We start from the raw sequence: 57,714 nt of genomic DNA on the forward strand, positions 1-57,714 counted from the left end.
CCAAATTCAGGTGGCTGAATGGTCGATAAATCAAAACTATTGACATAGAAAACCCGTTCTGTTTCTAGAAAAACCTGTTTCATGTCTCAAAAATTAATCAGCCGAAAAAAACTCGTTTTTTAAAAGATGCCAAAACAAAACAAAAAAAATCCAAAAAATGCAAAAAAAAAAAAAGAATTTTGTGGGTTTTTGGCATTTTTCATGTCTTCTTCCTGCATTTCATTTTTTTCATTTTATTCTTAGGATTTTTTTTTTAATTTGCTGAGATTTTCAGTGTTCCCATCTTATATACCTTGGGAAAATCTCACTGTTTAAAACTCACAAACAATATTTCTGACAATGGCCCAAACTGTTCACATATCCGGTATTTTGTCGATAGAAGCAAAAAGGATAAATAGCCAAAGTTAAAACAAAAACGAAACATTCACGAGAAAGAGAGAGTAACTTGCCAATTTTTAAGTTTGTGCTACCTTGGGTCAGGTAGGAGATCAGCATCAACAGACAGGTTAGGTGAGTTCTTGTATGCATTTGCATGTTTTCTGCAACCTTGTCCAGTGCATCTCAAATAAGAAATCAATAGGTGGAACTAAAATATCCCGGCTGGAAAGGTATATTAATGGCACCAACAGCCAAAACTGCATGAAACTAGAGATCTCACTGCATCCCTTGTGCAGTTTGGGGATTCACTCAGAGTCCATCTCCTGTTAACACTTTTTGCTTCTAATTCTTTAGTTCTAATGAATCTTCTAATTCTTTAGTTAAATGAGTTGCTCACAATCTTCAGTTCCCATGCAAATTCATAAGAAAAAAGTTACACATTGACGTGTAGAAGAAGGTTGGCATCAGTACTGTAAGGTCTGTTCGTGAATTGAATTGGTGGAGGTCTGGATTTCATTAATCGGTTGATTCTCCTACTGATCTGAATCATTGTGAATCAAATATTAACAGATTGTTCTCGAAAAACATAAGAAAATTATTTTAAAATTTATTAAATGAAAATATTCACAACTGGTTGGCATAGTAATACAAGCCATCCTTAGAGATTTGAACTTTGATTCTCACAAACCTCGTTCTTTGCGTGCACAAGCTCTCGCACAAACACAAGAATACCATAAAATAGAAGGAACGAGGGGACCCTGATTCGAGGAGAGACTCTAGAGCCTTAGATTTCGTATATGATATGAATTGGTTGTTGTTGTCTGTCTTCATCATCTCCCTCAAAGTGAAAACTGTACCACCTGGTGATTAAGTTAGCATTGATTGGCTCTTTTTCTTCACTTCACCCATTTGGCTTTTTTTCTGCAACATTTGATATGAATAAATGCCTTTGAGACCCACAGATTCGTTCACTTCCTGTGCATAAACTAACTCTAAAAAGTCATGAAATGGGAAACATCTTCCTCTCTTCCCTGCGTGCCCCTCTCTCTCTCTCTTTAATAATTTACCAGATGCTCCCAATTCTAATTTCTAACCCTCTGTCAATGGTGATAGAATCCGTTATGCATTGCCTTTTTTACTGTTGAGAAGGACTAACCTCCCCCCCAAAAAAAGGGTCCCCGTCTTCCCCTGCTTCGTTGGTAACTTGGTATCCTCCTCATTTTCTTCTGTTTTCATTTTTTGTTCTCTCTCTCTCTTTCTCTCTCTCAAGCCGCCAACCTATTCGCCAAGGGAGAAAAATAGGAAAAAGAGGAAAGCGGAGGAAGGGAAGAGGAGGGGAAGGATTATTTTCTTGGGGTGCGGAGACAGCCCCTCGAGGATCTCTTTTATTTATGTATGGGATTAGATAACATTGAATGCATCTCATCATCCGATGGGATCGATGAGGAAGAGCGCCCCTTCTCGAAGCCGCTTGTCTCCTCCGCTGTCCCTCCCGCCACGAGCGTCCATGAGCTTCTCGAGTGCCCAGTCTGCACCAATTCTATGTATCCACCCATTCATCAGGTGCAGATTTTCTTCTTTTTCTTTGGTGGTTGTTGATCATTTTTCGATTCCCCTCTGTGGGTATCCGTGATTTGGTGGATTTTGCCAGCCATTTTATTGAATCTGGCATTTGGGTTCTGCCACCAATTTCCTGCTTTTTCGTGATGGCTAATCTGTGTCTCTTTTGTATTGATTTGGTGAAATGTTACGCCAATCCGCTTTTCAGTACGATTTCATTTTGGGCAATAATTTTGTGTGTTAATGTTAATTTGCCAATAGTTACATCTGTGTATGTGTTGTTGATTGCATTGAGCATAGGCTTGGCGCGCTTCTCACTTCAGAATCTCCGTTTGGGTTCATTCCTTTTTTCATACTTACTTGATTCTGTTGGTCGTAGATCTGACGCCTGCATTCTTGTTATTCTTGTATTAAGAAATGGAAGGTTCTTTTAACCCTTATTATTTCTAGTTTTTCACTGCTACGATTTTGACGTCTTGTTTTTCTTGCTAGTTGATTGGATTGACGGTTTCTCTTAGTGATAGTGTATCTGTTTTCTTTTCTACCTAAATTTTGTTTGTTTTTTTTCTAAAATTTTCGGCACAGCTTTCCTTCTGAAAGTTACTCGAAATTTCTTCCCTCTCGCTCCTTGCATTATATTTCTAAAATGAGATGAGCATTGTTTATGAATTATGGGTTTTTCCCCTTTAGCTTTTACAACAAAATGTTGGATTTGTTTCTTTGATTTGCTACTACTCTTAAAAACTAAATCTTGACGGTAAGAAGAATTTATCAATAGATTAAAAGGCCACTGCTGGAGTGCGAGCAATAAAGGCTGCCAGAAACAAATTAAACATTACAGCATTAAGCACTGCTGAATCGCCAACACCAACATCCTTGCCAACGACAGGTCAATCCTGACAATCGTTTGACTCTTAACACAATTTTTTATTTCTCTCCATGACCTCATCAGTTCATCCAACTAAACAACCAAGGGAGAACAAGTCACAACCTGGACAAAATGCCCTTCATTAGTGTTAAGTGAACCATTGTCGGGCAGGTATCTGCTGGTACTTCTTTTATATTGTAATAATTTGCCGTGTCTTAGTAACAAGGCGTGGTGATGAGGGGACTGGTTTTCTAACTTTTGACTAAATTAGATTGGAAAGGTGGGACTAATATACTGGGTTGCGAATGAAGTAGTCTTCAGACTTAGTGGAGAATTGAAATTTGGAAACTGAAGGAGCTGATTCAGGTTGAAGGGATCTTCTCTCTTTATAGAAGAAAGTAACATGTTTATGTTGGTTGGGGGGGTGGGGTGGAAGAGTAAATACAGCAACGGAAAAAAATAACAAGTTTAGAGAGCAGATCATTTTGCTGGGAACTCCATTGACATAATTTTGGGTGCTTCATTTATTTTGAACTTATAAATATATCCCTATGGTTTGTGAAAAATATGCAATATATTTGTCGTTTCTCTTGTTCAAATTTGTTTGGAGCAGTTAAACTTGGTGACACTTACCACACCAAAACATTGTGTGGGTGCGTGAATGTCTGTGATGTGGAACCAAAATAGGTGGACAAGGTAGTCCAACACTCTTTTGTAGCTTTGAACGTACTTTATTCATGTGTTTGAAGTGGATCAAAATAGGTGACCTATGTGAGGACAAGGTATTCAGGCACTCTATGTAGCTTTAGTCTTTCTCCATTTGTTAGAAACTTAGAGCCAACGTAAGCTTTTTGAATCTTAAATATTTGTAAATATTTTTCACTGCCGCATGCTTCAGCAGGTAGTTTTTACAAGGCCAATCATATAGATTTCGTTTACATTTTTTTTTTTTTTGAAAAAAAAAAAATTTGAGAGTCCCCACTGTACAGCAGTCCACATGCTTCTGATCCACATTTTCTACTTACCCTGTCAACAGAGGGTAGAAATCATATGCTACTTGGCAAGCTCTGATTTTGAGTTTATGCATGGTTTAATTTTTTATATTTATTCTTGATTAAAGATAGTAGCATGTGATAAGCAATATAGGCTTATAATTGTTATGAATCTTTGTCTTTAGCTGCAAAGCCATTAGATTTGCTAAGGAGTCAGCAAGCAGCTTTTAGACATATCTTGTCTGCTACAAACAGTAAACCAATTTTCTCCTTGTAGTTCTGCTGGTTTGTTCTTTCCTTTATATGACAATGGCATGTGGATAGACTAAGGTGCAAACCTGTAAAGCATACTGGTCATCAAATTAATGCAATTTTTCTGTTGCTGCAGTGCCACAACGGACACACCCTCTGCTCTACATGTAAAGCAAGAGTTCACAATAGATGCCCCACTTGCAGGCAAGAACTCGGGGATATCAGGTGCTTAGCTCTGGAGAAGGTAGCAGAGTCACTGGAACTTCCTTGTAAATACTACACACATGGGTGCCCAGAGATATTTCCATACTACAGCAAACTCAAACATGAAGCTCAATGCAATTTCAGGCCATACAATTGCCCATATGCAGGGTCTGAGTGTTCGGTTGTTGGAGACATTCCCTTCCTCGTTGCTCATTTGAGGGATGACCATAAAGTTGATATGCACACGGGATGCACATTTAACCACCGATATGTCAAGTCTAATCCTCGTGAAGTTGAAAACGCCACCTGGATGCTGACAGTAAGTTTGTTTAAAGTATTAAATTTTGCGATATTAAGTGAATGTCCCGACAGACATTCTAGAAGTGCATGCGTAAAACTCACTTTTTATTCACTGTTTTGCAACTTTATGCATGGTAATGTGAATTACCAGAATTTATTCTTCATTGTTATTGCTTCTTGTCAAGGATCTTTCTGTAGTCTGTGCATAAAGAGAAGCGTAGGAGATTCGGGCAAAGGTATTTTTTGGTACAGTAGTTAACGTTTGGTCCATAATCTCCTGACTTCTCTATCTCTCTCTCTCTAGGTCTTCCATTGCTTTGGACAGTATTTCTGCTTGCACTTCGAAGCTTTTCAACTTGGGATGGCACCAGTTTACATGGCATTCCTTCGTTTCATGGGTGATGACAGTGAGGCCAGGAACTTTAGCTATAGTCTTGAGGTTGGTGCCAATGGGAGAAAACTAATTTGGGAAGGCATTCCCAGGAGCATCAGAGATAGCCACCGTAAGGTCCGTGATAGCCATGACGGGCTGATAATTCATCGGAATATGGCACTTTTTTTCTCAGGCGGAGATCGGAAAGAACTAAAACTACGTGTTACAGGCAGGATATGGAAAGAGCAACAGAACCAAGACACTGGTGTTTGCATACCAAATCTCTGTAGCTAGATGCTTATGCAATTAGCGCACGACCATGCATGTCATACAGCCTCTACTGCAAGGATATCAAATGTTGATTTTGGAACCGATATTTTAAGGATATCAAATGTTCCAGCTGATGAAGTCTGGAGTTGCGTATGTACTTTTCTGTTCTCCCCCTTATGCTTCTGTCTTGTTCAATTAAGTGCCGTCATTTTTTGTTTTTTGGTTTCACGGTTCAACTTTATGTAAGCTGCATGTTCAGATACCTATGCAACCACTCATGCTTGTGCCTTTTGATGCATGCTTATGCTTCATATAAGAGAAAAAGAGAGAGAGAGAGAGAGGCAACTTGGCCCAATGGCCTACCGTCCACAGGAATTGAACTAATGACATGGTCTTTACCTGCCCACCAATCTAACCAGCTGCGCATTACTAAAATTTAATCTAGTTAGCCTTAGGGGGTGCACTGTCAATCAAGTCCAATTGCTTGAACTGAGATAGAGTTGCAGGCTTGACTAATTGCATAGTTGGCTAAGGCTTAAGGTGAGCCAATTCAATCAGGCAGCTTGACTTGCATGGTGATGCAAGAAGAATTAAGATCAAAGAATCTTAATTCAATTGCATTTAAGTCTAAGCTAAAACTAACTAAAACTTAATCAAACAATCAAAGGAACAAGAAGAACATAAGAAAAATAAGAAAACACTTCATTTCTTTCAGATTGATTCCCCCTTCAAAAATGACCCAAGGTCCCTTTATATAAAGAAAGGGATGGATTACGGATATGGATCTGTTTATACGTACCAAAAATCTAACTAGATCCAATTACATGATTTGATTATGCTTCCATCTTGCATCAGACTCCCCTAGTTGGAGAAGAGTCGCCCTGGACGAGTTTAAATCTTTCATCTTGCTAAAATTGGATCTGTTGAACAGAAGGACCAACCGCTCCCCTAGTTGGTGGTATGCTCACTTCTCTTAAAGATGATCAAGGTGGCGGCTCAGGTGGTGGCGTTAAAGAAGAAACACAGGCTTGGATATGATATAAGGGCATTCTTGATTCAAATCTAGTCTCAAGTGATGGAAAGGACTGGTTTGGATTCAAATCTGGACTCTTATACCTGTGAATCGGGTGATATAGACCCGAACCGGTTCCAAAACCTGGTTTGGCTTGAACCGGTCCCAAAAGGAACCGGACCACACCCACGAGTGCCTCTAGCGGCAGCTCAAGGCGCTGCTCATGGTGACCCCTTTTCGCCTCAAACAGGGGTGGAAGGGGCAAACTAGAGGGCTGAAGAGCGGCGCACACCGCCGCCGCCCCATCTTGTCTGAATGGGAGAAGAGGTGGACGGCGGCTACCTGTCGCCTTCGGTCCGCTAGCGGGCGGCGCCCATTCGAGAGGCGGGGGAACCGGGACCTTCACAAAAGCAGGAGGCGAAAACGTGAAGGTGTCGCCGTTGCTGGCTGCGGTTCCCACACCACACCCACCGGGAGACGAAACCACCGGCATCTGCCACATCGCCGACCGAATACCCATGCCGATGGTATGGCTTTCTGCTGGAGGCGACGCCTGTTCGATCGAGCGATGGTGGGTGAACGGCGGTGGCGGGCGACTCCCCCTAGGTCCACAAACGTCAACGGAAAGCAGAGAGATAGGCGGCGGCCGAACGGACGGAGGCGCCGCCAGATTTTGCCCCACTAGTTGAGGAGGATTGCTGGCGACGTCCTTTGCACCTCCACCGGCTGGAGATGTCTGCCGTAGCTCACCCTGCGCACCGGCAGGACCTGATGCCGACGATGCTCCCCTCGCCGTACATGGTGCCCTCATTTGCTCGCCGGTGGGCAGACCAACTTGATGATGGGAGGAGGGCGCGGCTGGTTCTCCGCTTCCTCCAGATGGAAATAGTGAAGCTCCTGTAGGGAGCCTGGGCGACGGATTCACTACACCTGCTGGTAACTGACTTCCAGTAGGAACTCCTTCCATTGAAGCATTTTAGATTTCCCCCAAAGCCCTAGCGTCTCTCACAGAGTAATCCTGCAATCGTTGTTCTACGGTGTGCAGAGATTGAGATTGGGAATACCATTTCCAGCAGGAAACACCTGGTAGTTTTCTGCTTTATTCTGTGCACACTGTAGGAAGGAACAGAGCATTCGTTTGGTTTCATCAACGTCCTTGGCTGCGACAGCAAGATCCTTTCTAATGAAAGATAAATCAGATTCCTGCCTTGCTACAGTCAACAGCAAGGTTTGTTGAAATTGGTCTTTCATTTTTCGTAAAAGTCTCGCTCGCTCTGATACCAATTTGATGGAAGAAGAATTAAAATAAAAGAATCTTAATTCAATTGTATTTAAGTCTAAGTTAAAATTAAACTAAAACTAACTAAAACTTAAGCAAACAATCAAAGGAACAAGAAGAACATAAGAAAAATAAGAAAACACTTCATTTATTTCAATTGATTGATTCCCCCTTCAAAAATGACCCAACGTCCGTTTATATAAAGAAAGGGATGGATTACAGATCTGAATCCGTTTATAAGTACCAAAAATCTAATTACATAACTACATGATTTGATAGCAAGCTGCCCATGAGGCCATTTTGGGCGGACGTGATCATTCAAAGACTAAGCACTAAGTAGAGGAGCTTAGGTCTCAACCGTGAAAGCATCCGGGAAACTGACTTAGGCCCGAATTCTCATGAACCTCATTTCAGGCGCTGATTACCATGCAGCCAACTTTAGCAATGCCATAGGGCTTTCCTATTTCATTGCTCCCAACTCCTGTTGCCTGTGAACTGTATGTGTAGAACTCCGATTAAGGGTTTAATACTTTCTTGTGTTTCCGTTGGCGTGAACTGGTGGACGTCCTTTGCATCCACTCAAATCGGTCCTCCCGTATCTCTGTTTTTGGGATAAGATAGGCTTCTTTCGCCACCCACCCAAAGAGTTGGCTTATTGAAGATAGGATGCCTTCCGGAACCTGGACACAGGTGGTGCATGGCTGTCATTAGCTCGTGTGATCAGGTGTTAGGTTAAGTCTTGCAAATTAAAGTAGATTCATAGAACAATGGTCATAGTGTTCAACGAACATGTATCAATCTTTTGGGCAGATTCATAGGATACTTACAAAATGTCTCTGTTGTCAAACGACACCTAAGAGTTCATTTGACAAATAAAACAGTTATAGACTGTTCTAAGAATCTACTCCAAAAGTTGGGGCAAATTCATAAAACACTTTTCAAAGTATTTCCTTAAGCTATCTCAATCTTTAGGTCATACTTATGGAACATTTATATACTTTTCTGTTTGACAAATGGACCTTAAGAGGCTGGTTATCATCACTGGTGAAGGTTACTTTTCTTAGGGAGTTCTTCTCTTTCATTTAGTTTTTCACAAGGAAACCAAAACATGTAAGAACTTTCGGTAGTTCTAATGTAAGCAACGATGGCAACCATGACTATTGTTTTCTCTTTGCGATGAATGCTTTTTCTTTAGCACTCGATGAAGACAACAAGAAAGAAATTTGTTGGTCATAGTTATCATTTGGTATTCATCTTGTTATTCTTTGCTATAGATACATTTATGTTTACTTATCCAATCCACTTGATCAACTTAAGGAACTTCTTTGTCGAAGAATCTCAAGAAATTTATATATATAAAAGTAGAAAGTAGTTAACGTTATATTAGTTAAAACAGAAAAATGAAGAAGAGCGTAGAACCATGACATATATGCTCTTTTCTACACTTGATTAAAATGCAGACATTCTTATTCATGGACCACAAAAGTTTCTCTACTTGTGTTTGCTTCCTAATCATGTTATATATTTTCATTTTTCGGCGAATACTTATTTTTTACAAGTAATACATCTAATGAAAATATAAATTCGGATTGTTCTCCTTGTCTTCATTTAGTAGAACGATTTAAAAGAAGAAGAAAACTTTGATATGGTTAAAATACTAAAGCTCTTAAATTTTCACTATTAACTTTGGCTCAAAAATTCAATCAAAATAAAAATTTATATTCAACCATGGATTTTATGCTAGCAACAACATATTTAATTTAACCTTGCATCAATGACCGAGCTGCTTAAGTTACTAGTTTGTTCAGTAGGCCAAGCATCCCACATTTGTAAAATAAATATTATATCAAAGAAAGTCATAAAACGATAACAAATTAAGAAATTAAACATAAAGAGAAACAAAAAGCATACAATGATTAGTAGAGAATCTTCAACAATCCAATTAATTCATGGAAAACTTGTCAAAAAAAAAGAAGAATAATTGTACATTTTATTTTGTTAGTGATCTGTTAAGTATATTTCACACTTTACTTAAAATGGATTTCTAAGAGAACTGGTGATGGTTCATGGCGACATAAATATTCATCCCTGCACACGTAAAGCTATTTACCAACTTGATCTTGTGGATACAATTGACATTCTCCAGTCATAACCTTATTTATTATTTATACTTATCTTACAATCGGTTTTTTAAAACTAAGTCATTTTTCTCAAGGAAAATTTAAAAATAATAAATCATAGAGAAATAAAAGTTAAGATAAAGAAAAACCTAAAGGATGACAGCGTTGTCCTTGTCCTCTCTTTTTTTCCCTTCCTTTTCCTTTTCCAGCTTTATCACTTTTTTCTAATTTTTTTCTACACATGCTTAATAAAATAAAAGAAGCTTCTTAGTGAAATACCCCAATTCAGATATTCAAATCGAATGAATAAATCTAAGCAGACATGCTAAGCAATAACATTAGCATCATACTATCACAACTTAGGCACTACATGTCTATGACTTGCGGATAAGCATGAAACTAATGTTGCTGTAATATTTTATGAGTATTTTATGAATTTGCTCCAAAAATTAAAGTAAGTTCCATATTTATAAACCACTCTCATAGTGTTCCACCTACCAAACGACCCAAGGAAACCTTAATGTCTATAGACATAACTTGTCCGAGAGTAACAAACTTAGGCCCATTAGCAGAGTCAGAAATTTTGGCTTGCAAGAGCACTAGTTTAATAACCTTAATGTTTTAAGGAGCACCTATACATATAAACAACCAACAATATGAAATTATTAACATAAAAATAAGTAAAGTTTATGAAACCGGTTTGAGTAATTGCCCACACTAGTCACCATGTGGCTTCGCCACTGCTCAGGCCCTACCAAGACCCAATCAAGCTTCACTCACAAAGTTCATTCTTAATAGGGTTTGGACTCTGCATAAACAAAATAACAACAAATAAACGAGGGAGACAGAGAGTGTGTCTTTTGTCTAATGTCACATTAAAAGATTACAAAAGCCGACTATTCGACAACAGAAAAGTTATAAAAATGAAACTTAAATATTTTTTTTTTCCAATTTTATCGGATGTGGTTTTTTCAATTAAGAGAGAGAGAAACCGAGATTTTCAACATTAGAATTCTAAATAAAATAAGTATGTGATTCTTGAAGGGTTGGCAGTCTTTGTTTCAAACTCTGATAGCATCAACCCTCTGGGTGTTATAAAATGAGATATTAATATGTAAATTAAAGCATAGTAAATGTGTAATCCAAAACACCAAATGCATACTTGATACTATAGGGAGATGGGAGAAATGTATAAGCTTCAGCTCTCAATCTGCTGGTGGTGGTAGAACGAAATACTTAAAAAAAATCATGTTTTACTTAAAAACGATTATGAAATCATTCATTTGATACCTCTTCTTGCCTTCAAAGCTTAGGTTGGATGATGTGAGAAAAAAAAAGTTGAGAACTGTTGGATGAAGGCCTGCGGTTTCATTGCCTCTTGAGTTCCAAAAGAGAGGCTGGATGTAGCGACAAACTTTTTTGGATTCGAAGTGTAAGCAGCAGCAGCATCTATATCAGAAAATTCTCAAAATAAAAATTAGATGGAAACTGAAACTGCTTCTTTCGCCACGTAGACTTGATGCTTGGGTCGATTACGTGTTCACGCGAAAGTTGAAGGTAAGGCCTGTTCTGGCCCCTCTTCGGCTCTTCCGATGTGTTGGGGTTTATCGGGGTTTCTCTCTCTTCCTGTCTCGCTCGGAGGTAAAAACCTAGAACTGGCTTCTCTTGAGTTTCCGATGATTCTGCATTTTCGACCTTGTCTATGACTTGGGGCTTCCCCTAAGATGGAAGTTCTCGGCTCTCCCTTCCTCGAGAGACCAAACTTCTGCAAGTTCTTCAAGACTGGACTCAACATTCCCAAGCAGAACCGTCCAGCCTTTACAACCTTCATCCTGAATTCGCTGGAAACTAAGAATCAACGGATACCCATTTTGCGTAGCTCTTCAAGACGTCGTAATTCGTTGAGGAGGAAGCTCATCGGGGAGGGCAGGTTATATAGGTCAGATGTTCTTACTCAGGAGATTGCTTTACATACTGGTAATAAAGGTATTGCGGGTGAGAATCTAGTCGATGGTGATAATGACGGTAGAATTGCAAACCATAATGCAGAAATAGGTGAAAATGATAATTTGGAAGATGATAGTCAATCGAGCATGTCTGAACTCGTGAGTAAATTGGAGAATTGGGCATCTCAATATAAGGAAGACATTGAGTATTGGGGCATTGGTTCCAGCCCAATTTTTACGGTTTATCATGATTCGGATGGAAACATACAAGAAGTTAGAGTGAATGAGGATGAAATTCTTGAGAGGCACAAGTTTCAATCTCCATCAACGTCTGGAAATGAAGGTTCTTTCGGTGTCTATCAGAAAATATTGCGAGCAAGGTCTATTGCCAAAGATATCAAGGCAGGGAACCACAGAATCTCAAAACACAGTTCAATTGTGCAGTTTATGCTTAAGGAATCTGCGGAAATTTCTTCAGTTGCGCATCCTGTTGCAGATTTAGTTCTTGACAGGCACTCCTTTTCGAAGATATCGCGGTTCGCATTTGCATTTTTGTGTGGTTATCTGGTGTTTGACATAGCCAGAAAGTTCCTTTGGCGTCGGGATCAGAAAACAGAGGAATTGAAGGGTCTCGACAAGGAAATGTTAGCGAGAAAGATAAAAGCAAGAAGGGAAAGAGAGAAGATGGAGAAAGGAAGTGTCGAAGTTGTCGAGAGCGAGGACTTTGGAGAACCTGTTGGGTTCACTGTGAGGCCACAATTAGATAAAGAAGAAGTTCTGAAGACAATTTTGAGCACAAAGACTTCTCAAAAAAACTTGTTGGTCTCTGATGTTGCTGAAGTTTCAACGAAAAAGGGCCATTTTAATGATAGAATTATGGAGATACAGCGCATGGCAAGGGACGTGCGCGTGGTTGAAAAACAAGATGCTTCCTCCTTCATGGATGGAAGAGAGAAAGATCATGTACCTAATCATTCTGGAAATTTGGAAAGCCAGAGACTTCAAACTACCTCCGTAGTTGATGATGAGCTAGATGGAAATGGTTACATTGAAGTAGTATCTGATTCGGATGAAACTATGGCGAAGGAAGTACCCTGGGGGAATGGAAAACATGTAATTGGTGAAATTGGCCAGGGCATTGATAAGAACCCTTCTGGTAGCTCAGAGTACGGAATCTTGGAAATTTCGATTGATGGAGATTCGGGTAAAAATGATTTATGGACGTCTACATCTTGCGAAGTCATTGATCAAGATCAAGACGTTTTGGAACATAATGAAGCGATGAAGGATATGAAGCACGGAGTTGACGAAATAGAAGCTCATAAGACTGCACCTGGCAATTTGCTCATTTCAGATAAGAAGTTTGATGGAGGGAGACCTAGAATTATTATGTCAGTTGAAGAAGCAAATAAATACCTTCTAAGAAGACGTGGTGATCCGAATGACAGGATTGGGGACATGAGCTATGGTGATAGTAATCAATCTGAAACTCTGGTGGTACGACCTGACTCTGGAGGTGAAAGGTTGAATGCCCATGTACGTATGCCTTCATGGGACTCGTCTGGTGCGTGCATAGACGAGGCAAGTAAAATCATTGAATCATCTGATACAACCTTCTCAGGTTCATCTGATCGTGTCATTGAAAAAGAAGAGTCAGATAGTCTAGCATCACAAGCTAATGAAGTTCATGAAAAATCTATTGAATATCTGAAACCAACTGTAAAGGGTGCAGAAGATATTGAAGATACAGATCAGAGTCTCCAGCCACCGTCTTCATTTTCTTTATCTTCCATTGATGCTGATGAAAGTAAAACTAAGAAGTTGCAAAGCCACAATGAAAATTGGATTGAAGCAAATTTTGAGAAGTTTGAGCCAATTATCACAAAAATGGGGGTCGGTTTCAAAAATAATTATATGTTAGCAAAAGAAAGAGGGGAAGATGAGCTGACTTTAGCACCTGACGTGAGCAATCCCAGTTCTGTGGAGGAAGAAGATGAGCTTGAATGGATGAAAGATGACGCGCTGAGAGAAATTGTCTTCAAGGTGAGAGAGAATGAGATGGCTGGTAGAGATCCTTTTTACTTGATGGATGTGGAAGACCAGGATAAATTCTTCAAAGGGCTTGAGAAAAAGGTTGACAAAGCAAATTCAAAGCTGTTGGCTTTGCATGAATGGATCCACTCAAGGGTCGAAAACTTGGACTACGGAGCAGGTATGTTACGGATATACGATCAAATGTTACTTTGTAATTGAGACTCCAAAAGTCATTCACCTCATTACTCACTTGTTGTGTTCCTTTGGATGTGCTGATGACTTCAGTTACTGATTGATCTGATCAGGTCCTGAATCCCTGATATTAACCATGCAAATCCCAAGCCAAATTGCAAATGCCTGATTGTTTTCATCAAATAAAGTTTTCGTTTGTGTCTATTAATTTCAAATTTCATGCTCCATGGTGCTTGATTTTCGTATATATTATTTAATTATCAGCTAAATGGTAGACTGTTTTCTTTGCATATTAATGTTTTGTACCTCACCATGTTTATAGTAGTACCCTTTTCATCTTTTACTAGTTGATTTTCCACACTTTGCTTTTCTTCTAGTTGATTAACAAACTAAGTCATAAAGTGTCTTCATTTTGCTTGAAGCGTTCAGCTGCTTCTTTTTCTTTTTCTTTTTTCATTTTTTGTTTTGCCTTTTTCCTTTTTTGGTTCTGATGGTACATGTCTTATGTATTAGATGGTATAAGCATCTATGATCCACCAGAGAAGGTCATGCCTAGATGGAAGGGCCCTGTGGTTGATAAGGATCCTGAATTTCTTAAGGAATTCAATAGAATACGAAGAGAAATACTGGGAGATAAGATGGGGACGCTGTCAAAAGAAAAGTTGGATAACTGGTTGAACGATTTGGAGAAGATGGATTCATCAGCATCTTCTAACACCGTTCCATCTTCACCTGTTGTCAGCACTAGTTCATCTGATGGTTTGAATAAAGTAAACCACAAGACAGTAATCGAGAGCAGTGATGGTTCCATGAGACCTGGAACAAAGTCAGGCAAGGAATATTGGCAGCACACGAAGAAGTGGTCCGAAAAATTTCTCCAAGTCTATAATGCAGAGACCGACCCTGAGGTGAAAGCCATTATGAGGGACATGGGAAAGGATCTGGACAAGTGGATTACTCCTAAAGAAATTCAAGAAGCTGCTGACTTAAGAGACAGACACATTCCAAAGAAGAAAAAGAGATATATTGAGAAGAAGTTGGCACAGTTAAAAAGAGAGTGTGAAAGGTTTGGTCCTCAAGCAGTGGCTGATAAGTATAGGGAGTATGCAGATGAGAAACAGGAAGATTGTTTATGGTGGTTAGATCTTCCATTTGTACTGGTAAAGGAAAAATCAGCTCGTCCTTTTTTTTAAAAAAAAAAAAAAATCTCTGATATTAGTGGGTACTTGCTATGTCTTGTTTGATATTTATGTTGCTACAGGATTATTACTGTTCATCTATCATTTTAGTTCATTGTGTAATACTGTCTGATGCTTTTATTTAAAATGTTCTTCAGTGCATTGAACTATATATGAGTGGTGAGGGATATGACCGGATAGGGTTCTATTCATTGGAGATGGGTGCGGATTTTGAGTTGGATCCAAAGCAATATCATGTGGTTGCATTTGAGGACCGTATGGATGCAAGACACTTCTGCTACATCGTTCAGACCCACATGGAGATCATTGGAAACGGTCATGCATTTGTCATTGCCAGACCACCTAAGGTTAAGCATGATTTCTCTGCCTGATCTTGTGTTTTAATAATTAATATGGCTATCGAACATGCTACTTGTATTGATTCTGATACCATCTTTGAAATAAAGCATTTGGATGAAACGTCTTGATTCTGGCCTATTGCTAGGTATGCTTGAAAATTTACTAGTCAATCACCCCCTCCATTTCAACAGTGATCACTTAACTGAATTGCAAAAGGTATCTAGCATGTTTATATTTTACTAGACAAGAGATGTTTATAAAAGGCTTGTCTAACTAAATTTGAATGAGCCATTAGAAGCTCTATCTAAGTTGTCCACACCTGGTTGAAAATCTTCACAACTGCAACCATCTAAGGTTAAGCATGATTTCTCTGCTCTTAGGTTTCAATACTTAATATGGTCATTCAACATGCTATTTATCTAACAGTTTGATTCTGATATCAACTTTTAAACATTGTCACAAATATAGTGATTTTTTTTAAGATATTGCAATATTAACAAAAACAAAATAAGTGAAAAAACCTGGTTTTTTTTAAAAGAAAGGCATGAACATAATTTATCGCATTTTTATCACATTATTGTGTATTCTTTACCCTTTTTTTCCATTTTTCTTGTTCTTCGCATCAATATCATCATAAATTCAAATTTTGAAGTTATTTATCATCATTTTTTTCATCATTAAAACATATTATTATCATTTTGTCTAGCTTTTTTTATGTCTTCTTATTAGTTTCTCATTTATTTTATTTTTTACCTAATTTTTTTATTTTCTGATGACTTTCTCGAGAAAAACCAGAAAAATGCATAAGAAAAACATCACCCTTAAAAAACCCGAGAACGATATTTGGGACAATGCTTTCAAATAAAGCATTTGGCTTGGACGTCATAATTTGTGGGCTTATTGCTAGGCATGATTGAAAACTTCCTAGCCGATCAGCCCCTCCATTTCAACTGTAATCACTTCATAGAATTTTAAAAAGCAGCTACCAGTATTTCTTAGGCAAGGCTGTCTGGGAGTGGTTATTGACTTGCTGCAGTGTTTAAAAGGCTTATCTCACAAAATTTGAATGAGCCAATGGAAGCTATATCCAAGTTGTCAACTATGTCCGGTTGAAAATTTTCACAATTGCAAATTTGGTCATCAAATATTGGAAAAGAGCTTGAGAAAACAAGCACAATATTTGCAGGCACTAACTTGACTAGCAATTGGGCTCCATCTGCCTAACACCCCTCATATTGACTATGTACTTATGTAGTATGTACATATCCTGTCCTGGATGGGATTTTCATAAATTTAGTTTATCATTTCTTACCTTCTTTCTATTGTATAGCATACCTTCGTCTGCAAACCTTCTGTATAACATAATTGTAAAGTAACTTTACCTGTCATGTTTCCATATTTGAGAAGCCTTCCAGTTAATTTTTCCTGAATGAGTTAAATACTCAGTGTCAAAAATGTGTGTAGTTTCTCCTTAGGTGCAACATATCACAATCCTGTTGTTCCAGTACCGGATATAGAAGATGATTTACCAGCACTTTCCACCATTTATGTCGTTATCATTCTTGGTGTCAGGAATTTCTTGGTCTGGAGTCTTGGGAAAACCCTAAAAAGTAAAAAATGGGTAGAATTGGGAGAGTCTTAATGAGGTAGTAGTTGAAACTTGAAAGTATAAAAATATTAGAAGTCCATGACAAACCATAATGTATGATTAGTAGTGAAGATCGTTAAAATACCTTGTGATTTTGTGTGGGAAATATTTGTGATGAGGATCCATTTTCTTCTTTATGATGTCACTGTATTCTCATACGTTTTTCATGGTTGTCTTTGCTTTCTGACCCTTCATTTCCTCCTTCATTTTTAGGATGCATTTCGAGAAGCCAGAGCAAATGGCTTCAGTGTAACGGTAATAAAGAAAGGAGAGCTCCAGCTTAATATCGATAGGACACTGGAAGAAGTGGAAAGTGAAATCGTTGAAATTGGAAGCAAGATGTACTATGATAAGTATATACGTGAAAATGAGGTCAGCATGGAAGGCATTTGGAAAGGATTATTCAAAGGTGGAAAGACTAAGAAAAGGTAGTTGTTTTAATCATGTCCTTTCTCAGGCTACTTATCATGCATGTGGGTTTTTCCCCCTAGGACACTACACTTAAACAGTCATTGGTATGTGCAATGGTGAGCTTCGTCGGTCTGCTCGAAGCATTGCAGAGTACTCACACCTTAAAAACTGTTTGCCGACAGAGGCTCACCCTAGCATCCGGCGTTTGTTTGAGGGTCAAACTTATCACACCATTCGAGCTAGGGGTGGAGGCAGGTGTGGGCTACATGTGGGCAATTGCCCACTAAAACCTCAAAAAATTTCTTATTTTTCTATTGATATTTCTAAACAATTTTTTTCATTTACATATTGGTGTCCCTTAAAAATTTTAAATTTTGTGTCTAGCACATTCACTAGCTAATAGGTTTTGAGAGACTTATTGCAACTTAAAAGCACAATTTTGTAAGAGGTAGGTCCAGAGGTTTGCAATTAAGCACACTTTTTTGTCAGTCACCAACACAGCTGCTGCTTACGAGCTTGACTTAGTGATGATCAATTTTGCTTGGTAGATCCATTTATAAAGTGTTATTGACAGGGCGGATGATGCTTACCTTTAGTTAGCCTTGTGTTGGTCACATTCCCTAAACTGCTGTGATACTTTTTCCTTGTAATGAAGATGGTCCTCCTGCATGGTTTTTATTCTAAAAGATTGTTTTTTTCCTTGTTTAATAGGCCGATGCGGACCTTGACGAAGTCCATCAAGGGGAGTGGGTAAAGAATGCAAAGAGCCTTCAATCACACAGCAATATGCCTTCCACATAAGTATCAAACGAGAGTTGTGATATTGCCCTTTTGCAGACTGCTAGTAGATAACATTCGGCCATGGTAAATGCTGTCTTGCTTACATTTCAATGTTGCTCAAATGGATGGTCCAGACAAAATTGAAGCCAAGCTGAGGTGTTTCGCATATGTTATTGGTTAGGTCCGAATCCGATGAAATGCGGAAGTTGGCATTGTAAATTGGAAGCAAATTGTTCGATGAACTTAGCTATTGCCATTACCAGGGTTCAACCTTGATGAAATTTTGTGTTATCAACGAGTATATTCTATGTTTTGGGTTTTTTCTTGTAAATGGCTATATTCCACGTTCATTGTTTACCCTGAGTCATGATAGAGTTTCGATGTTTCTTTGAGTTTATGCGAAGTATTTGAAAAATTCTTTGATAGACAAAGGTTTTCACCAAAGAGTTGATGAGCTTGATGACGACAGACCTGCAGAAATGCCTAAACTTTCACGTTGAGGTTAACCATTTTGTTAGAAACAAGCGGTTATTGAACTTTTAACAACGTTCCTTCAGCTGAGCCAAACCTGTTGACAAAGGTCAGATGGGACTTCGATTCATAAACGGTCCCAGTCCTGGGATGCAGATGACAGTCATCTTTGAACGTAAACTTTGTCAAGTACAGTTTTTTCCTGCAAGATGAGGCGACTAAGTACGGGAAAATACATCAACTGAGAGTGTTAAAAACTAATTTTAAATTATACAAGTCCATTCTGTCGGTCAGTCTCACATAATTTATAAGTTGCATTCATGTGAAGTGTTCAATGATAAATATCATATAAGCTATTTCCAAGTTGTTTTAAGCGGGGTCTATAAGGCATATTAGCTTGCTGTTATGTTTTTTTAGTGCTTGTGGGTCAATTTTAACACCAAGTATGTTTGTTTAACGCAGAAATTGCAAACATGAAATTACCTTCCTGGACTAAATGGAAAGTGCACTAATATTGATAAAGTAAATTGCTTATAAGAAGAGACAACACAAAGGGACTTTCTATTACAGTTCCCGGGTTCAGTCCCAGCTGCAGCGGGGTTGGGTCGGACCATGCCTAACCCGAACCTGGCCATGCAGCCGTGGTCTCAATACCACAGTTCTAATGCCTTTAATGTGAGTGGCGGAGGCACAGTTCTAATGCAATGCCTGTTCACGACCACCTGAAACAGGTGAAGAGCCAGCCAGAAATGAAGGATCTCGCCAGTTGCAGAACGATCGAATGAAACTTCAGCTTGCAGTCTTATCAAATTCAGATTGCAGTCTTATCAAAAAGTATATTCCATCATAAAGGTCAGTCTGACGCCCAACCGGCGTCTCTTAGCTGATGGCATGACGTAGCCTTCCTTTGTCCTTTCTTGATGCACACGATACATCTAGGATGCTATTTCATCTGTCCATGAGATTCATCATTCGCTTCACTTTGGCTTTCCAATGTCACAAGCAAAGCAAATAAGATTGAGCAAAGCTCTCACAACTTTGATGACATATACGCTGACCTTTACTTTGAAATTTGCTCGTGAGATTTATGACGACGGACGAGGCTAAGGGACTGCAAAAATGCTCTGGCCAATGCCTTCAGCGAAGTCGAATGCAGGTTCAGACAGAGATGACATAACTGAAGCCTAAGTTGGATACGGGTTCAAGTCAAACCAAGCAAAGGCAGTAACGGGGAAATGGAAATCAGCCCGATGCAGTTAACCACTAAAACAGACAGATTTCAACGAAAAGCTCTGGTTGCCACTTTGACAGTCTCGAGATCCGACATCTTGGTCAATAACTCATTATCAAGTATGGACATCTACAAACATCGAGACAATTTTTTAACAGACAAATAGACAGGACTAGGCACGTGGTGCTAACGGATGATACACCATCGATTTTCGTTATTTACACGTTATCCTGGAACTAGAAAAACCCTCTAATATTCACAAGATGCTAGCTTCTATAGCATATCAGGTAAGCGTTCCACAAGAGGGATTAAACCATATATTTGGTGCAGGAACCAGCCTCCAAAAAAGGACACAGAGCAAGATAACTAGACGAAGACCAGAAAATCAGTTACCATGCAAAGATGAAGGTCGGCTGCACCGTTGTTTAGCGGATTCAACATATTGTTCTGCAAGCTTCCTCACCTTAGGACCTTCTTTAATGAGAAAATCAGCACTCTTTGCCTTGCAATGGTACTGCATAACTTTATCTGTAGTTTTACTGACTGCCCACCTGTACTGTTCAACTGTGATAACACCGCTCTTACAGAGAGGTCTAATGTGTTCTTTGATATAAGCCTCTACCTGCAACATGAAAACAGCGGCAATCATCAAATGAAACAGAAAACTTTGCCTATTTACCAAGTTAATACGAAACCAAGTAGATCACATACACAACTGATGCAAGAAGCATCATGAGGCCTGTGACCCATGGGCATGAAACCATTAGTTACCAGTACTTGTTCACAAAACTTCTTAGTGTTTATTCTTAGTTTCTCAAAATTTGACACACTACATGAAACTGTCTGCCAAGAAGATCAACGCTCATAGCTTACTTTTTTGTGGATAGGACTTTGATCTGTCTGTTGATTGGAAGCCTCGCATTTTTTGGGTGCACTTTCGCTCATCATTGAGTGAGTTGGTGAATTGTCTGCCCTGGAAGTATGCCCCTTTATAGTACCACCAGTTTCAATCACATTATTCTCTGCATAGCATTCATTGTCAGTCTGAAGCATAACTTCAAGAATATTTTGCTCGCATTTCTGATTTTTCTCATGAACAATTTCTTCACCTGCAGACTGTATTCCCATACATTTCTTCATATACTCAGTTGATTTGTTTCCATATATTTTTTCTGGCTCATCTCTGCCATAGAGTTCTTCATATTCAGCCACTGAAAGGTCATTGCTTGCTTCATTTGGATCGGTGTTTTCCCCGTGCAACAGTGAGTTTGAGAGACCTTCATTATCACGAGGCACTGCCAACTTCAAATAATCATGATGCGCTTCAGGTTTTACCAAACAGACATGTTCAAATGATCCTGGACCTAAACTTATTTTATCTACTTTCTCACCGTCCAAAATTGTACCACCCCCTGCATCTATAGATTCTGTAACCATAGAATGATTCTCATGATTGAGAGTACTGAGTACCACCTTCACTTTTGAATCTGTACTAACATCAAGCTGTGATCTGGACATTATCAGTGAGCTGTTGATCTCAGAAAGACCCATAAAATCTTCGTCCAGGTCATAGTCAAAATCTCCATATATATCAATCTCAGGGCGAGATTCCAAGTTTAGAACATCTTCGCATCCATAATCTCCATCTTTCACTGCATGATCACTTTTTCTGTCAGTGTCTTCAGACGACCGATATGGACTATTTGATGGAGATTCAGAAAGAAGACCAGCAAGTCTCAATGCTTGTGTGACACTATCTGATTCATGACCACAAGAAACTTCATCACGTGATCCTTCCATAACTTTGACAAGAACATCAGAAGGTGGTTCCTCTTCTCTACTGTTACCAACTGCCACATTCTGAGAGATAGCTTGTGAGCAGAGATTCAAATATACTATTCTGCTTTTTGATCTTCCATGGATTTGTTTTTCAACGTTAAGAGCATCTGCAACAGCCAACTCTGTTTCTGCACATCTATGAATACTGTGTAGGTTTGCTTTCTTGAGATAGTGCTCAACTAGTCGATTAAGTTGCCCCTGCAAGAAATAATTTTAGTGAAAACAAATTCAGTAGTTTTTTGAGAAAAGTGCATTGAATGCTCGGTGAAGTGGTTTTCAGGATCAAGATAAGCACCAGATGCAGCTCTGGGAAGCTATTTTTACAGGAGACAGGAGGAAGCATATTAATAATTTTTTGAGAGGCAGTAAGGAATAAGGAGCTGCTTTTGTCAATCGGATAGCATCAGTTGCATTGACACTTGATAAGAAGCTAACCATTTTCCAAGATCAGGAACAAGAGTATATGATCATTATTCAAAAATGTATATGGAATATGGAGTCTACTATGCCCATAACACTGGTGAAGCACTTTCTTCTTTTCCATTAATTCTCAATTTTATGAAAATGTCAATATTGCACTGCGGTGCTTATGTTTGTCACGTGGGGAGTACCATAGCAACTTGTAAGGAACATGTCTGAAGACTCTAAAGCACATTACAGGACATATTCAACACTAGTATCCAATTGAGTTACTATATTCTAAATTGCCAACAAAAAAAACAAAGACCTGACCTCAGAAACACAACAAAGTAAGGGTAGGGCTAAAGGAAAATCGGAGTGACATTTTTACCCATCAAAAAACGGTTCTGTAGCTGTCACTCAGTTAACGAATTTAATATGTTTTAATCATGATAATGCAACAATATGTTCAAAAATATTAATTCTGTTTCTTTGTTTATCTCAGAATCTTATCTCATATGGAACTCAGATTGCCATAAGGAAGGTCTTCTTATAAAAAGACTCCAGCGCAATATATTTTATGGACAACAAATATAATCTAATAAATAAATAACATCAACAAATTTCATTAAAGACTTCAAAGTTTTATAGTTGAAACTTGAAAGTTGAAACAACTAACTAAAGTAAATTGTCCAGAAAGCAGAACCACATAATCAGTAAACAACTTAAAGACGGGTAGTCTCACAAACCTGCCTTATTGATGTAGGTACTTTACTTTGACGGCTAGGTGCCAATGTGGGTCTCATATCAGCAGGAAGCTGAGCCTATTTGTGTTAATCAATCACAAACCAGTCAGAAACAATATGCAAAAAAACAAAGCAGAAGTGACAGAAACCAATTTGCAACTATAAGATTTAAAGAATAGCAGAAACTGACATACCAGTAATGGAAAGTTTCCATGAAGATAGTGTTCATCTACCTCTCCACTTTTGTCTCTATCAGTCATAGCAGTCTTTCTTGCAAGAACTGCAAGAGCCCATTTTCTTTTGTCAGCCTTCACATCACCAGATGTTCCTTGTGCTTCTTTCATTATGTGAGTATTATGAGAACTGGATGTGGAACAAGTTTTTGCTCCTTGTGCTGCTAGACCTCCATGCGTCTTGTCTGACAAGGCTCTTGCCTTGCTTGGAGAAAAGGTGCCATGTGACAGTGTTGTAGAAGATTGCTTGTGCATTTTAGCTGAAGTAACTCCAGTTGGCTCAGAAACATTGCTTGAATCATTCATTTTCTCTGGTTCATCCTTACTTGATGTTGTTAATGCAGATAATGGCTTAATGTCTTCCTTCCTTGGAAGGACAGATGCATCAGCTAAATATAGTCTAGAAAGTATCGGATTAGTCTCTTCTTTGTCACACATATTTTCAATTTTCAACTCCTTCGACCAAGACTCAGGGTTCTTTCTTAGTTGCTCCAAAACAGATTGCAGGGTTTCCACTTTCTCAGAGTTGGTGTGCAAGCACCTGTGTTTCCAGAATTCAATTTCCCAATCACGGTCCCATGCACGCCGCCTCCGTCCATTGGCTGTTCCATATAACTTCCGGGTCAGATTCTCACGTATCTTTCCTTTTTGAAGTAGTGATTGCTTTGCTTTTGCAAGAGAAGCAAAAACCTTTTTGTCTTGCTCCTTACTCGGCTTTGCTATTGCTGCTCGGAATGCTGTTAGAAGCTTCAAATCAAGCAGATCACCTTTGCCAGCAGTTTCCAAAGCTCCATCATTCACAGCATCATCTACTTCCTTTTTGATCTTCTGTACCAGTTCAGATGCTTCATAATCATCTATGCCCCTTCGCATGATCTTTTTTATTCTAAAACCAGCAGCATTTCCCTTAGTCTTTGTAGCTCGGGCTCCACGAATAGGGCTTGCAAGCTCATGGAGGCTCTCAGGACCAACCTCCTTAACAAGACTCATTATGTCAGACAAGTTCTCTTCCTTAACAGAAGTTTTTCTTACTTTTTTGCTTTTCAAGCAAGTAACACGCTTAGAGTCTCTGTCTGATGAGTCTGAACCAGAAGCATCATCCTCTGAATTCAACTTTAGCATCTCCGAATTCCCCTCTGACCTAATTCTCTTTTTATGGACAGTTCTTGTCTCACTTTCTCTGAGGGTCTGACTGTGTTCCTCCTGATCATTCAATTGCATGACATCCCTAGAGGATGAAAATATCCAGTATGTCAGAGATTTGCATATATAATAAATCTGAACAAGAAGAGTATATACTATTGAAATAAGATCTCATTAACGAGCAAAACATATAGAGAAGTTGATCTAGGAAGTCGCAGAAATCATAAAATTAACTTCAACAGATGCAAGGGATTTCATGGAATTAGATCATGATTAAGCATGTCAACAATCAAATAGACTGTTGGTAGGCAGTGACCCCACAACATAAGAATCACATGAACAACGTTGTTAAATCCAGCCTAAAATGGATCCATGCACTCAGTATCATGGAACCAACCCCCCCATTGTTTGCTTTCACATCCTATGAAGGCTATGAACCACGGTAATCAGTAGTAGGATACTTATGTTTATAAAACCTTCAGACAAATTCACAAAAACTTTGATATAAGACTATTTTCAGGTCTTTCTATGTTTCAATCCACATGACTATATGGTACACACATCCTGGTGTTGAGACACTAGGTCCCAACGTCAACTTGGCTCTAATATCAATTGTAATGACGTGGTCCAATATTGATATGTGTGTCTGGTATGCCATCCCATCTGCTCAGTAATTGGCTTCAGTTTGCACCTTAAAAGGCTACCACACTAGGACAACCAGTAGAGGTGACGCAGTGGGGAAGATGACTGCTCCTCTAACCCAGGGGGAATGCCTAAATTGAACTAAGGAAATCAAAGAGAACATGAAAAGGAACAGAAATAACTGCAAGAATGGAAATTCAAATAAGATTAGGGTTTCATTAAACTTCAGCCTAATTACAAATGCGGCCTAAACATCTTTTTATAGCTCACAAACGGATCCTTGGATCTGGATCCAAAACAAAATAATAATAAATAAAAACCTAAAATGCTAAACAAGATCCAAATAAAATAAAATAATAAATAAAACCGAAATTGAGACTGGTTCTCCATTTTATGCTGCGCTCCTGCATCATTCTCCCCGGGTTCTCTGTCCGGATCTGCTCATGTGACTGCTGGTGACCCACGATGGTGGGTGATTCAATCACCGCTCATTCAATGCTCGCCTCAGTCACCTGTTTGTCTTTAGCCAGTGGCAATGACAAGGGTTCTCCGACATACTTCTTCCCCACAATAGGAGGCACTTCAATCGCCACAATATCATCCTCATCAAGTTATGATTGCTGTCCTGAATGGCCACCATTGGCTACAGTGTTCATCGGTGCCTTCATTGTTGGCGTTTGAAGGATGCTCTATCCCTTTGGTACTTATTTTTCATCGACAGGCCATTTTCAACGTGCAACATCCGTGCTTCCATCAAATCCATCCTTTTCGAGCAGTTAAAAAGTCTTTTAGTCATCCTTGCTTCTATCGAATTCAACCTTTTCGAGCATTCAGAGAGACCTTCATTTATCTGTTGCATATCCTTTTGCAGGTTTATCATCATCCTCAGCAGCTATAACATCCTAGGGTTTTGCTTACCTGCCTCTGCATTTGCCTTGATGGCTGCTTCTAGCATAACAAGATCGTTAAGTCCTCACTCATCGTTGAAGATAGAGGAACTTAGGCTCTGACACCACTTTGACGCAGTGGGGAAGATGACTGCTCCTCTAACCCACAGTCAATGCCTAAATTGCACTAAGGAAATCAAAGAGAACATGAAAAGGAACAGAAATAACTAGAAGAATGGAAACTCAAATAAGATTATGGTTTCATTAAACTCCAGACTAATTACAAAAGAGGCCTAAACATCTTCTATAGCTCACAAACGGATCCTCGGATCTGAATCCAAAATAAAATAATAATAAATAAAAACCTAAAATACTAAACAAGATCCAAATAAAATAAAACCACAATGGAGACTGAATCTCTTTTTTTGTGTTGCGCACCTGCATCACCCAAGTTTGCAAACCCTTAAAGATTTCTCAAAACCTTTAATACAAGACTTTTCAAATCCTTTCAGACACATCAGCTGTTACAGACATATAACTGAAGTACGCCAAGAACCAAATAACTTCAAGTTATTCATCTAGAAAGAGCCAACCCACAGAGGATGCGATGGACCATCATTGATGTCTTTGGAAAAAATATGCACTTGATACACAGATAAAGAACCTCTTACCATAAAAATAAACAAGTATACAAGATTGTGTCTGATCGGCATGTCAAGTCTGGTACTACCAAGCCAGCTCTTATAGGAGACAATTCAAACAATGAGAGAGACAAAAAGGAGTTGCTCTCAGAAAATGGCAAAAATGGTTACCCTTCAAGACTTTTAAGTAGTCCTTGGCAAAAGAAGGCCCCTACTGGAAAAACATGCTTAGTCTATATCTTTCTCACTCATCCTTCATGCAAAATTGACATAAAAAAATAAAAATAAAAATGCAATACATGCCAATATTTAATTATATTCAGTTCTCCCTAGACCAAGGAACCACGTCTTCTTTTTACTGACTAAAAGCTCAAAGCCGAAGGACGTCTAGACTAGAGAACAAGATGCATTCCAAAGTGAATTTCCTGAAGGAGTTTTAAACTTGGAACATCCATTCAACCCAGTGTATTTACTCCTTCAACACAATGTCCTTTCTGACAATAAAGGAAAAATGATTCCAATGTGCACAGGTGTCGGTAGCAAACAGGCCAGCATTCATCAGTCAGTGTTATCTGGTAAGTAAAATACACATAGGGTGCAGACAATTATGTTCCCAACTTAGCTACTTCACTATAAGTCATAAATATTAAGCACAAGACAGTGGGATACAAATTGGAACCAACCTGGATTTGTCCATGCGCTTTCCACCAACACCAGCATCATCAAGATTCTTCTGACTGGACTCTTCAAACTCATCATTTTTGCACGTCTTATCATGTACTACGAGTTTTCAAAAAAATTTATAGGGTATCAGACATGTTAAAAAAGAACATGGAGCAACTTCAGCAAAAGCAGTGAATTTTAATTATAAACAAAATAAACAGTCAAAAGTAGAAAGTACACTATTAAATAGTCAAAGACTCAAAAGCATAAAACACCCAGTCCTTCTCTAAAGACAAGTTTCTGTCTCCCAATTGCTGGTATCTAGGTGGCACTTTCACTAGAAAGGAAAGCTGGATATGCATGGTACTAGTAGGATCTTATTCTTTTAAGAATCTCTATTCCATGAATGCCTATTGGAAATAGGTGGGGCCAGTAACCAAGCAAAATTAAGTTTAAAACATTAACTTGAAAACTGCAGCACTATCATAGTATCATGCATACAGAATGAAAAGGTATCGAGAGGATATCTACATGGTTCAAAGAATTAAAGAATACTTATATTTCAGTTTTAAAATTAAGACAAACAGAGAATAAAAAAGCCAATCCTCTTTCCCGTCTGTCATCTAGTCTGTATGTATTTCAAGGCACTTGACTTAAACCCATAAATCCTAGGCAGACTAGGGAGTGCCTGGGGCCTAGGCTAGGGAGTGCCTTGGTGGGGTTTTTGGATACATAGCATACTATGCAGAAATAACTGTTTTGCTTACCTCGAAAATAGGGTTCAGCCATCAACCCTGGATTAAGATTAATCCTGGATTCTGTATCCAGTGCTTGTCTATCCTGAACAGTGGAAGCACCAAAATTTGGACCTAGTGTTTTAGACAAGTTATGAATGTTTGGCTCAGGCTCTCCTGTATTTTGACTAGATTTTGAAGGTGAAAGCAACAGCAAGTCTTCAGATAAAGGTAAGGAGAATGATGTCCCTTGACCATCAGCAGGAACATGCATTTTCTTTTCATGTGCATTTTCCTGCGCTCCACAAGAATAACCATTTAAAATTTCAGTGGTAGGTGTTGAAACTGAGCCACAGCTCTGAAGATTGCTCCAACCACAATCATCAAGAAAGCACGATGCAGGTCTAGGCACAAATTCCCCACAATTATTAGTGCCTAAGACAATGGGAAGTGCTTTGTCATGCTTCTCCTCAATATCTGATAGAATTTCACTAGCAACATTTTGGCCATCATCAGTCAGCTCCTTTCCATCAACCAGAGAAATGACGATTGCAGTTTCTCCAGCATCAGCAACAGATACTGCCAGTTTTCCAGATAAGGTCGTTTCTGTCGGGCATAAGGAACTGACAACTTCTGAAACGAAATTTTTGTTTGATTTCTCGCTGGAAATTGAATCCGATTTTTCCAATACTTCAGCAACATTGCACCTACATCAGACACTAGCCCATTAGAAAAATTTGGCCCTTCTAAAATCAAAACCGAATGGTGCCATGTAGCAAGGTTAAGCTATTCAATATCAAGAATTCACTACCTAGGACACAACCATGAACTTCCATACGAGCTATTTGGATCAAATCCAACACAAAATGCATGATACCTGCAAAAGAACAAGAAACTGACATCAAATTGGATACAACATATTTAAGATACATTAATGAACCATTATGAACTACAATGGCAGTTGCCAGACTGCAAGTTATAAGTCAACAAGATTTTATCAAGCAAAAATCTTATTCAGGTATTGCCCCTGACACTATTATTTGTTATTACATGGTTGATTTCAATTGCAGGATTTTCTAAACCTAATTGTCATTGTGTAAGTGATGGACCATTTTTATGGTTATATGTTAGAGGATGCTCTACTTCACAATGAGGCATAAAGCTGTTAATGGACATCAACAATCATAGACCAGTCATTAAACCTAAGGTATTACCGGGCCATTGACATCTGAAAGAGGTTCAACAAAAAGTATAACAAATGTTTACACTAAAAAAATGGAGTATTAACAATAAGTTATTAAGGTAATCTATAATAAACCCAAAATTCTCTTACTATGTCACGTAGATACAGGTGTGGTTGCTGGTGTGGACAACAGGATAGAGCAATTTCAAAAATGTGGGTGCAGGGGCACAACTGTATAAGTAAAAATAAACAAAACAAAAGGACTGTCATATGGACACTGCTATTAGGCTGCCACACCTGCATCGACACGACGCGGGTGCAGGTGTGGATGGGGCTGCAGCCCGAATTAGCACCCAAAAAAGTCAAGAAGAGTCAAGTGCAGTCGGCCGCACCCGACCAATTTTGTCCATTTTGGACGCGCACCCGACTCGCGTCAAACACAAGTTGGGTGCTGTCAAACCACGTCAAGCTCATTTTCGTCACGTTTTTTATATATTTTATATTTTTAATTTTTTTAAAATAAAAAACAGAGGTGTTAGGGCACAATCACACCCCTCTTTCTCTCCTCCCACCCCGCGGTTGCATCCTCTCTTTCTCTCCTCCCCTGTGTGTCCCTCTTTCTCTCCAATGGAGACTGAGATTTCCAGCAACTGAAGTCGGCAGGTGGGTTGAACGACGGCTGGCGGTGACGTGCGATAGCTCTCCTAAGGCTATGGCGGTTTCTTAGCTTATTTTCGGTGGTTTTTCAGTCATATTTCCAGCAGTTTCTCAGCCTTATTTCCGACAATTTATCTGTTTGTGGTTTGATTTCTGCCGTCTGCTCTTCTCAGCCTTATTTCGCTGTTATTGCTATTTATTGTTGTTTATTTTCAGCAGAATGGGTGCTTCTATTTTTTGTTTTATAATTAAACCAGCTCATCTTATTAACTTATATTTACTTATTTACTGGTTTTGTTGTTTTTCCATGCTTATATTATGTTGCTCTTCCGTGTCTTGTTTTTACCTGTTTAGCATGATTTGTAGTTTCATGTTATTAACTTACATTTGCTGTTTATATTTCCTGTTTATATTGATGTTTTTCCTTGTTTATATTTTGTTGTTTTTCCGTGTGCTTTTATTGCTGTTTTTCTTTTTTTTGTACTCATACTGCTGTACATGTATAAAAATTATATTTTGAGTGAAATTATAAATGTGTTGTAGTTATAGAGTTATAGTATCCATATATAGTTGTTGTCACATTTTGTAAATTGTAATTACAATTTATAAAAGTTGCTAAATTTGAATTTTTCATTTTGAAGGTAAACAATGGCTGACAAAAGGAAAGGAAAACATGTTCAAATCCTCCAGCAGCAGGTTCTATAAGATTTTGTAATATCAGATTACTGTGTCATCCACCTAAGACTTATCCACTGAAAAATAAGAAAGAAAGAGAAGAGAAGTGCCAAAGGATTGTCAGTATTTGGTATATCAGCCTCGATATTCACCCCAGTTCAGTCTTGCAGAAAATAAGGAAGAAGAAGACAAGAGGAGAGATTGGAGAATCTGGAGATGACTGTGATAACTGCATGTACTCACAATCCTAGAATTTTATTATCTCACCTTAGATACAAGGCCAGAATAATAAGACAAAAGGATACACAAAATTACTTCATATTCCATTAATGAAACATAAAGGCACGTGAGAAATAAAACACCTATTCCTAACAGGTTTGGGTCTGAACCAAGATCCAAACCCATCTGGTCATCCTTTAACATCCTCCCTCAACTTGTGCATGTTTCTTTTATCATGCACAACTTGCTCTTCAAAAACCAAACTTGATGACTAGTTAAACCCTTTGTAAGCAAATCAGCAACTTGATTATCGGTGCGAATGTAACATGGCTCAATCTCCTTGTCCTAACCTTTTGACGAATGAAGTGTTGATCAATCTCAATGTGCTTTGTGTAAATCAGGCCCAAAAGACAACTACTTCAAGAGAACCAGCCTTGAAGCTTTCACCAATAAGTCAAACTCACAAGACCTCACACAAGAGGTGAAGAAGAAAATATATTAACCACAATAAGGGATACAAGAATAGGCTAAAAAGCCATAAAAAAAATATTGGAGAATGTACACTATTTATAGAGGAAAGAGCGAAAGGAAGGAGAGAGCTAGCCGTTGGGACTAGTTCCATTCTGGAAATCCCTAAAAAGAGAGGGGTAAAAGAGGGAAAATAAAAATACAAAAGAAATGAAAAAATACATGAGAGTCATAAGTATCCAAGTATATATAATTGATACATATAACATATGTTAGATGACTAATATATGTGATACATATATATATATGTATACATTTGGGATACATACATTCTAACACCCCCCCTCAAACTTACGGTGTGATAACCGAAAGTTTGCCAAGGAGAAATTGGAATCTAGCAGCAGCAAGAGCTTTGTTGAAGAAGTCGCCAAGTTGATACTCATATGGAACATAGGAGAGATCAATGTTTTTCTGAAGGAATTCTTCACGAACATAATGACAATCCATCTCTATATGCTTTGTTCTTTCGTGAAATGTGTGATTGCTAGTAATATACATTGCACTTTTGTTGTCACAACAAAGTTTGATAGGATTCGTGATATGAATTTTTATATCTTTCAGTAAGCTTTTGGGCCACACTATCTCCATTGTTATAGTTGTCATTGCACGATACTCAGCTTCTGTTGACGATAATGACACCTTATTTTGTTTCTTGCATCGCCAGGAAATTAAGGAATCACCTAGAAACACACAAAAACCAGTGGTGGAGTGCCTATTATTGGGATCTCCAACTCAATCAGCATCGCAACTAATTCTAATACAGAAGAGGAAGACAGAAATAGTCCTTTGTTGATTGTGTTTTTCACATAACGCACAACCGCAGTGCCGCTCCCTATGTCACATAGGTATGGGTGCGGGTGCCAGTACGGGTACCGGTGCGGGTACGGGTACGAATCATTTTCCAAAAACTTGGGTACAGGGGTACGGCCGTACACACATATATATATATATATATAAATATATATATATATATATATATCAAAAAAATTACAAACAAAATAGCATATTCATAAATCATTAAATCATGATTCAAAATTTGTAGATACTAAGAATTTCAAGACAAAAAATTTGTCTTTTAAGAGTTCCAAAGGGCGAAAAGGCGAGGAACGAGAGAGGAGCAAGGGGGGAGAGGTGAGAGGATGAGAAAGGTAAGAGGGGTGAAAGGGGCGAGAGGGCAAGGGACGAGAGGGGCGAGGGGGGTGAGGCAAGAGGGCAAAGGCATCGTGCGAGAGAGGGAAAAAAATGGTTTTTTAAAATGTGCAATGGACGATTTTGGACTCGGTCAACTTTGACCGAGTCTGAAAATGGTCGGATTCGACCTCGGGTACTTTGACCATACCCGTACCGGTACGGTACTGGTACTGCTCCTTTGGTTGCGTTGGCTGCGTTCTTTCTAATATATCTAGAAATCCATATATGGACGAAGTATGTTATTGCACTTACAAATAGTCAATTATCAACATATGTACCTCCCAGTCCAGAAAGGTTGCAAATATAACTTCTTAAGGATGATGGTCAGGTTAAGCAAAGTTTAGAAAGAAAAAAAAAAATAAATGGAACGTGACTGGGATATCAATTGTTTCTGATGGGTGGGCAGATATTCAAAGACATCCACTAATTAATCTTATTGCCGTTGCACGTGATGAGCCAATATTTTTTAAGGAAATTGATGCATCTGGAGAATATAAAGATGTTGAATATTTGAAGCGAATATTTTGCAGAAATCATCAAGGAGGTTGGTCCTGACAAAGTAGTGCAGCTCATCACAGTCAATGTCGTTGTATGCAAAAGTATTGGACTGAGTTTTGAGGTATGGTTTTCCACATTTTTTGAACTCCATGTGTTGCACATACTTTCAATTTAGCACTGAAGGACATATGCAATCCTCCAAGTCAAGTCCTCAGGGATATGAGCTATTCTCACAGATTGAAGATATAAAAAGAGATGTAACAAATCTTAGAAATTTCATCATCAATCACCAGCATGTGTCTATTTCTGGTAGTTATTCTTATTTGAGATTGTTAAAAGTTGCAGAGACACATTTTGCTTCAATAATTGCCATGTTGAAAGCAATTTAAAGAGCGCATGATGCATTGATTCAAACATGCAAGCATCAGCATCGGTGACATTTACACATATCATAGGTCAATATGAAAATGCCCATGTATAGTTGTGAGAATAGATAGCAACTCCATTATTTATAGTTTTTTCAAGAAAAAAACATGTGAAAGGGCTTGAAGGTGATTCCCATGCGTAAAGGGGTGAACATGCAATCCTAAAGGCATACATCATTGGATGCATGTAACAAATTTGCCCATGTAACAGATGGTAAATGGGTACTCTTTACATTGTGTTGCACAGAAAAGCTTCAATACATGACATAGTGTATTGTAATCTATGTCACATACGTACAAGGTACCCATGTCGACATGGGTACACCCTAGGACATGGCCCAAAAATGGTCAAACCAGTGTCGGGTGCAGTCAACACACCCATGGCCATATCTGTCTTCTTTTGGACTCGGTCAAAATTGACCAAGTCCATTTTTGTTCACTAAGTAGGTTTTCTTTTAAACCATCATGTTTATACAATGGAAATGAAGAGCCCTTGATAGACACGAAAAGGCTGTTCATGTTCTTTGTGGTCTAACTCCACCTATTCAGCAGGATCTTCTGGCGAGACTTCCCATAACCCAGCAATTATCCGGCAACCTAATTTTCTTTAATAGAACTTTCTATATTATTTTGTTAGCTTAAAACCTCTTTTTTTCGTTAGCTTAAATCTTATTTGTGTGTGTATGTGTGTGTGTGTGTGTGTGTGTGTGTGTACAGTCGTGTCCCTTGTACCTAAATTTTTTGAAAGTGCTCCGCACCCATACCCATACCGGCACCCATACCTCCACCTACATGACATAGAGTATAATAGAGAATGATACTAATGTAACGCAGAAACACGAGATGCAGTTCTACAATCTACATATACCAAACTCATCAATGATAGCTGCAGAAAAATTATGTTTGTCTCTTAGCTATACTAACTTTAAATTTCTTGGAATCTTGCCATGTGCACTTACCAAACATCACATGAATCACAAGCAACTGATGTATCAAGAGAAAAACTGTCTTCAGCTGTTAACTGTCCATTTTGTATCTTGCAACCCTCATCTCCTAAACATGCAACTGCCTACACAACTATATTTTACAAGTTAATGGAGGATATAGAAAAGATAAACTATTACATGAAAAACAAAAAATAACTGTTTATTACATCTTCATCAATATAATATGAAGGAAATGAAAGTGTATTGTTCTTCCCTTGAACACACCAATCATCTCTGCACAGCACAGGACAATGAAAATAAGATTCACTATTATTTTTGTACTCCATAGTCCATCACAAATCCAACATAAGAAGGTCATACATATAGGAATCACATTGAACTTACAATAAAAGAATAAAACAATTCTGCAAGCAACAATCGAGTGAAGATCATGACAAAAGAATACAAAATTCCACTATAACAGAATTCTTTAGTACTCACAAATGAACCAAATGACATTGGTGAGACAACAGCACCTAAATTTTCTCGATGAAGAAGAGTCACCAGTGGGTATAGTTTCTCAAAGGTCAAACCCAGTCAAGAAATCCAAGAGCAAGATCCCCTTGTAAGTTATGATAGGAGAGGATATTAAGAAAGCCACCTTTTTGAGTAATGCTTTTGGCCAACCTTCCATTCAGAGTAAAAAGTGGAAACCTTATTGGAAAATAATTAACAATCATTGGGAAATCTTCCTCACCCTTTTCATGCAGCTGAATATTATCTCAATTCCAAATACCATCATAGTCCACATTTTTTTAAGGTACGTCGTATCCTTTTTATTGTTTGATTATGAAATGTCATTTACCACTATAAAGTATCCAAGTCATGTCGTTATCTATTGCAATTGACAAAGCATCCTGAGATAAGACATGGTTAATTCAATCTATTGAAAAGTTGAAGCTACATGTCCCAGTAAGAGTACAAGCATGAAAATAGGTGTCATATTCACTACTTTAGGTTTTTTTCTATTTTCAATATTTTATTATCACTTAATAACAAAATTAATTTCAAATGACATGTAAATATTTGTATTTTGTATCCATCTTTTACTTAAGATATTTGAATATGCAAGTGAAAACTTTGGTACTTCAATAGCTATTATGATTAGAGAAAAGCACAAGCCAGGAAATAGACAAGTGTGGATGTGTTGTGTTGTGCAAATGAATACTTCTCTAGACAACTTGACATTCTTGTATATTTGCACTATGATGTGCCTTTTTGCAGCAATGTGGTGAGAAAAAATGCATGGAACATGTTATCATGATACTAAAAGATTGATATTTGTATACCTACACAAGAATCTTCTTCTTTTGGATCGCAATAGAATTAAAGCACCTTCGACCAAATTCACACAAGGAATAAATTTGTTCAGAAAAGCATTAATTAGCTAGCTATTGTCTATTATTATTAACAAATGCAAGAAAAACAACTAAAGATAAGTTTTTTGGATATATATATATATATATATATATATATATATATATATATATATATATATATATATATATATATATATGCACTCATGGATGAATTGGTCATCCAAGGACTTTAGACAAAAGGCATAAATTTATATGACTACTCTATTGTCACAAATATCGTTTTCGGGTATTAAATGGTGAGGTTTTGCTCAGGTACAATACGGCAGAGTTGCTTTTATAGGAAAAACCTCGGCACATTTTAAAAAAGTTAAAAAAAGGAAAGATCCTAAAAATAGTATGTGAAAATGAAAAAAAATCTGGTAACTAAAAATGTAAAAAAACACGAGAACAAAAAATTGCGAAAAATGAAAAAAGAAACACAAAAAAAGTGCAAAAAGAGGACGTTTTCCTTTTTGTGTTTTTCTCCATTTTGCTTTTTTTTTTCCTTTTTCTGGCTGACTCACTTTGAACTTTTTTTCACGTTGTTTTCAAATAAAATGCAATTTCTATGACACTGCTCTATATTATCACTTTTTGCTTTTCACATTTTTTCACTCTTTCTATTAGACAATTAAAGTAATTGTATGTTATTTTATTGAATAAAGCATTTCTAAGGAAATCAGAGATGGAGGCTGAAAACATTGAGGGAGCCAAATTTTGAAGATGAAGGTGGTGATGGATGTGAATATGTATGAACATATATAATAGAAAATACACCCATTATTGCCAAGCCAATTAAGCCATTAACCTCCAGTGCCAAAGAGGAAACGAAGTTCAATAGCAGTTGGAGACTATCACCTAAGGTTTAAAGACTTTTTGAGTCTTAAGTCTTGATTTCATATATCATATTTTGCAAAATTGGTAGTTCAAAATTTGAGTTTTGCTATCTCTGTATTTTGCAATCAATAGAGTATTGTTTCGCATGTTGAGTTTTTTGTAATCAATGTGGTGATTGGTTCATAACTACTTAGCTTCTTGTGTGAATCTTCTAATCCATTGGAACATAGAAGATTAGAGCTATTGTTTACTTATTGAATCTACAGATAGCAAATGAAAAGTTAAAGGTAAAGCTAACTAGGCTTAAGTTGAACCAAAGTTACCCACTTACTTTATAGTATTGAACTCTTTATTTTTGGACTTAGTTTTAGATAATATCATAATATACAATACATACATGTCGACTTTGTTAACTCTTGGACAGTTGTAAAGTTTGAAAATTTTGATTTTGACCTTAACACTTGCTTTTGTTAAGTTGCTTTCTATTGATATGTTGATAGTTGATACTCTATGTCGAAGTATGCAACTATAGAGTAGCTTAACTGCCCAGTTTCTTGTAAATATAGTTTGTCATGACCTTATTTTATGCTAATTTGATTTGTTTTTTGATAATACCAGTAGACAAGTCATTTTACAACTTTTGTATTTAAGGACAAGTTATATATTGTTTTTCTTTCAAAAACAATAGTTAACAAAACATACCCAAGTCACCGAGTTGTTCCACCAAGTCACAATTGAGTCTCAAGTGATCGGACCTTAAAACATTGGGAGAAACTAAGGAACACCAAAAACTAATTTACAAGCACAATACCTGGAAATGGTGCACTCCTCACCCTTCAAGCCACCAATTGTATCATACACCTTTCAAGGAGAAATTAGGTAAATTTTAAAATGCATGAAAAAGCAATAATTAAGCACGCAGAAACTGCAGGCAATCAAAGAATATCTACCAGTATCATCAAAATCACAAAGAAATGGTCGTCATCATTGTTCCATAAATTGTCTTTTATCATCTTTTATTTCGCAGTATAAATTAAACATGACAACAAAGCTTAACATAGGAACTTAAAATCCTAAAATCTTTCTTCTTAAACAACAGCGTAACCAAGTTATTAATATTTTAATACATAATATAATCCTAAAAATTTAACAACTTACGTTGGATCATCTTGATAACAATTATTGACAACAAGAAATCAAGAATTGTGAAGGTCAAATTTCATTATACTATCCGTACACTGAGCCTATGTTATTCTAGCTGTTAATTTACGTTGGTGAGAGCTACTATATAACACCACCTTGGGTCGTTAGGAAGCAAAAATCCATTTTCTCAATGAAAACAGTATGCAGCAAAACAATGGAAACCTAATACTTAGTTATCATGCAATCAATTCTCAACTCCCAAAAATTTTTCTTGGATGTTTTGACTTACCGGAATACAAGTAATCAGTTTGAATTCATTTTTACAAAGTGGACAAAAATTTGTAATGGTAGCCCAATTATCAACGCATGTGAAGCAAAACCTGCAGAGGCAGCAAGATTTGTCAAGAACAAAATTACAATCTAGCAAAAGACAACTTTCAAAAGGCGAACACATAGCACAAATTCATCTGTATAACGTTGCTGAATGATTAAGATACAGTGTCAGGTCAACCAGCTTAATATAGACTGCCTCAACATGCCCTTAGATTTCAGCTTTATCAAGTTTCAAAGGCTGTTTTTCATGCTGGACAACAGCTTTATCTCAAACAATGATAGTGTGTGAGGTAGAAAATCCAATGGCTACTCATCTGTGACAACAAGAGACATGCCGATTGGGGCCTATTTCTTGACAACATAAGAGGACACACTTAGATATGCTAAATCATGCAAACATCAGCATTCATTTCACATTGTTTTAAGCGGTTTTTAATTATTTTATGAAGAAACAGCTTTAAATATATACAGACCCAGAAATATTGCCTTCCATTGACCACATGCTAAGGAAACAACAGCATCAGATTGATGCCCTCATTTATAACCTTTAAATAAAAAAATAAAAAAATAAAGAAAAGAAAGAAGGTTGTAGGTCTGACCCATAAAGTAAATTATTCCATTCACATATCCTTAGCTGCTTGCTTGGCACCACCATGTTATACGGGTACAGGACCATAATAACTTCGGCAAGCATGGAATAGGTACACATTTCTCACATTTACATTTACATGCATAATATAAGCATACACTCTCATAGTCCTTTTTTGCTCATCAAATGTTTATTTCTAATATCTTTCAATTAAACAACGCTTCCCCCATGTTTTCCCCCAAAATATCTAAAAATCTAAAATATATTAAGATTTCTCCTGGAAATTTTTCAAAAATGTGACCAGTAACTATACCCTCAAGCAGTAAAGATAAGAAAAAATGCTGGACCAAAGGGGTCAGTGTTCATGCATTTATAGTTTTGTGTGCACCAAGAATATACCAGTGATTGCAGCAGTCTAAAACACCTCTATCAATAACATCATCCATACATATTCCACATTTTCCATTTCCAATGGCCGCATGATCCTGCAAAGTGAAGAGTGGAACAAGAGAAAATCAAAAAGACTATTCAAATCACTATCTATTTGCTTGTAAAATTTGAGTCTGAATAGATAAATTAACAGGAAAGATAATTGACGATGTATCTCAGAGCATGGTCATGCACGTGCACGTATATCAGATTAAACGTGAGAACATTTTTTGTGACTATGTTTGAGCCCATGTACCTGTGCCAGTGAGGTGGTACAGGGACAAAGGTATGTCTCACAAGACTAGGTGCATATGGATCTAATCAGGTCAGATCCAGATCCACCACTTTTTCGCAAACTTATAATGCAACATTTCCAAACCCAAGACCCCATCATGACTTCTCTTTTTCCTGTTTTTTTCCCCTAGATCTGCACCAGCCTCCAGCAGCCTGATCCAGCCTCCAATAACTGGGATCAGGCGGAGCTTTCTGCTCACCATCAGCAACATCCTTGCAAGGTATGTATGGTTTTCTGTTATAGTTTCTTTCATCGTTCATCATTCTTTTATAATTTTTCTTCCATTTTTTTATTATTTTCATTTTACTGCATGTTTTGAATTTTTTCTCCAATAATTCCTTATTTTAACAAGATTTTTGTCGTCCTTTACAAGTTTTAGAGTCGGCATTAGATTAAGCAATCCTTTCTTCTTCAAAATCCCTGTTAACGATGTTCACCTAACTAGCTTTATGTATTGTTCCTTCTTTGCTTTTTAATTACACCATGGTGGGCAAAAGAGAAGAATCACGTCCAGTTTTAACGAAGTTAAAGGAAATATCCTACAAAATAACATGTGAAAAATGTGAAAATAAAATTGCAGTAAGTAAAAAAAATGTAAAAATGCAAAAAATTGAAGAAACGAAAAAAAGAAACACAAAAAAATTGCCAAGAAAACGTGTTTTTTCATTTTGGCGTTCTTTTCAAACAAAAAACATGTTTTTCCCCCTTTGTTGGCTGACCTGGCTTTAACATTGTTGATAGATTGTGTGTTTCGGGTCCGGATCCATACCCGACCCGCCTTGTAGCCCGTTTTGGGCACTACTTAAGTCATGTAACCCTAATCCTTATGAGTTAATGATAATCTTAGGAGAGAGAGAGTCTGGCTGCTAGTGGGCACCAACTCCTCCTCATTCGTGGTTTTTTCTCCCTCGTGTTGAGGGTTTTCCACGTTACATCGTGATCGTTGTTTCTCTCCATCTTCTTCTTGTTCGTATTTCTACATGGTATCAGAGCCGTGAAGTTCCGGCGTTACTGGTTTGTCTTTTGCCCGCGTTGGAGGAGGATTCGCCCAAGCACTGTTCATCGTCTCGCCCGGCACTGTTCATCACCCGTGCCCGACGCTCGTGCCCGAGCTTCGTCTGTCGCACCTGCCGCCGCCTCCGCCCAGCGCCGCTCAGGATTCCGCCGTCTCCACCTAGCGACGATCGGCCCAGCGACGCCCTGATCAGCGCCGCTCAGGTTCCAGCCGCTTCCGCCCAGCGACGACCTGCCCAGCAGCGTTCCTCTCTTCTGCTCTCTGTCACCCGACGCATCGCCCAGCGCCGCGTCATTTTCCGGCGGTCTAGCGCTGCTCTGCCTGGTTCCGGCGGTCTGTCTCCGCCCAGCGCCGCTCTCTCGTGTTTTTCCGGCGCCGCCCTCTTGTTGTCTCTTCCGCCGGTGAGGTTTCGGCGTTCTCCGTTTTGTCCGTTGCCTGCTCTCTGCCTTCTTTGTGTTGTATTGTGCTGTTGCTCCCTGCTGCCCTTGCTGCCTACTGGACTTCGCCCGTTGCTAGACTGGTCTGTGATTATGGCAGCTTCTTCCTCGTCAACCATCAACACAAATCCAACTGAAATCGGGGCTTTTAGAACTGAGAATGTTCCCATGCAGGTCATCACTCTTCGCCTCACCAAGGAGAACTATTTCTCGTGGTCGCCTGCTATGACTATGGGGATTGCTGGCCGTGGTCGGATGGCCTATATCGATGGGAGCAACCCCGAACCAGCAAGAACAAGTGATGTGTGGCATACTTGGTTTCTTGAGGATAATCAAGTGAAAACTTGGATTGTCAATTCCGTTTCCGCCGATATTCAGCCCCTTATCCTTCGGAAGAAGACTGCTAGAGACATGTGGGTTGTCCTCGAGCAAATGTATGGCCAAAAGAAAACGGCAATTCGTACTTACCAAGTAATGAAGACAGTCTATGGCATTCGACAAGGGAACTCTTCTGTTGCAGAGTACTATGGGGCTTTGAAAGCCAAGTGGGAAGAGCTTGACTATCATTCTGATATTCCTTGGCATTGTCCTCATGATCAGGCGCTTTATGTTGCTCATGAATGGGAAAACAGGGTGTTCCTCTTTTTAGCAGGTTTAAATGATGAGTTTGAAGGTGTTAGAAGCCAGATTCTGAATTCAGGGGAGGTGTCCAGTATTGAAGATGTGTACTCCTGTGTTGAAGCGGAAGAACAGAGAAGGCTAGTTACAAAAGAAGGGAAGAGGGAACTTGTGCCCTATCACGAGAGATCCGCTCTCGTGAGTCGTGGTCCTGGCGGCCCGTCTAGATCTATTCGCCGGTGCACTCACTGCAAGAAGACAGGTCACACCGTGGATTATTGCTGGGATCTTCATCCAGAGAAGAAGGGAAACAAGGGGAGATCTTCTATTGGGAGAACGCCTGTGTCTGAGGTGCAAGCATCCAGTGGAGAAAAAGTCTCCATCTCTGTTGACCAGCTTCGTGAACTAAGGGCTTATTTGGGCAGGATCGATGTCAACAAGATTGAGACCTCAGAGGAAACTACAGCTAATCATGCTCTTGCAGTTATTGGCAACCAAGGTAACTCTTCTGTGGGGGAATGGATTGTCGATAGTGGTGCTACTCATCACATGACAGGTAATCCAAAATTGTTTCATGAGTATAAGTTGTCCTCGGGAAAGGAACGTGTTTCTCTTGCAGATGGTTCCTCTACCTGTGTGGCAGGCGAAGGCACTTTGTCCTTGTTGGACAAATTTCATGTGCAGGGCGCTTTACATGTTCCCCAGTTTCCTTTAAATCTCTTGTCAGTCAGTAGACTTACTAAAGAATTGAATTGTGAACTTATATTCTCTGCCGATCGTTGTGTTTTGCAGGACTTGGTGACAGGGAAGAGGATTGGGATTGGTTTAGCTTCTGATGGCTTATATCGTCTTCCCATACGTGTGGCTACTGCTCTGTTGACAGCGATCCGCAAGACAGATAAGAGAAGAGAAGATTGTCTTCAGTCTTTTATGTACTGGCATGAACGTTTTGGGCATTTACCTTTTGGGATTTTGAAACATTTGTTTCCAGACTTGTGTTCCTCCTTTGATTTGTCTTTCATTTCTTGTGATGTTTGTCAGTTTGCCAAACATGTGAGGGCTTCGTACCCTCTTTCTTCTAGTTGTGCTAATGAAGCTTTTTCCCTGATTCACTCTGATGTATGGGGACCTTCGGGCATTCATACCCGTCAAGGTTTCCAGTATTTTATCACTTTCATTGATGATTTCTCTCGTGCTACATTTATATACTTGTTAAAAGACCGCAGTGAGGTTCCTCGTATCATCGAGACATTTATTCTTCTTGTGCATACTCAATATGGTGCGAATGTTAAAACTTTCAGGTCCGATAATGCCCGTGAATACATGTGTCAGCCTGTTGAGGAGTTTCTTAGACAACGGGGGATTGTTCATGAGACATCTTGTAGTTACACCCCCCTCAAAATGGGGTAACTGAAAGGAAAAATCGTCAACTTCTTAATGTCACCAGGGCTCTTTTGTTTCAGAGAAATCTTCCTAAACACTATTGGGGTGATGCAGTTCTTACTAGTGCCTATCTTATTAACTGCATGCCCAGTCGTGTTTTGAATGGTAGGAATCCCCACTCGTTGCTTCCTGGCAGTCGTCCACCATTTCCTCTTCCTCCTCATGTTTTTGGTTGTGTATGTTTTATCCATGATCACAGTCCAAATGTCAAGAAACTTGATCCTAGGTCTATCAAAGGTGTCTTTGTTGGATACTCCCCTACGCAAAAAGGATACAAATGTATTGATCCTATTACTGGTCGAGTTTATGTTACGAGAGATGTTACCTTCTTGGAACATGCCTCTTACTTTGGTGAGAATCCTCTTAAGGGGGAGCAGTCTGTGGGCAGGGAAGAGTATTCTCAGAGACAGGAACTTCAGTTTATAGATTTTTTGGACTACAAGAAAGCAGAATCACTTACTACTATTGATGTGCCTGAGAAGGAGGAAAGGTGTGACAATAGCATTGAGAAGGAAGGCCCTCAGTTGTTTGGACAGTTCTACTCTAGACGAGGTACTCGGACGGAGATGATGACTTGTGATGCTAGATCTACTTCCAATCCCAATGCCACTCCTTCCCTGGATGAACCAAGTCCTATCGAGGAGACCGTGGAGACTCATGATGAGGTTGAAAAGAAGAATGAAGATCTTCCCATTGCCCTGAGAAAGGGTGTCAGGTCATGTACTCAACACCCCATTGGTAATTTTGTTTCTTATTCCAGACTTGAAAAAGATTACAAGTGTTTTGTTTCTACTCTTTCTTTGGCTGTGATTCCCAGGACTGTTGCTGAAGCTCAAAGTGACTCCAAGTGGGCTGATGCAATGAAAGAAGAAATAGATGCCCTAAGAAGAAACTTGACATGGGAAGTGGTGAAGATTCCTGAAGCCGCTCACTTAGTTGGATCCAAATGGGTGTATACCATCAAGTACAAACCAGATGGGAGTGTTGAAAGATATAAAGCTCGACTTGTGGCCAAGGGGTTTAGCCAGAAATATGGAATTGATTACTTGGAAACCTTTGCTCCTGTTGCGAAAATGAAGACTGTGAGGGTGGTTATATCCCTAGCTGTGATGAAGGAGTGGAAGATGTATCAACTGGATGTGAAGAATGCATTCCTTAATGGTGACCTCGAAGAAGAAGTATATATGCATATGCCTCCAGGATATAAAGAACCAGAAAAATGTTGTAGGCTGAAAAAGGCCTTGTATGGCCTTAAGCAATCGCCCAGAGCGTGGTTCGAACGACTGAGAAGAGTGATGATACGTCATGGATACAAACAAGGAAATGGAGATCACACTCTGTTTGTGAAGAAGAAGGAGAGCAGGGTTACTCTCCTGCTCGTCTACGTAGATGACATGATTGTTACTGGAGATGATGAGGAGGAGATTATCAAACTAAAAGGGTTGCTGGCTACAGAATTCGACCTCAAAGATCTTGGCAAGCTAAGGTATTTTCTTGGTATGGAGGTTGCTAGGTCTAGTACTGGTCTTGTACTAAACCAAAGGAAATACACATTAGATCTACTGGAAGAAACTGGTAAATTGGGATATAGACCTACTCCTACCCCATTTGACACTGGGCACAAGTTGAGTCTTAGAGATTGAGAGCCTCTCTGTGAAGAAGACAAGGGAAGATATCAACGTCTGGTTGGGAAGCTGATTTATCTTACCCTCACGAGACCTGATATCACCTTTGCGGTGAATGTTTTGAGCCAATTCATGCATGCACCAACCGATGCACATCTGAAGGCTGTGGACAGAGTGCTACCTGAAGAAAAATCCTGGCAAGGGACTACTGTATGTGAAACAAGAGACTGTGGAAATCGAGGGCTATTCTGATGCGGATTGGGCAGGTTGTGGTGATACCAGACGATCTACTACAGGGTACTGTGTCTACTTGGGAGGAAACCTTGTTGTATGGAGGAGCAAGAGACAGGATGTTTGCTCTAGATCCAGTACAGAGGCAGAATATAGGGCAGTTGCTATGGGAGTGTCAGAGTTACTATGGTTGAAGATATTGTTGACTGACATTGGAATAGAGGTTGAAGGACCTATGAAGATGTACTGTGATAACAAGTCTGCAATCAACTTAGCCAACAATCATGTTCTTCACGACAGAACAAAACATGTTGAAATTGATCGTCACTTCATTCGGGAAAGAATTGATGCGAAAGAGTTGATCTTACCTTACATGAAGTCTGAAGACCAAACAGCTGATGTTCTGACGAAAGCTCTTCCTTCAGCTTCATTTGAGAGGAATGTATCTGTTAGAATATATTGTATTGGGAACCGGGTCCATATCTGGACCCGGTCCTATGTGGCACGGATACCGAGGCGGGGCTCGGTACCCTAGGCGGCACTCTTCCTCTCCCTCCTATATATTCTTCACTTACATGTAATTGTTGAGTTAAGTGAATATTAATTTCTCTCTCCTAGGGTTGCGGTTTGCCCCTAGGTCAGAGCTTCCCCGTGGTTTTTCACCTCTTTCTGAGGTTTTCCACGTATATTGTGTGTTCTTTCTCTGCTCTCTCCTTGTGGTTCGTGTCCCTACATGGTATCAGAGCCACCGCGTGTGAGATCGTTGGTGTGCAAGTAGTGTTTTTTCCGCCGTTCACGTGCCGCCTCCGTTGCCGTTTCCAGCACCGCCGCCGACACTGTTCCCAGCGCCGCTGCTGTTGCTGCTTTCAGTGCTGACGCCGTCCAGGAACGCCACCGTCCAGGAACGCCGCCGCCGTAGTTCCCAGCGCTGCCCTGCCGCCGTCGCCTGGGTTATCTCCGCTGCTCCCAGCGCTGCCCTGCCGCCGTCGCTGCTCCCAGCGCCGCCGTCGCCTGGGTTATCTGCGCCGCCGCCGGGTGTCTTGTTTCCGCCGTCGTGGGTTGTGCCCTCTCTGCCGCCGGTTGTGACCTTCTTTTGGGATTGCGATGGCTGACGCAGCGATGCCCAAGCTTGATGATGCCCTCGACACGGGCAGCAATACCAAGGGTGAGAACTTGCCTGTTCATGTCACCTCCATTCGGCTGAACAAGGATAACTATCTCTCGTGGTCTGCTGCCCTAGAAATCGGGATTACTAGTCGTGGTCGCCTGCACTATATCACTGGGGAGAAGCCTGCACCTTCTAAAACTGATTCGCAATGGCCGACCTGGGCGTTGGAGGATAGTCAGGTTAAAGTATGGATTATTAGTTCGGTTTCCGCAGATATTCAGCCTTTGATCTTGCGTAAATCGACGGCGTATGATATGTGGACTGTTCTTGCACGTATGTATGGTCGTAAGAAACGTGTTTTACGTGCCTATCAAATCAAACGTAGCATATATGCTCTTAAACAGGGTGATTTATCTGTTGCCTCCTTCTATGCCGCCTTGAAGACCAAATGGGAGGAACTTGACTATCATGTGAATGATGACTGGAAATGTGGTGTAGATCATGCCCTGTATTGGGAAAAGGAATGGATGGACCGCACCTTTATTTTCCTTGGAGGCCTGCGTGATGAGTTTGAAACCATTCGAAGCCAGATTCTCAACTGTGATGAGATTCCTGGAATCGAAGAGGTGTATGCCCGTATTGAGTCTGAGGAGCAACGGCGCCAGATTATGCATATTGACTCCCATCAGGGGAGTTCTCCAGCAGCCTTTGTGAGCCATACTTCAGGGACGGGGCAGCGTCCTACTCGACGATGCAACCATTGCAACAAAGTGGGTCATTCTGTTGATTTTTGTTGGGATCTTCATCCTGAGAAGCGTCTCGTCCGAGGTCGTCCTCCTCCTCATCGCCGTGCTTCTTCTGTGCCAGAGCCTAGCCCGGGGTCGTCCAATGTTGCCAAATCCAAGCTCTCCTCAGATCAACTCAGAGAGTTGCAGGCCTACATTAGTCGGTTATCTACCCAGGATGATGCTTCTACTTCTGAGGGGGCTAAGTTAGCCCACGCTCTGGTTACTACTAGTGATCAAGGTAATTCTCCTCTCGGTGATTGGATTGTTGACAGTGGGGCTACTCATCATATGACAGGGGACCCTACGATGTTTCAAGAGTACAAGTTGACCTCTGGGCAACAGCGTGTGTCTATGGCTGATGGTTCTTCTATCTCTGTGGCTGGAAAAGGGAGTTTATCACTATTGAACAAATATTGTCTTCATAATGCCCTGCATGTTCCCAATATTCCCGTAAATTTGTTATCTGTCAGCAGTATTACCAAAGAGCTAAACTGTAATCTAATTTTCTCTGCTGATCGTTGTTTCCTGCAGGACGGGGCAGAAGATTGGGATTGGTTCGGCTATTGATGGGCTATACAGACTGCCCGTTCGAGTTGCTTCTGCTTTGATTTCAGCCACCAGTGGACAGTTGCCTGGCGTGGAGGCCAGATCCGTCATTATGCGTTGGCACGAGAGACTTGGTCATCTTCCATTCCAGTTGCTTAGAAAGTTGTTTCCTAGGATGTTTCATTCTGTTTCTTTGGACACCTTTGCCTGTGAAGTGTGTCAGTTGTCTAAGCATGTTAGGGCATCGTACCCTATTTCGGTCAATAAAGCCAACTGTCCTTTTGCTTTGGTTCACTCTGATGTTTGGGGTCCTTCGGGAGTACCCACTTGTCGTGGCTTTCACTATTTTATGACTCTTATTGATGACTACTCCCGGTGTACGTTCGTGTATCTGTTGAAAGAACGTAGTGAAGTTCCCGACATTGTCAAAAACTTTGTGGCATTTGTCGAAACTCAATTCCAGACCACTGTTCAGGCCTTCCGTACTGACAATGCCCGAGAGTATGTCTCCCAATCCCTTGATGACTTCTTGCGAAGCAAGGGTATTATTCATGAAACATCCTGTAGCTACACCCCTCCTCAGAATGGCGTGGCTGAAAGAAAAAACCGTCATTTGTTAAATGTTACCCGGGCAATTATGTTTCAACGTCATGTCCCTAAGAGGTACTGGGGAGACGCACTTCTCACTAGTGCTCACCTTATCAACCGTATGCCTACTCGTGTGTTGCATGGTCATTCTCCTTATTCTGTGTTGTGGCCCACTCAGAATCCCTGGCCCTTAACCCCTCGTGTGTTTGGGTGTATTTGTTTTGTCCATGATCATAGTCCCACTCTCAAGAAACTTGATCCTCGGTCCATCAAAGCAGTCTTCTTGGGATATTCCTCCACCCAGAAGGGATACAGGTGTGTTGACCCTAGCACTTCCAGAGTCTATGTCTCCAGGGATGTGACCTTTCATGAACATGAGGCATACTTTCCTGCGAATCCTCTTCAGGGGGAGTGTCTAGGTGACGGAAGGGAAGAGTATTCTTCGCATCAGTTGATTCAGTTCATGGATTTCTTGGATTATACGGTGAGTTCTCCAAGTGTGGAAGACATTGTCAGTGAGGACAGAGACAGTCAGATGGAGGGGGGCCCTGTGGAAGAACAGTCTCGAGATCACCTATTTGGTCAGGTTTACAGCAGGAAGAAGAAGGATGTGATGGAAGATGTTGATGTTACCAATCCCAATCTTCCCAATCTTGTGACCACCCCGGATGATCCAAGTCCAATGAATGAAGAACTTCCCATAGCTCTGCGCAAGGGCACCAGGTCATGTACTTCTCATCCTATTCAGAGATTTGTTTCATATGCAAAACTCAGTAAAGACTACAAGTGCTTTGTTACCTCTTTATCTATGGCTGTTATTCCCAGGTCAGTGGAAGATGCAAGGAATGATTCTAAATGGCTACAGGCCATGACAGAAGAGATGGACGCATTGGAAAAGAACAATACGTGGGAGGTTGTTGATATCCCCAAGGGAACTCACTTAGTTGGCTCCAAGTGGGTGTTTAATGTGAAGTACAAACCTGATGGCACTGTAGAACGCTATAAAGCTCGTCTTGTTGCTAAAGGGTTTAGCCAGAAATATGGGATTGACTATCTTGAGACGTTTGCTCCCGTGGCGAAACTGAAGACCGTAAGGGTCATCTTAGCTCTTGCAGTGCAAAAGAAGTGGAGCATGGACCAACTTGATGTAAAGAACGCCTTTTTGAATGGTCACCTTGAGGAAGAAGTCTATATGAGCATGCCGCCTGGATATGCGCAGAAAGGAAAGTGTTGTTATCTCAAGAAAGCATTGTATGGCCTCAAGCAGTCCCCTAGAGCGTGGTTTGAAAGACTAAGGGTTGTGATGAAGACTAATGGATATAAACAGGGAAATGGTGATCACACCCTCTTCATCAAGCAGAGAAATGGTCTGGTGAGCCTCCTACTAGTATATGTTGATGATATGATTGTCACAGGTGATGACGAAGAAGAAAAAAGGAAGATGAAAGAAACGTTAGCTGCTGAATTTGACCTCAAAGATTTGGGTAAACTGAGGTATTTTTTGGGAATTGAGATTGCTAGATCTGAGACTGGTCTTGTTATGAGCCAAAGGAAATACACTTTGGACCTTCTAAAAGAGACAGGTAAACTGGGATGCAGGCCCTTTCTTACTCCAATGGAGTCTGGCACAAGGATAAGTATCAAAACTGGGACGATCTTGGATGAGGAAGGAAAAGGGAGGTATCAGCGGCTGGTTGGTAAACTCATTTATCTCACCCTTACTCGCCCGGATATTACGTATGCTGTGGGTGTGTTAAGTCAGTTTATACATGCCCCTACTGATTGTCATTGGAAAAGTGCTGAAAGAGTATTGGGATACTTAAAGAATGACCCAGGGAAAGGACTACTCTACACTCGACAAGATCAACTAAGCATTGAAGGATACTCTGACGCCGACTGGGCAGGATGCACAGATACTAGGAGGTCTACCACAGGATACTGCATATTTCTTGGAGGTAACCTTGTGGTATGGAGAAGTAAACGTCAAGAAGTTTGTTCCAGGTCCAGTGCTGAGGCTGAATACAGGGCGGTTGCTATGGGGGTTACAGAGATGTTATGGCTCAAAATTCTTTTAGCAGATATTGGGGTTAAAATGGAAGAGAAGATGAGGATGTATTGTGACAACAAGTCTGCGATTAACTTGGCAAACAATTCGGTCATGCACGACAGGACCAAACATGTGGAGATCGATCGTCACTTCATACGGGAACACATAAATTCAAAGGAGTTGATTCTGCCCTATATGAAGTCTGAAGATCAAGTTGCGGATGTCTTAACTAAGTCTTTATGTACATCTCAATTTGAGAAAAATGTTAGCAAGCTTGGCATGTTTGACATGTATGCCAAGCTTGAGGGGGAGTGTTAGAATATATTGTATTGGGAACCGGGTCCATATCTGGACCCGGTCCTGTGGGGCACGGATACCGAGGCGGGGCTCGGTACCCTAGGCGGCACTCTTCCTCTCCCTCCTATATATTCTTCACTTACATGTAATTGTTGAGTTAAGTGAATATTAATTTCTCTCTCCTAGGGTTGCGGTTTGCCCCTAGGTCAGAGCTTCCCCGTGGTTTTTCACCTCTTTCTGAGGTTTTCCACGTATATTGTGTGTTCTTTCTCTGCTCTCTCCTTGTGGTTCGTGTCCCTACAGTATCCAAGTTGGGCATGTTTGATATGTATGCCCAACTTGAGGGGGAGTGTTGATAGATTGTGTGTTTCGGGTCCGGATCCATACCCGACCCGCCTTGTAGCCCGTTTTGGGCACTACTTAAGTCATGTAACCCTAATCCTTATGAGTTAATGATAATCTTAGGAGAGAGAGAGTCTGGCTGCTAGTGGGCACCAACTCCTCCTCATTCGTGGTTTTTTCTCCCTCGTGTTGAGGGTTTTCCACGTTACATCGTGATCGTTGTTTCTCTCCCTCTTCTTCTTGTTCGTATTTCTACAAATAACACAATTTGCAACTTATGGCTCTGCAATGTTTCAACAAAAAAGAAAGCAAATTATTGGTTGCTGCACCTGCACCTGCAAACAGGTCGTGTCAACTTTGAGCACAAAATCAATTCTGAAGAGTTCAGATGACTTAGCACATCTTGTTTCAATTATTTTTTCACACACAAATTTGTGTGATCTGATTCCATTCTTATGGTATGATTTGAGAGCACCAACCAGACAGCCGGTAAAGTTGGAAGACGAAATCCATTGACTCAACATATACATACATACATACATATATATATATATATATATATATATATATATATATGCCCACAATCTCTAATCCAACATGTCATTCCCTTTGTACTTGCACCAATACATGCACTTATGCGACTTAGCGAGAAATAAGTGTTCCACCAGGAGACAAATCCATTATAGGTGCATGGCTATAGTATCAAATTTAACATCTACGTGACTTATCACATCTTGTTTAAATTGTTTTTTTCACACACAAATTTGTGTGATCTGAATCCATTCTTACAGTATGATTTGAAAACACCAACCAGACAGCACGTAAAGTTGGAAGACGAAATCTATTGACTATATATATGCCCACAATCTCTGAATCTGACATGTCATACCCTTTATACCAGCACCAGTACATGCACTTATGTGACTTAGCGAGAAATAAGTGTGGTCCAGGAGACAAATCCATTCTAGGTGCATGGCTATAATATCAAGCTTAACATAGAAGAAAAATCATATCGAAAGTGTAAAAATTGCTCAAATATGGGTTCAATCAGTCTACATATGATTTCAAAATCCAAATGTTTGGCATGAAGCCCAAATCAGAATCCAAATGCAAACTAGACCACATGTAGTATTGTTGAATATATCATCCAAATATTACATGCTGAGACAAAGCCAAGAAAGGAAAAGTTTGGCTAACATCTGTACAAATAAAGGGAAAAAATTGGGTCATATTTTTACATGACTCAAGGTGGAACGAAAATGGTGCTAGCCAGGCAAGCAAACGCAAGGCATACTTTTATAGGAACGGACAAAAAAATTAATTTTCAACTGACATAAGATTTTGAAGGCAGAAATGAAAAGGACATTAAATTCAAAATGGATTACAATTTCACTAAAAGCAAAGCAAAATCAAACTAGAGGTAGAAATGGGATAAAATGGGAAAACAAATATACATCATTATACAAGGTTAAACATTCACTATGGCAGCAAACTCCTTTTGGTGGCACTGTTTTTTTCTGAAACATTTCCTGATTACTACCACATAATTCTCAGGGCAAATACATCATCCATTGACTTTTATGTAACTTCTTCAACATAACCTCTATAATATTTACTTCTCTAATGGAATGTTCAGCACCAAGGCTTTATTAGCCTTTCAATTTTGCTGTAGTAGTGTCTCCTCTACTCTTCATATTTGACACCTTTTCTCTCTTTTAACATGCGTTGAGAATGCAAAACAGAGGTGCTGTTTGGTTAGATCCAAGGCTTTATTATTAGCCTCTCAGTTTCTCTGTGGTGCTGTCTCTTCTACTCTTCATATTAGATACCTAAAATTTTTCTCTCTTTTTACATGCATTGAGAATGCAAAATAGAAACTGTTCTTTGGTTAGATCCTTAACATGCATATGCAGCACAAAAGAATGATCCTACTTAGTCAAGTTCAAGCAGAATAATTGATGCTCATCACTAACAGAAGTAAGATGGATTAAGAACAGAATATTACCACATCCTCCTCTGTTCCGAGGCAGGAGACATCCTGCATGAGTGCTTCATTTACTTCACAGTCCATAAGAATGCTTACTGAATGGCCTATTTACAGAATCTGCCATGGAAGTGTATTCACAACAAGAATTAGAGAAGTCAAAGCATAAAAAGCTTTCAACTAGTTTGAAATCCTCACAAGGAACATACAAGAAAGACCGTGTCCTCATCTACATCTTGATGATTTAATAAAGTTACAGTAGTAGAAACTTCAAAATGAGAATAAAGATTGTAAAATTTCTCAGTTCGGATTTACCAAACACTAAACATAAACTTCATAGAATAGCCAAAAGTACAGTTCACATCCTGCATCAAAGCAAATAAATGGTGCAACCTTTCTGTGGAATAACAAACAAATGTGCCGTGACACATAACAGATATGCATGCACTAAGGAAAATTCAAGTGACTAGGATAGAAATGCTCATTTCAAAGCTAAAATCAATGACAAACAAGAAGACAAATTTTGAATGCCCTACTTATTCCAGTCAGTACACTTTACAGAAAGAGCCCATCCCAACCAAATCATTGCGTTGCTCCCAACCAAAAACAGGCATGATTAGAATGACGAAAAGAAGCATGGTACATCCAACACAGTGAATTCATAAGTGCAGAACTAACAGAAATGTATTTGAGTGGCAACGTGACCTCAATTTGTTCCAGCGGAGGAGTTTATTCTAGGCATTCATGAGAAAAACATGGGAAATCATGAAGTTCTGCACATAATTGAAGTCATTATGAGAGTTCAAATAAGATCACGAACTTGTTTAGTATACTTGAGAAAACTGTGTGCCCAAAAAAGAAAGTTGTCATCCATTCACCTGATTGGGACACAAGACTGTCCATCATTGTGTTTTGTAGTTTCAACAAGCCAATTATGTACATTTAATACACATTCTCATCTAATGCACATGATCCAGTAATCAAACCCGCAATCTGCCTAAGGGTAAAACATTTTTTCAATCGCTGTTTTGAAGGCCAGCATGACTCTTTCTTAAATTTAATGGTTCCCTAACATGTATAAATCCAGTAGCTTGCATCTCAACAAGCAAAATAAATCTCTCCTTTTTATGCTACATCATAGCGACCCTCTAGTATTTTCTAACTAATATGTGCATTATAAGCGATCAGTTAACTAATATTAACCCCGGCAAAAGAAAGACTTATGGGGCAATCATATTTTCCATCACGGCCACGTTCTCCTCACGGTCCTCCTATCAAATACAGGACAGATGAAAGACAGGCAGCAACTTGCGGAAGTGATTTTTGGAACAGAAACGACTCCGCAGGTGGATGGCGTGCTGCCTTACTGCTGCATGTCAGAGGCGCGCCAAGGGCTGATAAATGATGATTTGGCTGGCACCAGTTCTACGATTGCAACCAGGGGAACAGAAATTTATCTCTAGATGGAAAAAAAAAAAAGGTAAAAAGAATGGTCCATTAAGAGCAATTGCATTTACCCTTTATTTCAGACAATTCTCCAAAACACAAACAAACGAATCATTCCCCTGAATTTTCTTTTTAAACTGGAAAGAATCGGAATATATAAGAGAAGAAACATGTACAAGGGACAACAAGCTACAAGGGAGAATCAACCTTTCTCGTTGGGGCTCATTAGGGAAAATTACCCTCTCGAACAGAATACATTCTCTATAATATATAAAGAACTCAAAGAGATAAATTCTTAAGGAAAACCTGGAGAAACAGGAACAAAGACAGAACGGACAATCGACTTACGACTACCAACCTAGTGAGGGATTTCATCTTTGTAATCCTCGTACTCCTTCAGCTTGTACGCTTGCAACTCCGGGACACAGAGAGAGAGAGAGAGGGAGAAGGGGGAGAGGGCGTGGCACTTGGGTGGATCCAAAAGAGAAACCAACCGGAACGACCCGGTTGCATTATATTAATATAATATTATGGAGTTTTTTGTAATATTAACTAGGAGCTTTCCGGCTGATATATTTTCGCAAAATTTTGCACTATATTCCTTCCAGTGGTGCATCAGCAATTTTAGAAAATTAAAAGAAAAAATTTCAGAAAAGCAGCCAACAGAATTGACTTCAAAGATATGCTTAACATTTTTATACTGTTAGCGACACATTTTAGTTTTTCAATTTTGACCAAAAAATATTTATAAATATATTTTTGAAAACTATTCGTAAGCGTTGAAGGTAATCATCAATAAACTGACTATGGTATTCACTTTCAAAGATGATATTTTTTGGGCAGGATCAAAACATCAAATGAATAATCGCAAAGGATTCAAATCTCTTTATTAAGAATTTAAAAAAAAAAAAACAATGACATTGATTTTGCACACTTGGCAGCTAGAACATAAAATCTTACTTAATTTTTGACCTAAACTGGAGACATGAATCAATATGCTATTAACAAAACCACCAACAAATTTCATATTTCGAAACCCAAAACCAAATACTTGCACTACTTTTTGCATTATCCATATGCTCTCATATTGTTCTCCTTTAATTTATACAATTTTCTGCTTGGAAAAAACCCTTTTACACGTATTAGGAGTGAAAACAATGCAAAAAAATTGTACCACTAACAACTTTTAACTATAGATGGAATTTTTCCAAATCAAGGGCGCACAAAAGTACCGCAATAAGATTAATAGGCTTAGAAGCAAAAAGGGAGGAAATGACACATTTATAATAATGAAGATAAGTCACTTGGTACCTTCTCCTATATTAACAATGTCTTATTTCAAGTAAATAATATTTTCCATGCATCTATGCTAGTTTCAAGACTAGCTAATCCTAAATCTATATAACAAACACTTGTTTGTTTGCTTTAGACCAATAAAATTTATGGAAGCAAGGAGTGCATCCGGGACTCCTAAATTCCTTCTTCAAGCTTGGTATTTTTTTTTCAGGCTATGGTTGAAAACTTGACCTTTATTTTATGTAAACCTGTTCATAACATTAATGCAACCTACACAGAACTCAAAAAACAGTTTGTGTTGACGTTCTCAACCTTCTTGCATCTATAACACACTAATACTCTTGGACGTCCAATGTTGACAGTATAGGAGTTTTAAATTGTTCGGAGCGGCACATTTAGTACGATGACCAAGGCCGTACCCATATGCCTTCAAGGTTTGGGTTCGTTTCTGGGTTTAGGTAGACCAATGGTACATCCTTCAATTCGGTTGTCACATTTGCTATTGTTTACAGCCTAGAGGATTAACAGAGAATAACGCACCTATATGTGATAGCAACCATATAATTTGAACCTCAGACCCATTAAGTGTGAGCCCTGTTGCCGTCTCTTTGCCTGTGTATGCCTCTTAAGGCATGACTAAGTGAAGGGGAAAAAATGAGGTTAGATCATGGAATGGCCAGAAATTATGGATACGCCGAAGGTAGTTTTCTTTAAGTAAACGTTTAAGAAAACATCTTCAAAAGCATTTGATGATGAATAATATATCGTAACCTTTTTGAATCTCGTCTAAAAATGAAGCTATTCAGACCTTAGCCCTTTAAGGGACAAAAGAACAGGAAAAGACTGCAAGCTCACGGAGAGAACATAAGATATCAGCCCCAACCGAAAAACGGTTTGTTGAAACTCTGACCAATCTAAAACAATATCTCCCACTAAAACCAATTAATCTGCAGCAGCTTTCACTTTATCAAAATATTTCACATGGTATTCCTTCGTAAACTTTCGAAACTATTTTTGAGAAAGATAACTCGAAATTTACATATATGTGAATTGTTGTTGACTAAGTTGCACCATAATTTCTTGGCCGTATATTCATTTGACTCACCATAGAGAGCCTCCTGCATGTGCAAGGTAAGTGCGAGAAAAGCAAACATGGTTTGATCCTTTTACATTCATGAGACATACTTAGGGGTCATTTGGGCGTAGGAACATTATGTGAGTGTTCTGTAAATTTACCCCAAACATTGGAACTAATAGATGAAACACTTGAATTAGTTGTCAACGCATCTGCCTCAATCTTTAAGGCAGAGTCATGGAACACTCACTAAGTATTCCATTTACCAAACGACTGCGGGTTTGCAGTATAAGTCACTATTACAACTCATTGTCATCTTTACATTCCTACCAAGTAAATTATAGGGGCATTCAAACATAACCTAGGTGTTCAAACAAGTCTTGATAAAAAAACGTGACTACCTATTCCAAGTTGTTCAGTTTTCCAACACATCAACAAATGCAAAAGGCTGGAAGACAACATAGGCTAAGTGGCTTTAAAATGCATGGCTCAATTATTTACAATGATAGACTGAGACTAAACAAAAACTGACCCAAAGAAGGATATTCCTCGAGACACTAGAGAGAACGAAAGCTAGGTTTAGGACAACTTGAAACAAAGCATAAGCACACGTTTGAACATAATGAAGATAGGATTGACCATGGTTGAAAAGATTGATAATAACAGTGACCTCAAGGATGGAACAGAATCAGCAAGAGGACATCACATTGCTGAATTAAAATCTATGCTGCGATAGAAAGAAGGCAACACTAATAAGGTAGAGAAAACAAAAAAAATCATAATCTGCTCGGATACCATGCAAGAAATTGAAAAAAAAAATGAACCATAAAGGCAATAACGACTACTTTTTCACAGTACCAAAGGGACAAATGTCCTTTGTTATGTAATGTCTTCGGTTACTAAAGATTAGAGTACTCATAAATAAGATGCTTAGATAGCAGATCGAGACCTGAAAACCAGACAAATTTAATTTAAATGTGTTATATATATGTTCACGCAGAATAATGACAAAAACTATGTCCACACCCACTGGTAAAATTCCAGGATCAAGCTGTTTCTTGGCTCTATGCGGGTAATCAGTAGCTCGCATGGGTAGTTAAAGCTTGAAACTTTCCCCCGAGTTTAAGTCACGAATGGTGCGATTACTCAAAAACTTGAAACCAAAATATCGTTCTTAGAAGCTCAGAACAGAGGCTATAATACACTGGGAACCAAAATTTTACAGAAGGCTGCTGAACAAATAAGGGAATGACAAGGCTGTTGTCGATAGCAGGTTTTTTCATAATTAAAAGACCCGGTGCACCTGCCCTCTCCCTTTTCTTCCCCTTCACCCCAATATGATACATGCTGGTGGAGCTTTCTGCAATTTCTGGCTAGCAGCTGGCCGGAGGATGGTCAGGCCTGTATTGCTTTTGTTAGTCGATGCCGATTCAGTTCGCCACTGGCGGCTGAACTGAAATTTGCATCATCTTTCCTCATTCCTTGTGGTGCCATTTTCCAGCTACTCATACCATAATGGGCTACTAATTGAGTTTCTTGAGGAATTCCTGATAGAGCGCCGTCTCTCTAGACGTAAGACCAACGGCCCTCGTGGCAGGCTGAGTCGCACAGAAGATGCTAACTTTAACTATTAGGGGTAATTTGATCGTTCTCCATCTATTTTGACGTTATTGGTTCAGGACGGCTGTTCTACAGG

At 39.3% G+C, this 57,714-nt stretch overlaps 4 protein-coding genes across 4 annotated transcripts; 2 read left to right on the forward strand and 2 right to left on the reverse strand.

Moving 5' to 3' along the window:
* The first annotated feature begins 1,412 nt into the window (after positions 1-1,412).
* On the forward strand, positions 1,413-5,495 carry LOC116267310 (E3 ubiquitin-protein ligase SINAT3). The gene is made up of 3 exons (XM_031648990.2): positions 1,413-1,941; positions 4,187-4,573; positions 4,859-5,495. The coding sequence occupies exons 1-3, from the start codon at positions 1,774-1,776 to the stop codon at positions 5,219-5,221; spliced, it is 918 nt and encodes a 305-aa protein (XP_031504850.1). The 5' UTR covers positions 1,413-1,773; the 3' UTR covers positions 5,222-5,495.
* A 685-nt stretch (positions 5,496-6,180) lies between these two features.
* Positions 6,181-7,176, reverse strand: LOC116267049 (extensin-like). Its single transcript, XM_031648597.1, has one exon. It carries the CDS (start codon positions 7,174-7,176, stop codon positions 6,181-6,183), a length of 996 nt encoding a protein of 331 aa, XP_031504457.1.
* A 3,941-nt stretch (positions 7,177-11,117) lies between these two features.
* Positions 11,118-18,514, forward strand: LOC116266896 (uncharacterized). The gene is made up of 5 exons (XM_031648353.2): positions 11,118-13,766; positions 14,294-14,940; positions 15,117-15,326; positions 17,180-17,394; positions 18,089-18,514. The coding sequence occupies exons 1-5, from the start codon at positions 11,333-11,335 to the stop codon at positions 18,129-18,131; spliced, it is 3,549 nt and encodes a 1,182-aa protein (XP_031504213.1). The 5' UTR covers positions 11,118-11,332; the 3' UTR covers positions 18,132-18,514.
* Positions 18,515-19,956: 1,442 nt separating this feature from the next.
* LOC116266820 (uncharacterized protein At4g10930) lies at positions 19,957-54,136 on the reverse strand. The gene is made up of 14 exons (XM_031648221.2): positions 54,006-54,136; positions 52,223-52,321; positions 38,808-38,893; positions 37,776-37,866; positions 37,155-37,204; positions 34,316-34,382; positions 34,122-34,231; positions 28,598-28,663; positions 27,820-28,493; positions 27,073-27,169; positions 23,038-24,304; positions 22,847-22,921; positions 20,733-21,896; positions 19,957-20,481 (listed from the first exon to the last, which is right to left on the reverse strand). The coding sequence occupies exons 2-14, from the start codon at positions 52,286-52,288 to the stop codon at positions 20,245-20,247; spliced, it is 4,050 nt and encodes a 1,349-aa protein (XP_031504081.1). The 5' UTR covers positions 52,289-52,321; positions 54,006-54,136; the 3' UTR covers positions 19,957-20,244.
* Between the last annotated feature and the right edge of the window lie 3,578 nt (positions 54,137-57,714).

The sequence above is a fragment of the Nymphaea colorata genome, chromosome 13, assembly GCF_008831285.2.
Source record: "Nymphaea colorata isolate Beijing-Zhang1983 chromosome 13, ASM883128v2, whole genome shotgun sequence".
Lineage (NCBI taxonomy): Eukaryota > Viridiplantae > Streptophyta > Magnoliopsida > Nymphaeales > Nymphaeaceae > Nymphaea > Nymphaea colorata.

Coding starts and splice junctions, on each gene's coding strand:
- LOC116267310 (XM_031648990.2), top strand. CDS start 1,774: ATGGGATTAGATAACATTGAATGCATCTCATCATCCGATGGGATCGAT. Junction 1,942..4,186: donor TGTATCCACCCATTCATCAG/GTGCAGATTTTC, acceptor CTGTTGCTGCAG/TGCCACAACGGACACACCCT. Junction 4,574..4,858: donor ACGCCACCTGGATGCTGACA/GTAAGTTTGTTT, acceptor CTCTCTCTCTAG/GTCTTCCATTGCTTTGGACA.
- LOC116266820 (XM_031648221.2), bottom strand. CDS start 52,288: ATGGACTGTGAAGTAAATGAAGCACTCATGCAGGATGTCTCCTGCCTC. Junction 34,383..37,154: donor GAGGAGTGCACCATTTCCAG/GTATTGTGCTTG, acceptor TGTGCTGTGCAG/AGATGATTGGTGTGTTCAAG. Junction 21,897..22,846: donor TACCTACATCAATAAGGCAG/GTTTGTGAGACT, acceptor TATTTCTTGCAG/GGGCAACTTAATCGACTAGT.
- LOC116266896 (XM_031648353.2), top strand. CDS start 11,333: ATGGAAGTTCTCGGCTCTCCCTTCCTCGAGAGACCAAACTTCTGCAAG. Junction 15,327..17,179: donor TCATTGCCAGACCACCTAAG/GTTAAGCATGAT, acceptor CTTCATTTTTAG/GATGCATTTCGAGAAGCCAG. Junction 17,395..18,088: donor GGTGGAAAGACTAAGAAAAG/GTAGTTGTTTTA, acceptor CTTGTTTAATAG/GCCGATGCGGACCTTGACGA.
- LOC116267049 (XM_031648597.1), bottom strand. CDS start 7,176: ATGGAAGGAGTTCCTACTGGAAGTCAGTTACCAGCAGGTGTAGTGAAT.